The sequence below is a fragment of the Podarcis pityusensis genome (genome assembly GCF_964106645.2).
Source record: "Podarcis pityusensis genome assembly, chromosome: 11".
Lineage (NCBI taxonomy): Eukaryota > Metazoa > Chordata > Lepidosauria > Squamata > Lacertidae > Podarcis > Podarcis pityusensis.
This window is the reverse complement of record NC_138036.1, coordinates 15694184-15746834: the sequence shown is the minus strand read 5'-3', so window position 1 is coordinate 15746834 and position 52651 is coordinate 15694184. Positions and strand designations below refer to the sequence as shown.

At 46.5% G+C, this 52651-nt stretch overlaps 1 protein-coding gene across 2 annotated transcripts; it reads right to left on the bottom strand.

Moving 5' to 3' along the window:
• Window positions 1-8867: 8867 nt before the first annotated feature.
• PMAIP1 (phorbol-12-myristate-13-acetate-induced protein 1) lies at window positions 8868-49798 on the bottom strand. 2 transcript variants are annotated; one of them, XM_080973710.1, is made up of 2 exons: window positions 49529-49798; window positions 8868-11165 (listed from the first exon to the last, which is right to left on the bottom strand). In XM_080973710.1, the coding sequence occupies exons 1-2, from the start codon at window positions 49629-49631 to the stop codon at window positions 11053-11055; spliced, it is 216 nt and encodes a 71-aa protein (XP_080829836.1). In that variant the 5' UTR covers window positions 49632-49798; the 3' UTR covers window positions 8868-11052. The 2 variants fall into 2 exon arrangements, with proteins under 2 accessions (XP_080829836.1, XP_080829837.1); XM_080973711.1 differs by lacking the exon at window positions 49529-49798 and adding an exon at window positions 13119-13383.
• Window positions 49799-52651: the final 2853 nt, after the last annotated feature.

Here is a 52651-nt window from a genome sequence, read left to right as displayed (position 1 = left end):
TACCACTTCAGACCCGCAGTGGTACATGTTTGAAAGCCCCTCCCCAAGGGAAAACCCATCTCTACACTAGAGTAGCCATATGTCCTACTTTAAAGAAGACACATCTTTACTTGATGCACTGTCAGAGCGCAGTCCTCTATTTGAAAGTGTTCTCCATTTGGACTTCTGCCCTGTCCAAGTCTGAGATATATACACACACACACACACACACACACACACACACACACACACAGTGGTACCTCGGAATGCGAACGGGATCCGTTCCGGAGCCCCATTCGCATCCTGAATAGAACGTAAGACGCGACGGCGCGTCTGCGCATGCATGGGTCGCTTTGCCACTTCTGCACATGCGCTTGACGTCATTTTGAGCGTCTACGCATGCGCGAGCGGTGAAAGCCAGAAGTAACATGCTCGGTTACTTCCGATTTGCCACGGAGCGCAACCCGAAAAGCACTCAACCTGAAGCACATTCAACCTGAGGTATGACTGTGTGTGTGTGTGTGTGTGTGTGTGTGTGTGTGTCTCACAATATAGGGAGAATTGCATGTCAACTTGGATAGGAAACTGGGCAAGCACACAGGATACCTGGTGCCAGCGACTGGACTGAACAGGAGGAATGGGAAATGAGCCCTCGCTCTGATCGGCTAATCTCAGAAGAGGAGGAGTGGGAAGTTTCTCCCTCCCTGTCTCCAGGAGGAGAGGGAGACAGGGATGACGTACAGCTGAATGAGGAATTGCCTAATTACGTGATAGTAGAGGAGGAGGAGGGGGGAAGTTAGAGAGCAGACAGCAGAGACCTCCCTGGAGAATATGGGAGATCCTTCTAGTCCCAGGGCTTGCAGGTCCCTCCGCATTCAAAAGCAGAGGATTTGACTCCTGTGACTTCCTGTATGTTTCCAGGATGTTGTGGGAGATGGAAGAGGAGGGACTCAGAGTAGCCAATGTCCCCTACGCATGGAGACCTGGATCTTTTGTCTTGCAACCAGATGACTGAATAAAAAGCCATAAAATATGAACTGTTCATTCTTCTTTACTCTGAGGTTACTGGGGGAGGAGAGGATACTCCACGCCTGACACCTGGTCACAGTTTTCCCCTTTACTGTTATTTAAATTACAATTTTTTTTTCTAAACTAGCATCTATACAGATAAGTTGCACAAACAGTTTTTATGCAAATCTGTGTCCTCTTTTGAGGAGCCTTTGTTTTCCTTTTTTGCCATCCTGCTTACACAGAGGTAACATATATCAGAAGGAAAGCTCAGCTAGAAACCCATGGCTGATATTTAACCTTTTATATATGGAGGGGTTTGTTTGGGTTTCCCCCCCGCTTAGGCACACAGAATGTAGGAACTATAGCTAAAACCATAGAAGACAGAATCAGGATTCAAGATGACCTTAACAGATTGGAGAACTGGGCCAAAAGTAAAAGAAAAAAGAAATAATAATTTCAATAGGGACAAATGCCAGGTTCTGCACTTGGACAGGAAGAACCAACTGCACAAATATAATATGGGGGACACCTGGCTTGCTAGTAATACATGTGAAAAGGATCTTGTGGTCTTAGTAGACCTAAAGCTTAACATGAGAGAACAGTGTGATGCAGCAGCAAAAAAGGCTAATGCTATTCTAGGCTGCATCAACAGAAGTATAGTGTATTGTGTCTGGCTCTGGGAGCCACAATTTAAGGAGGATATTGACAAGCTGGAACATGTGCAGAGGAGGGTACTAAGATGATCAAGCATCTGGGAACCAAGCCTTATGAGGAATAGTTGAAGGAGCTGGGTAGGTTTAGCCTGGAAAAAAGGAGACTCAGAGGAGATATGATAGCCATCTTCATATATCTCAAGGGCTCTCACATGGAAGAGGGAACAAGCATATTTTCTCCTGCTCCGGAGGGTAGGACTCGAACCAATAGCTTCAAGTTACAAGAAGTGAGATTCTGTCTGACTAAACATCAAGAAGAACTTTCTGACAGGAACAGCTGAGCAGTCTCCCTCAGGAGGTAGTGAGTGGATACTCCTTCCTTGAGGTTGGTTGGTCATCTGTCCAGGGGCGAAGGAAGGGGGCTGTGGTGGGTCGCCCCGGGTGTCACCACTGAGGGCGTGACAAAATGCCAGTCAGCAATCACCATGGGGCTTGCAGCGCGCACGAGCCACGCGTCTCTCTTGGGAGTGACGCGGTGGCCTGGGCGCCCGCAGGCTCGTGCGCACTGCCCCAAACGGTCTGCCTGCCACCTCCCCCTCAGCTGTAGGGCAGCTGAGTGGGAGAAGGCAGGCAGACTCCTCGGAGGCCCCGCGGAGTGTCCTGTCTGGACTGGCCCCGTCTGATGGATGGCTGGCCCCACCCCTGGGGCAGGGCACATGTGCCGCCCCAGGTGCCCAATCGGCTTGTTCCGCCGTTGCATCTGTCATGACACAGATCGTAGAGATTCCTGCATTGCAGGGGGTTGGACTAGATGATCTTTGAGATCCCTTCCAACACTACAATTCTATGAGGCTATGATTGGTCCATCTCATTCAGTATTGTCTACACTGGCTGGCAGCAGATTTGCAGGGTTTGGGACAAGTCGCATTCCCAGCCCTACTTGGAAGTGGTGTTAGGAATTGAACCCGGGGCCTTCTGTATGCCAAGCAGTGCTACAGACCTCCCCTTCTTTTCTCCCCCCCCCAAAAAATTATTGATTTTCCACATTTATCACAAAAATAACATAACAAAACACACAACAAAGAAAAACACATTACACTACAATAAACTAGACACAAAGAAAAATTATTTCTTCAAATACCTAATTCTCATTACATTGATAACTGACTTCCTCAATTCCCCTCTAACTGAATTTCATTATATCACCTATATAAAGGTAAAAGGTAAAGGTACCCCTGCCCGTACGGGCCAGTCTTGACAGACTCTAGGGTTGTGCGCTCATCTCACTCTAGAGGCCGGGAGCCAGCGCTGTCTGCAGACACTTCCGGGTCACGTGGCCAGCGTGACGAAGCTGCTCTGGCGAGCCAGCACCAGCGCAGCACACGGAAACGCCGTTTACCTTCCCGCTATAAAGCGGTACCTATTTATCTACTTGCACTTAAGGGTGCTTTCGAACTGCTAGGTGGGCAGGAGCTGGGACCGAGCGATGGGAGCTCACCCCGTCGCGGGGATTCGAACCGCCGACCATGCAATCGGCAAGTCCTAGGCGCTGAGGTTTTACCCACAGCGCCACCCGCGTCCCCGTCACCTATATAACATTCTCCAAATTCATATTTCTGATAATATTGACTCCTTTCATTTACTAACCTCTTCTCTATTAATATTTTAATCCTTAATATTTACTATAACATATTCTTATTCTACCTGTAAGCCTATTTATTATTTCCAAGAATTTTCTATTTATCTTATATCACAATGTTTAGCTAAATATTCTTTAAATTTCTTCCAATCCTCTTGTATCACCTCTTCTTTCTGGTTGCGGATTCTTCCAGTCAGGTCAGCCAGCTCCAAAAAGTCGAACATCTACATACCTCCTTGTCTTGCGCCCCACCCTGTGTTTTCTCCTGCAGCCCATCCTTTCACACAGAGGCTCATTCTGTCATATAGTTATCACCTGATGCTTGAAGTGGTACAATCCAGGAACAGTTTAATCATGTGGTCTTACCATCTAGCCCAAGCAGTTATTTAGACGGAAGTTACACTGGTAATTTCCCAACCCTTTCCCGCAACAAACTTTCACTATCACAAATCCGATACAAGCTCAAACTGTCAGTTTTAACTTCTCTTCAGTGTATTCTGACTTCGGACACAATTACCCTTTTGCCTCACCCTGCCTGCTACACATGTAAATCATTATAGCCACTCCCCATACAGAAAGAGGCAGACTTTACCATATGTGTTGCAAGACTCCAGTGTAGCAAAAACCACAACAGTTCCTCGCCAGTTCCTATTGGCTGCTTGGACTAACAGAAACCAGATAGGAGGAAGCAACCTGTGTTTTGGAACTGCCAGTCCTATTGGCTGCAAGGACCAGGAGAGCACCAACCAGGTTGAAGCATCATGCCGATTAGCATATGGAGAACATCTGAAATGAGGCAAGGCTGGTACTAAATAGGAATGTTTGTTCTTGTAAACATGAATCACATCAAGAACACAGTTTGCTAAAATCTATGTTAGGGTCAGTGGGATTCCTACCATCTTGTCCTCTCCAAAAGAGTCTTTCTAAACATAGGTGCTTGGCTTAAAACATTTAGTTTTAAGATCTGATCCTTCACCAAATAGTATTTTGGAAACATTTTTTAGAAATGGTCCCAGGGCATAATCTGTAGTGGAAGAACATGAAACTGCATCTCCAATTTATATGTCTGGATCCTCTGAAGGTACACAGGCTTAGTGCCTAAATGGAGAATTTGCTGGATCCGCCAAATAATACCACTTCGTGTTCTAATATGGATATAAATTCAACAATTGAGGAGTTAAAAATCTAGGCAAGACTGCCTAGATCTCAAGCATTTGGCCAGTTCTAACCGTGTTGCCACTGACTTGACAAAAATACGGGTTAGGTATATTCAGGGCAGAGGTGCACGATCTAAACACAGTTGCATGTCTGTACACAATTTACTGGAAATGAACTCAACTGAACATGATAGGATCTGTTGTTTGCATCTGTCTGTCTTGAGAGACACTGGAGTGTGCCTCTAGATGTGAAGTTAAACTGCTGTGTTAGCCGCACTCCTCAGCCTGGGCAGTGTGTACGGAGGTCCTGTGCTGCCCAGATTACAAGACCCACATCTCAGCCTCGCTGATGTGGTCCAAAGGAAAGCACAGCAATACGTTTGGCACCAGCTTGGCTGCAGGAGTTGCTGAAAGGAGGCGTACAAGGCGCCATCCAACCATCTTAGGGACTCCACTCGGGATTTGTGTAGGGTTTCCTCCATCATCTTTTCTCCTCCCAAAGATATCCCTCAAGGCAGCAGAGGTTTAGCACCAGAGTTTTCCTCCTTTTAGATGGGCCCCTTTTCTAGGTTGATGAGCCCCATTTGCCCCTCACTTCCCTCTACAGCACGGGCAGAAACCGCCTTCTGGATGGTTGGACCCACTAGTAGTCTTGTCCACTCAATCTCCTGGAGCCTGTCTTCACATGCAGGTGAATTCCCTAAGTCACTGAGAGTTTGACACCCATCAGCTACCCTCACCTGGTTTAGCTGGCCATTCCTGGGATGTGGCCGCTATTGCATGCTGACAGCTTCTAGGAGTCACAGCTGAGTGAGAGCTGTGTTCAGGGTGGGGACCAAAGGTTGACAAACTACCCCAGAAGGAGCACAATGTGTCCCTACAGCCCACTGTGGAATCTTTCTCTCTGTAAACATGCGTAGGATTCTTTAAAAGGTAAAAGGTAAAGGACCCCTGGACGGTTAAGTCCAGTCAAAGGCGACTAGGGGGTTGTGGTGCTCATTTTGCTTTCAGGCTGAGGAAACCAGCGTTTGTCCACAGACAGCTTTCTGGGTCATGTGATCAGCATGACTAAACTGCTTCTGGCACAACGGAACACTGTGACGGAAGCTAGTGCGCACTGATATGTCGTTTACCTTCCCACCACAGCAGTACCTATTTATCTACTTGCACTGGTGTGCTTTTGAACTGCTGGGTTGGCAGGAGCTGGGACAGAGCAAGAGGAGCTCACTGTGTCATGGGGATTCGAACCTCCGACCTTCTGATCGGCAAGCTCAAGAGGCTCAGTGGTTTAGACCACAGCGCCACCCACATCCCATGTATAGGATTCTACTGTGAGTCCTGTTTATTTCTATGGGAGAACTTTAACCATCAGCAAACATGGCTTAACTCTCCCCATCAAATGAATGAAGTTTCAAAAAAGGTCTCCGTGCTGCCTGGATCATCCTGATTGTTTTGCCTTTGTGGGGAGCCAGGGAATTCCCAAAGCTGTTTTCCCTTTAAAAGAGCAATGTGCCACTTCTCTGCCTGTAAGAGCTGGGCAAATTAAGTGCTTGCGCCTGAGCTGTGCCAGGCACAAGCTTGCTCATAAAGTCCAAAGGTTCCTAAAGCAGCCAGATATTTTCAGCTGGCGGGAAAATGGAGTCCTGCTTCCTGGTCAGGTGTTTGCTTCAGGGAGCTGCGCAGATTGAAAGTTAAGTGCTGAGTGACGAATTGTTTTTCTCCAGCTTGACATGCAAGCCACTAGCCTGTTGAGAAGATGGAGGCTTGGATTTACAAAGCAGTAGGATTCCCCGCTTGGCAAGAGGGGAAACAGTGGTCCAACTATGTACAGTTTGCTAGACTTAGGCAAAAAATTCACAACCCTCCTACAAAACAACCCTGTATAATATACACCCAGGAACTCTTGATTGCTCCCAATTGTATTCAGTCCCTGCTATAAGAAGTGCAACTGAATAAGTTGTGGAACTTAAATGGCCCTGAATTCAAGCTTTTCCCAAGGCTTAATGTGCTCTCCTGATCATTCCTTTACAGCCATGGCTTTACCTTTTCTGAATTTGATGCTATGTGACATCAGGTGATGGACAGGTGCACAGCATCCCCTACCGCTGGGGGAGGTGGGTGGATGGCGAGACTTGCGGCGGTGCCCCAGCCCAAGAAAGTGTGTGTGCATCTCCCGCCATTGCTCTATAGCTCTGTCCAGTGGTGGCAGCGCTGCATGGAGGCACCAGTTAGGGGGTGCAATACTTTCCTTGCCCTGGGCACTGGCAACCCACGATACGCCACTGCCCAAGAGAGCCTAAGGAAGTGGCCTCTCAGATATTTGAGGACTGAGTCATTAAGGGCTTTAAACCCTAATGTAAGCACCTTGAATTGGGTCCCTTGGCTTGTTATAGCAATAGGAGACATTTGCATTACCTGGAAAAGGGTGTGGTTTGCAGTAGGCAACCTTAACAACATCTACCCTCCTATTTTCACCCGCCTTGATAGATAAAATGGTCTCTGATAAACAACACGATTGCATCCGCCCCGGAGCACAGTGGAAAGGTCTTCGGCAGGGTGATGACAAACATGCAGGTGTGCCAAAGAAACAGGTGAAGCCGACTCAGGCACAACTTTACCTTGTACAAGGAAACTGGTAATTCCAGACTACACTGCCTGCTGAATAGTCACTGCCGAGGTCAATGACCTTCTTCTTGAAGACTGAAGGAGGCATGAGTCACACCTTAAGCTTTAGGGTTGCTGAGAGATCCAGGAGTAAAACCCACAATGGATTGTGTGGCTTCCCCCACCTCTTTGCATTGCAACTAATTGTCAAAAAGGCAAGGAGTTTGATGGAATCGGGAATGAAATCTGAAAGCTTCTCTGCACATGCGCCAAGATTATGTTCAGTATGCTGTTTCTATGCTGCAGCCAGGAATCTCGGATAAGTTCCTGAAGCCAGTCAGCTTCAATAGAAAGCCAAGATTCTGGCCGAGTCAGAATTGGCCTCCATCTCTACTAGTCCTAGTTACAAAGATGGCATGCCAATCCAGTTGATTGATTGACATTATGGCCATATCATTCTGCATAGTACTTTACAGAAGAGGGCAGTGGTGCACTTGAGCCAAGACTTTAGGGTGGAGGTCCAGGGCCCCACTTGGCAGAATGAGCAGAAACCTTTCCCTCCCCTCAAGGCAACAGGGCTGCCTTGCTACATTTTGAAGGGAATACTCATAGCCACTTAAAGGGGCCTCCTACCCCAGAAAATGGGTGGCGCTGTGGGTTAAACCACAGCGCCTAGGACTTGCCGATCAGAAGGTCGGCGGTTCGAATCCCCGCGGCAGGGTGAGCTCCTGTTGCTCGGTCCCTGCTCCTGCCAACCTAGCAGTTCGAAAGCACGTCAAAGTGCAAGTAGATAAATAGGTACCACTCCGGCGGGAAGGTAAACGGTGTTTCCGTGCATTGCTCTGGTTCGCCAGAAGTGGCTTAGTCATGCTGGCCACATGACCCGGAAGCTGTACGTCGGCTCCCTTGGCCAGTAAAGTGAGATGAGCGCCGCAACCCCAGAGTCGGTCACGACTGGACCTAATGGTCAGGGGTCCCTTTACCTTTACCTACCCCAGAAAAACAATTTGTAGTAGGTGAATACACATTACTATCCAAAGAGGCCATCCCAAGTAAAACCAGTTAGTTCAAAGTCTAAAATTACCAATATGACGGAACTTACTTTGGTTTGTTTCTGAAACAAACCATAGTAAAACTTCTAAACTTAATTCTCTCCTCTTAGGCAAAGATCATAAGACCACCTGGCTGGTAGCGAGATTTTGCGCCCAAATTTGTAGGCACAGATCATCCTCTGGTATAAAATAGCTTACTAGGGAAATGCTGAAGTTGCCCTTTGGGGCGCCTCAGGGTCAATGTTTTATGGTAGCCCAAATCTCAGTTGTGCGGGTGTATGTATATATTTCAATTTTAACTCATGAGCTATTGCTGCAATCTGCTCCGATTGTATATTTTATCTTTATGAATGCTGTTTTTCTTGTGTTATGTTCTGTGAGCTGGTCTTTGACTGTAATAAATCAATTATTATTATTATCATAGTAAAACTTGAAAGCCTTGTCATCACCTCATTCACTTGCCAGAGCAAGGTGGGTCTATCAAGGAGGATCTGGAAGATGGCACTGTTGCTCCAGCTCTAAAAATAAAAAAGACCCAGAGCTTCAATTCCCTCCTCCTATTCCAGCCCGCTCTGCCCTAAATTGTGATGGAATATTGGCAATTTGCTTTTACCCTCCTTAAAATTATCTATCGGCTTGTCTAATGTTTTAAATGCATCTCCTGATATTTTTGTCCTATTTTTAACTGCAGTTTTAAAGCTGTTATTAATTATATTTTGTACACCACGTTGGGACATATACGTGGGAGGGCAAATAATAATAACAACACAGATAATAATAATATAGCTGTTACAGCTTTATTGTCAACTGCAAAAGAGACATAATGTATATGTATTAAAATTCCACAGAAATTATATTCCAAAGCATTAATTTATTTTTTTTACAAAAAAAACAACAACACACACAGCAAGATGTCAGCACAAATATTTGTAGAAATGAAAACAAGAAGCCTGGGCAGCCCATTGTGGAAGGCAACGGATGAAACTTGTTTGCAAAGAAGTGAGACGCATGAACCAGGTTGTTTGCGAATACGACCCTTAAACACTTCGAACAAGCTATTTTGCTGTAAACAATCTTTCGGACATAAACACATATAGCTCGCAAATACACCAGCATCAAAACATTATACAAAGGGGAGAGGGATTCACCGTTGCAAAAAACAACAACACACATTATAAATAAAGTCTTCTACCATAGGTTTGAAATGACACTTCATACTTCCACAGTTATTTGTTTTCCTGAACACTTAACTCAGCCAGAATCTGGCAACATGTGCTAGATGAAAGCAATCTTAGAAAATCAAAATTTGTTGAAATGACACTGCACTCACAGAAAAAGATTTGCCAGCTTTTCATTGAGGTCAACTATTTTAGCTGTTTACACTTTTATGGAAGGCAGTCTGACGGGGGTGAGGAGGATCCTGGCTTTGAAATATAGTGTCTTATTGAAATTACTGAAGAATGTGCACTTGTTTTGGCAGGAGGATGCTAGAAATGTATTGTACCTGAGCCATAGTTGTAATGTGCCTTTTAACCAGGGCTCAAGTGCATTTTGTTAACCTGCCAGGTGGAACGTGAAATAAAAATGTTGGAGACGTAATCCTGTCGTTTGTTTAATGTCAGATCTCCAAACTGGGAAATTGAAGATCTGCAGCACATTCAGACTTAAAAACCTTTTGGGTTCATTTTCATGCTGCTAGCTAGGATTTTTCTGAACGCACAAATCAAATTCTCCCACTGTAATGAATGGGAAACTCTGAGTATGAAGGGAATCCCTGCTGGCACACCTGATATCGCCTCCATCTCTAGATTGGGTTAAAGCTCTCTTTGTTAGCTCTCCCCCATTTGAAAAGCAGCTGTAACATTTCATCTTCCTGACACATTTTGAATAATATGGTTGGTTTTCTTAGCGTAAAAGAAAAAGTAGTCATATTTTTCCTCTGAAATGTAACTCTTCACTTGCTCCTTTCTTTCTACAGCTTCCTCCGTTTAAGCCTAACACTGTAAGGGAATTTGTGACATTTGTTATAAATGGGAAATTGTATTCTGTTAACTGCTAGCTAAAGCTGTGCAACTCATCTTAAGAATACTGTAACTTCTATTGAAAGGATGCTGTTAAACAGCCTCCTGGTGTGCTTTCAAACATTCACCTGAAACATTTGGTTCTAGCTGATAACCCAAAAGTAACCCATTATAGTCGCAACAAAAATAAGTAATCATACAATGTCCTACCTGTAGGACTAATATTGGTACATTGGCACTGCAGATCTACTCGATTTAGCGTTGCAAATTGATAGCATTGCAGTGTAATACATTTTTTAAAAAATGAACATAATGTATTACATAGCTGAACTATACGTTTCTATGATTCTATGTAACAGCTTACATTCATTTCGCTGTAACAAACACACAAGCAAAATACTCCTTTCCCTAGTTTAGTTTAGGCTGGGATTCCAATTCCTAGGAAATGGGAATTGCAAAGAGCTGATAAACTGATTTGCACTGTCCAGAGTTTAGAGCGGAGCGGTGGTGGAATGTTGCCCGTTGGTATGCATGAAATCCCATAAATTTTCAAAACAGTATAACAGCTGAGTGAATGAATTCGAGACCTATGGAAATCAGAACGTTGAACTCTGGGTTGGGGCACCCCTCCCAGATTCCTTCCTTTTCCAGTGCCCTTCACAGTCCAACATCTCCGGTAAACAGTAAATTCCAGTTCTCTCTTCTCCAGTTCCTTCCATTTTCAAGCAAACTTTCACAAACATTTTCTGAAGAAATCATATCACAGGAGCCTTTTTTCTCCACAGGAAACTGGCTGCAGAAATGCACAGGAAACGTTTCATCTCCTCTGTCTTATGAAAGTCTCTTTTCACGACTCCACACACGTAAAGGTCGGGTCTTCTGAAATTTTCTTTCATTTCTCTTCCTCCATTTCCTTTCCTTTCCCTCAAAGTGCTCTCACGTTTCGGGGCAGAAAAGCTTTGAAATCAGGTTGAGGATCTTCTGGCGGAGATTCCATTTGTCCCCCATCCTGCGTAGCTGCAAAGCGCATTCCCGTACTGCCTCCGAGTCTGCAAAAAGTACGAGCATGTTGTTAGTCTCCGGCACTGACTTCGGCTAATCATTTACTCATTTAATAAAATTTATTTAAGGCTCGACTGTAAGGAAACAACAACTTTGAAGCTGTTCATCGAAGTCTTCTAGCATTATAAGCCTGATGCCGTTTTAAATTATATGTCATAACCCATAAAACAAGAGATTTTGACCCAAACCAGGGATGCCTCCGCAGTTTGTATACTCCTGCACATGCTGGATCCTCCATTCACTTCACTGCAAGGCGATGGGAAGTGAACATTCAGTTGCTCCCATCAATGAAAGTAGCGAGAAAAACTGAGGATGCTTCCGATTCAGAATACCGACAAGTGTTTGTTTGGCCATGGTGTGCTTAAGAATGCAGAGCTGGTAAATAGGACCGTACTTCAGGCATTTTTGCAATGCTGGCTACAGAGAACTGCAAATCTGAATTTCAAAACGACAGCCCAGCCCCTTCCCCTATTTTTAACAGAGATCCCTCCCTTTTTAAACAACACAGTGGGATAGAAGTTGGAGGCAGGACAGAGCACCATCACCCTTTGACTTCGTGGATATTCAAATTATTCAGGGAATCAGATCACCTGTAAACAACAGAGCTATGGCAGTGCATCTGCATTGTAAGCAGACGCTCCCTGTTTAATCTCTGGCCTCTCCAGTTAAGAGGATTTCGGGTGATGAGGAAGACCTATCTCTGCCTGAGATCCTTGACAGAAGATAGTGGGAAAATGGGCAAACCCCCAGCTATAGGGCAGATCCCTACGGTCATGCAAAGCTTCTGGTGGGATCAGCTTCCCTTTGCAGCCCTTCCACAACTGCTTTCATAAGCTCTGACCGTTGGCCGTGGATGCTGGGGCTGGTGGGAGTTGTAGTTCAAGGCGCTGGGAGGGCATCAGAAGGCTGCTTTGTGGTCGTGGAAGTGAATGGCAATGCATGGACAGGCAGAGTAAAGGCAGTCCTTCAGAGGACTGTTGGATCGGGGCAAGTGATTGTTGCAAATACAAGGGGGGGGGGGGAGGAGCCACACAGATCATGGACTTCTATCACTGACCTGCCTAAGGAATTCTGACTGTTTTTGACATTTGCACCGGGCAACTTTTTTGAATTATGGTGCTGGAGGAGACTCTTCAGAGTCCCATGGACTGCAAGAAGATCAAGCCTATCCATTCTGAAGGAAATCAGCCCTGAGTGCTCACTGGAAGGACAGATCCTGAAGCTGGGGCTCCAATACTTTGGCCACCTCATGAGAAGAGAAGACTCCCTGGAAAAGACCCTGATGTTGGGAAAGATGGAGGGCACAAGGAGAAGGGGACGACAGAGGACGAGATGGTTGGACAGTGTTCTCGAAGCTACCAGCATGAGTTTGACCAAACTGCGGGAGGCAGTGGAAGACAGGAGTGCCTGGCGTGCTCTGGTCCATGGGGTCACGAAGAGTCGGGTACGACTAAACGACTAAACAACAACAACCGGGCAACTTGACAACTTAAGCGCTGATTTTCATGGCAGGTCATGAACAATAAAAACAAAGGGGGTCACGATCTTGACCTAAGTGGGGTTGCAGCTATGCCCTCAGGGCCATGGAAAACGGGAGAGATGGGAGAGAAGAGGTGATTTAGAGTGGCTCTTTGAGTTGAGACCCAGGACTGAAAAGGCAACTACCCAAAAAGATTGTGCAACGGGCACGCCCGGGCTCCGAAATCAAGGGTGGGTGGCGTCGGGTGGGGTGGTCTACATGGGCTCGGGGGTCGCTTCGGACTCTGCGATCCACTACAGAGGCGCCTCCAGACGATCGATCGCCGCTCACCTCAAGAAGACGGCAAAACTGATCCGGTGCCTGGACGGGCTCCCGGCGGGAAGCCTGTGCCCGAGGCGGCGGCGCGCAGACGAGGCGCCGCACCGGGACGGCGTCGTCTGGGGCCCGTCCGGCGACCTACCTGGGGGCGCGGGGTTGCGCGGCGCGCCTTTGCGCGGCGTTTTGCTCGGCATCATCTCCGGCGCAGCGAGATCCAGCGGGAGGCTTTTGTGCGACGGGCCTTCGGAGCAGCGCCGGGAGTCGACGGGGCGGACGATGCTCTCGGCTCGCTCTCTCCCGCGTTCTGCCAGCTTCTCGTCCCGGCGCGCCCAGTCAAAGAGAAGGTGCCGGGGGTTTCCCCGGTGACGTGATCGCGAAGCCCCGCCCCCTTCGACGAGGCTTTCCTCGGGGAGCCAATCAGAGGCCGGGATGCCCGGGCATGCGGGGGCAAGTTGGAGGAGGGGGAGGGGGCAGCGGAGGCGGGAGGGGGCTGGGCGTGTTGGAGCCCGTCTTGGGGACCAGAGGGAGCGGCACCACCGAAGGGCTGGCAGATCGCGGTGGGGTGATCGGGGCGGGCAGTCGGCGGCCAACGGAATTCCTCCTGCCGGCTGCAAAAAGCTGTTTTTTTTTTTACTCGGGTGCGGAAGTGTAAATGTGCGGTTTATTTTAGTAAAATAAACGAGGTCGGTTTCGTTTCATCACTAGGGAAAGGAAACTACACGCTGGCAATTATGAACGATGCTGCTCTCCCCATTTTCTCACGCATTTTTGCGCAAATGTTTAATTCTGACCATTTAGTGTTGGCAACTTTTAAACACACACAAACATTTTTTTTTCCTTTATAGAAGGAACTCCGAATGGCTGAATCTGCGCATTCAGTAGGGAGTAGTCAGTCAGTTTTATTGCACGTAGCCGAAGGCTGCCGCAATGTACACAGAATCATTCAACAATTAAAAGAAAATATACTGGATTGATCCAAAAAACTTAAAACATTTATATAGGGAGTAACTCGCGCACACGGCTTGAGACAGCCTATCTCTGGTACTAGGGCGGATGTAATCGAAGCTTAAATTCCATTCCTTTCTCCTCCTTGATTATCGTGTCTGCAAATATTTGGCAAAAGGAAATCCACTGCTCTTTTACTTTTCTTTTTGAGGGGTGTGTGGCAGTTTCCATGTGCTCCCTTATCTTTAAATTCACCATGTTCCCTTCCAAAGACCCATCTCTTCTGCTCTTCATGTGCATGTAGTGTTCAAAGACAACAGCCACACCGAAAATAGAAGAGACCCATCTCAAGCAAACTGATCTTGCTAAGGGTCTGGTCTCATAGTTATAATGCAAGTGGTTAGAAAATCTTTAATAAAAATACATTTAAAAAGAAGAAGAAGAATGCAGACAATCGCACAGCAGCAAAATCTGGGTGAAAGGGCATGTTTGCAGTGAATCCAGCCTCTTTGCTTTCTCTTACCCATCACCTAAGAGACTGGCCCTTTCTCGCACTTTTGGAGCAGTGCTATGAACAGGCAGCATCCTGTAAGCAGAGACTGCTGGATCAGGCCAGTAACTCACCCAGTTTGGCATCCTGTTCTCATGGTGGCCAGCCTGCTGCCTATGGGAAACCCTCAAGCATGGCTCAAGCTCAATCACACTCTCCCCTCCTGTGGTTCCAGAAACTGGTATACAGTGGTACCTCTGGATGTGAACGGGATCCGTTCCAGAGCCCCGTTCGCATCCTGAAGCAAATGCAACCCACGTCTGTGCGTGATGTCATTTTGAGCGTCTGTGCATGCGCAAGTGGCGAAACCTGGAAGTAATGCATTCTGTTACTTCCGGGTCACCACGGAGCGCAACCCGAAAATGCTCAACCCGAAGCTACTTTAACCCGAGGTATGACTGTATAGTGATACCTTGGTTTACGAACTTAATCTGTTCCAGAATTCCGTTCTTAAACCAAAACGTTCTTAAACCAAGGTGAGCTTTCCCATAGCAGCGGGGGACTCAATTTACAAATGGAACACAAACAGGAAGCGAAACATGTTCTTATTCCAAGGCAAAGTTCAGAAACCAAAACACCTACTTCTGGGTTTGCAGTGCTCTTAATCCAAGTTGTTCATGAACTAAGCTGTTCCTAAACCAAGGTACCACTGTATTACTGTCTCCAGCTGCAAAGGCAGAGACAGTCTTGTCCTCTATGAATTTCTCTAATCTTTTAAAGCCATCTGAGTTGGGGACCATCACCGTCTTGTGTTCCATAAGTGGATAAGTACTTTCTTTTATCTGTCTTGAATCATCCAGCATTTAGCTTCATCAGATGCCCATGAGTTTTAATGATACGAGAGGGAGAAAAGCTTTTCTCTAGCCATTTTCTGCACTTTTCTTTTAAATATAGTTTTTTATTGTATGGTTTCATTCTGTAAACCACTTTGATTTTTAAAAAATGACATGGTAGTATATAAATGTGGTTTTTATATATATAAAAATAAAATATTACCTTTAACAATACGTTCCACCAGTTTCCCCAAGACAGACCTTAATCTAACTAGCCTGTAATTTCCAGGATCCTTTTTAAAAAGATGGTGTTACATGAGCTGCTTCCCAGTCCTCAGGTATGGAGACTGATCTGAAGGACAAATTCCATATTTTTAATAGCAGATCATCAGTTTCACAGTTGAATTCTTTGAGAACCCAGGTGCCCTTCTGACCAGGAGATTAAGCCTAGAACTTCATCTCTCATCACCAGTGAGTCCCTCAGACTCTCTTCCTGTAAACGTTGCTGTGGGGTCTGCCCTAAATCTTCTGTTGTGAAGTCAGAGGCCAATAATTCATTCAACTGTTCTGCAATCTCATTCTCCTCCTTTAGCACACCTTTCACTCCCTTGGCACCCAAAGTTCCAAATGTTGTTGTTGTTGAAGAAGAAGAGTTTGGATTTGATATCCCATTTTATCACTACCCTAAGGAGTCTCAAAGCGGCTAACAATCTCCTTTCCCTTCCTCCCCCACAACAAACACTCGTGTGAGGTGAGTGAGGCTGAGAGACTTCAGAGAAGTGTGACTAGCCCAAGGTCACCCCGCAGCTGCATGTGGAGGAGCGGAGACGCGAACCCGGTTCACCAGATTATGAGTCCATTGCTCCTAACCACTACACCACACTGGCTCTCCCACATGTTCTTAGCAATGTGCATAGTTCCTCACTCTATATAATAATATATAGTGATATGTATATGAATGCAGGTCTGTGTATATGTGCATCCTAACTGACTCCTCTCAAAGGTACATTTCAGATACAGAGATGGAGGAGGGAGGAGTTATATAGGTTCACCCGGGCTCAGCCAGGAACACGTAAAAACGCTAAGAATATTTTTCAACATATGTTGAATGCTATTTCTACACCCAGATTTCTCAATTGTTTCTGCTAGAAACACTTCTCTACAGGAAGGGGTGGGGGTGTTTTTAAATGAACTGGGAAACTCATTGCTAGAGAAACCTAAGAGTGAGACATGTACAAAGGAAGACAAGAGAGAGAGAGAGAGAGAGAGAGAGAGAGAGAGAGAGAAGCTTCAAAATGAACTGGAAAGTCCCTTCTCCATTGCCTGGAGAAGGGACTTTCAGGGCCATTTTGAAGCTGCTGTTTGGCTCTTCTCTTGGGCTTGTGCGATGGTAAAGAAGCTGAATTAACTCTCTGCTTCTGTCTTCATTGCAGAAGATGTAGAGCGGGTCCCTGTGCCTGAGCTGACTTTCTCCAGAAGGGAATCTGAGGAAGAGAGACAAATAGTGATGACAAGAGCCATTCTAAACCTTATTTTTAATAAGCACAATTCAAAGTGTTGGTGTTGACCTTGAAAGCCCTAAACGGCCTCGGTCCAGTATACCTGAAGGAACGTCTCCACCCCCATCGTTCTGCCAGGACACTGAGGTCCAGCACCGAGGGCCTTCTGGCGGTTTCCTCACTGCAAGAAGCAAAGCTACAGGGAACCAGGCAGAGGGCCTTCTCGGTAGTGGCACCCGCCCTGTGGAACTCCCTTCCACCAGATGTCAAAGAGAAAAACAACTACCAGACTTTTAGAAGACATCTGAAGGCAGCCTTGTTTAGGGAAGCTTTTAGTGTTTAATAGGTTATTGTATTTTAATATTTTGTTGGAATATTTAATATTCTGTTGGAAACCCAGCCAGATGGGCAGGGTATAAATAAATAATTATTATTATTATTATTGACAAAATGAACACAAACAAATGACTGTCCTGATGGGATCCACCCATTAAAGAACTCAAATGTGATATTGCTGATTTGCTAACAAAGATATGTAACTTGCTCCATACTGGAGGACCAATGCATTTCCAAGACCCATCTGGTTGATCACTGTGAGAACTGGATGTTGGACCAGATGATTCAGCAGATTCGTCTTACGTTCTTATGACTGAAAAGTGGCCAGTGGAGCAACATTTTTAAAAACGGGAGTCAAGAAATTATGAGCCAGTTAGCTTAATAAATGTTGCAGGAAAGCTAGGGTAAAGTTTTGTTAAATACAATGGTACCTCGGGTTACATACACTTCAGGTTACAGACTCCGCTAACCCAGAAATAGTGCTTCAGGTTAAGAACTTTGCTTCAGGATAAGAACAGAAATCATGCTACGGCAGCAGCAGGAGGCCCCATTAGCTAAAGTGGTGCTTCAGGTTAAAAACAGTTTCAGGTTACGTACGGACCTCCGGAATGAATTAAGTACTTAACCCGAGTGTCAGGGGTTCAGGAGCAGAGGCAAGGGCAAGGGAGGAAACAGAGAGCGAGGGAGAGGAGGCAGAAGAAAAGATGAGTGATGACGACGACCCGAGATCTCCGAGTCTTTCCAGTGAATCAGAAGATTCACAGAAAGGAGCACCAGTGGCCAGGGCAAGGGGGGAGCCTAGGGGGACACCCCAGGAAGATAGAGCCAGAGGGGACTCAGAGGGGAGCAGTTGGAAATCAGGACCAGCGTCACCGCCAGAGAGCAGGGAAGAGGAAGGGCGCCAGGGATCAAGCGCTGGCAGCTCACAACAGGGGGGAGGGCACGAGTCAGGAGTGGCCACACCTCCATCGGGGAGCGAAGAAACGGTCAGACGGAAGGTGGAAGGTTGGGCGCGCGTGCCAAGTTCAAATGCACAGGAAGGTGGCGCAGTAGGCAGCCCGGAAAGGGAGCCAGGTCCTAAAGCCCGCCGAAAGGAGGGAGAAGAGTCAGGGGGGTCAGCGTCAGCGTCAGAGGAATCCCGGAAGGAAGAGACCCCGGGGGGCAGAGGGACCCAGAGAAGAACAGTCAGGCGGAAAAGGTGGAGCAAGGCTAGGATATTAAGTTGGTGTACAAGGGGCGGAGACTCAGATGGAGCTTCGCCGATCTAACCATGAGACGTAGAGTTGCACGCAGCAGCTTGAGAATGGAAACTGTAACTCAATAAAGACTTTTATTTAATGATCGCTGGCTAGCGTGATCCTCTGTGAGCTAGGATCTGGAAGCAGCTCTGACAGTAAGCTCCATCTCCAGATTGTGGGCATCTACGTCCTCGCGGAGAGGAGAGAAAGCGGGTGCCTACTAGCGAGCTCACGAACGGCAGACAACATGACGGCCGAACAGCAGATAGTGGAACTCAGAGAAGCAGTGACACGACTGAATGCCGAGGCTCTTGCATCCAGGAAGAGAGAGGAGGACGCAGCTGCCGCCTACAGGGATCTCCGGGTCAGGTTGGAAGTGCTTACGAAGCAAGGGCAACTGACACCCAAACCGGAGGGGATTGGGTTGGGGAGACGAACAGGCGGTCTGGTCTCTCACTTCGATGGGAATTTGCAACAGTACCCCAACTTTAGAGCAGATGTAATGTGTGCACTGCAACTGCTGAACAAAGACTTTAGAGATGAGCAAGAGAAGGTGGGATTCATCATGTCCCATTTGCATGGAGATGCTAAAGCATGGCTGCGCAATTTGTGGAGAGATAAGGATCCGGCGCTCCAAAATGCGGATGCCTTTATTAAAGCGATGGATGGGTGCTTTTTATCAAGCATTGACGTGGATCTTGCTCGGCAGCAGATACATGGACTGAAGCAAGGGAGGGCCAGCGTAAGGCAGTACCATGCCCGCTTTTTCGCTTTGGTCAGTGCCCTGGAATGGGACAGAGATTCGGCTCCTGTAAGAGACCTGTTTTGGGAGGGATTGCACGGCTCGGTTAAAGATGAAATTGCGAGGGGGGAGAGACCCCGGACCACGCAGGAGATCGTTCAGAGGGCGCTGGCGGTGGGGGTGCGGCTGGAAGGACGTCCGTGGAGCAGGGACGAAGGGCGTGGAGGGCGCGAACCAGCCAGGGGCTCCTCCTTCCTTCCCAGAGAAGCAGCGCGTGCGCAATCCACGCCTCCGCCAGGAGGAGGAGCGGAACCTATGGAGGTTGGAGGTGCAAGGGCTCAGTCAGCAGCCAGAGCCCTAGCACCGGCAGCAGTGAAAGCGAAGCCTCCTAGAGGGAACAGGAAGTGTTACATCTGCGATGATCCACAGCATATGGCGAAAGAGTGTCCCCAGAGGCTCCACAAGCACACTGCAGCCTCAGCAATGGTAACTGCAGCAACGCAGCAAGGACAACCACAGCAGGGAAACGACGGAGTCTGGTTGGAGGAAGAGGCACTGGGGCCCAGCCAGACGTGTCAGTGAAGCAGTCCCCAGAGATTTTACAGCCCATGGACCCCCTCCCGCCCAAACCGGTAGTGAGGCTCACCGCGTCGCTCCAGCTGCCCAATGGAATCACCATGGACGTGCCAATCACCATTGACTCCGGAAGCAATGCGGACTTTATAGGGCAGGACTTTGTCGACCGGCATGCTATACAGTTGCTGCCTGCCACGCTGCCCCTGCAGGTTGTCACGGTGGATGGCAGGGAGCTGCTAGGGGGGCAAGTGGTGAAGCAGACGCCACCAATGGTGATGCGACTTGGGAATCACAGGGAAATCATCAGCTTCAATGTCACTCAACTATCGGACACGCCCATTGTATTGGGTATGAGTTGGCTGGACAAGCACAGCCCGACGCTGGCTTGGTACCAGAGGCAGCTGACCTTCGGCTCTTCCTTTTGCGCTGAACACTGCATCGTGCCCAGGCAGGAAGGAGGGGAAGAGGAGTCACAGCTGCAGCTAGGCACGCTGCAAGCGGTTCCCCACAAGTACGCAGAATTTTTGGAGGTTTTCTGCGAGAAGGAGGCAGACAGGCTACCCCCCCACAGACCATATGACTGCAAAATTGACCTGCTGCCGGGGGCGGCGCTGCCCAAAGGGAAGCTGTATTCCATGTCTGAGGACGAACTGCAGGAACTCAAAGAGTTCATAGATCATAATTTGGAGCGCGGTTTCATCCGAGAGTCCAAGGCAGCGGGGGGCAGTCCGGTATTCTTTGTTAAGAAGCGGGACACGCCCCAAAAAAGACTTGTAGTGGACTTTCGCATCTTGAACAGTGTGACCAAGCCATCGGACTTCCCCATGCCCCGAATCGACGACCTCCTCGCAAAGGTACGGAAGGGCAGAGTGTTCACCAAGTTGGACCTGCGAGGGGCATACAACCTCATTCGCATGCGGGAGGGAGATGAGTGGAAGACAGCCATGTTCACGCCCCTGGGCACCTACGAATATAGAGTTATGCCTTTTGGATTGCAAAATGGCTCCCACGTTTTTCAAGCTTTCATGCATCACGTGTTGGCGGGGCTCCTCTACAAGACGTGCGTCTGTTTCTTGGATGACATCCTGATCTTTTCGGAATCGCAGCAGGAGCATGACAGACACGTCAAGGAAGTGCTGAGCAGGCTACAGCAACATAGGCTTTACGCCAAGCTGGAGAAGTGCCAATTCGACGTGACCGAGGTGGATTTCCTGGGCTACAAGTTGTCTGATAAAGGGCTCGCCATGGACAGCGCCAAGGTCCGAGCAGTGTTGGATTGGAAAAGCCCACGCAACCGGAAGGAGGTCCAACGGTTTGTCGGCTTCGCGAACTTCTATCGCAAGTTTATCAAAGGCTTTGCGATGCAGACAGCGGCCATCACGGACACGCTCAGCTCCAAGAAAAAGAAGTTCATCTGGACAGAGCAGGCGGAGCAGTCCTTTCAGGCACTCAAGCGTCTCTTCGCGTCGGAAGAGCAGCTGCTTCATGTCAACCCCAGCAGGCCGATGAGGGTGGAGACAGACGCTTCGGACAGAGCCGTGGGAGCAGTCCTGCTGCAGAAAGACCCGCAGGGGGTTTGGAGGCCGGGAGCGTTTTACTCAAGGAAGCTCAGCAAGTCCGAACAGAACTACACCATCTGGGACAGGGAGTTGCTGGCCATTCATGCAGCGTTCAAAGCGTGGAGGCACTTCCTGATCGGCGCCAAGCACACGGTGCAGGTCTGCACGGACCACAAGAATCTAGAGCACTGGCGCACGGCACAGTTCCTGAACCAGAGGCAGATACGTTGGGCTGAGTTCTTTGCGAATTTCGACTTCCGAATAGAGTATGTCCCGGGGGACACCAACATCATGGCGGATGCTCTCTCCCGTAAGCCACAGTATCTGGAGGAGGCAACGCCAGCGGCCGCCATGCACATCTTCGCACCGACAGTGTGGGCGTGCGCGGCGGCGACAGTTGACCTGGATGCGGTGCAACGAGCGTTGCAGGATGACTCCTTCGCGCAAGCAAAGATGGCAGAGGTGCACAGGGGCACGGCAGCGACCGACGAGTTCCAGCTGCGAGATGGTTTGCTCATCCGTAAAGGGGCCATCTACGTGCCGGGAGACGAACTTCGCGCCAAGGTACTGCAGCAGCTGCACGACGCGCCCACTGCCGGGCACTTTGGCAAGGAGAAGACGGTGGAATTAGTAGCCAGAGACTTCTGGTGGCCCGGAATGAGAGGGGAAGTCGCGGACTACGTGGCGAGGTGTGACACCTGCCAGAGGTCCAAACCAGTGCACAGACCGCCGGCCGGACTGCTGGAACCGCTGCAAACTCCGTTCGAGCCATGGGAGAGAGTGGCCCTGGACTTTGTCACGGATCTGCCCAGCTCGAGGGGCAAGACGGCTGTGCTGGTGGTGGTGGATTTGTTCTCCAAGATGGCACATTTCATTCCGTGTGCGAAGGTGGCCACGGCGGAACAAACCGCCAAACTGTTCATAGACCACGTGTTCAAGGTTCACGGTCTGCCGCGGTCTATTCTGTCCGACCGAGGGCGACAGTTCATCTCAAACTTCTGGCAGAGGCTGATGGGCTTCCTGAACGTCAAGATCAACCTGGCGTCGGCTAGACACCCGCAGACCAACGGGCAAGCGGAGCGGGTCAATGCCATCATGCAGCAGTACCTGAGATGTTATGCGAATCAACAGCCTGCGACGTGGGTGGATTACCTGCCTCTCGCCGAGTTCGCCTACAACAACACGAAGCACGTGTCCACGGGGGTCACGCCGTTCTTCGCCAACAACGGGAGGCACCCTAGAACCTTCCCGGGACTGGAAAGAATGGGGGAGGGGGAGCCGCAGACAGCAGATGCGTTCGCGTCGGAGTTGCAGGAGGTCCACGATCAGCTGCGGCGGCACCTGGAGCTGGCTAAACACGCATACAAGGTACAAGCGGACAAACACAGAAGGGTTGGCGAAGAGATCCATGTGGGAGACTGGGTCTGGTTAGCAGCCCACGCAGTGCCGGCCAGGTCGTTGGCGAAGAAGAAACTAGGGCATAAACAACTGGGGCCCTACCAAGTCGACGAACAGGTCAACCCGGTGGCTTTCAGGCTGGCTCTTCCGGAGGGTTCCAGAATGCATCCGGTGTTCCACAGATCGGTGCTCACTCCCTACAAGGCACCTCACAGGTTTCAGGAACCAGGAACGGCACCGGGTCCGCTCCGAGAGAGAACCGGGCAAGGGGGAGTGGCACAGGAGGAGCGCATCAACGAAGTCACGGAGATTTTGGACTCCAGATGGGGGGAAGAGGGGGTAGAATACCTTCTCGCCAAGGAGGGCACCCCGGCCAGTGCCAACAGCTGGGTGCCGGGCTACGCTTTAGACGAACCTCTGCTCAAAGAAGAGTTTCATGCCCTCTTCCCACATAGGCCAATGCCAGCAGACTTTTTCGACGACTGGCTTTTCACGCCCACGCTTTCAGCCAGCACGTTCCGGGGGTTCGACTCGGACGAGGAACCGACACGAGACGCCCGTTCCCCGGAGGGGTCACCCTCGGGATCTGCTTCAGAACCCTCGTATTGGTGGGATGATCGACCAGAGGAGCAGTTCCGCAGAAGGTGGCTGGAGGGTCCAGGACGAGCAACGTCTCCAGAAGGCAACGAGGGAGAGACGGACATGGACGTTTTCGGGGACGACCCGGGTTTCGAGCACGGCGGCACAGAGATGGAAGCGGAGGTGACCGTCGTCAACGAGAGCAGGGAGGAAGAACCGGAAGACTTCGGATGGCGGCCCGCCACGGGAAGCGAACTGTATCCGACATTCGTCCCCCTGACACGGCAGCACCCAGATCCCGCACCGGAAGGAGGGGAGGGGGAAGAGGGGGCTTCGAGGGGGGGATGGATGTCAGGGGTTCAGGAGCAGAGGCAAGGGCAAGGGAGGAAACAGAGAGCGAGGGAGAGGAGGCAGAAGAAAAGATGAGTGATGACGACGACCCGAGATCTCCGAGTCTTTCCAGTGAATCAGAAGATTCACAGAAAGGAGCACCAGTGGCCAGGGCAAGGGGGGAGCCTAGGGGGACACCCCAGGAAGATAGAGCCAGAGGGGACTCAGAGGGGAGCAGTTGGAAATCAGGACCAGCGTCACCGCCAGAGAGCAGGGAAGAGGAAGGGCGCCAGGGATCAAGCGCTGGCAGCTCACAACAGGGGGGAGGGCACGAGTCAGGAGTGGCCACACCTCCATCGGGGAGCGAAGAAACGGTCAGACGGAAGGTGGAAGGTTGGGCGCGCGTGCCAAGTTCAAATGCACAGGAAGGTGGCGCAGTAGGCAGCCCGGAAAGGGAGCCAGGTCCTAAAGCCCGCCGAAAGGAGGGAGAAGAGTCAGGGGGGTCAGCGTCAGTGTCAGAGGAATCCCGGAAGGAAGAGACCCCGGGGGGCAGAGGGACCCAGAGAAGAACAGTCAGGCGGAAAAGGTGGAGCAAGGCTAGGATATTAAGTTGGTGTACAAGGGGCGGAGACTCAGATGGAGCTTCGCCGATCTAACCATGAGACGTAGAGTTGCACGCAGCAGCTTGAGAATGGAAACTGTAACTCAATAAAGACTTTTATTTAATGATCGCTGGCTAGCGTGATCCTCTGTGAGCTAGGATCTGGAAGCAGCTCTGACACCGAGGTACCACTGTATAGGCTCACCAAGCATCTAGAAGAACAAGCCTCGCTGAAGAAGAACCAGCATGGCTTCTGCAAGGATAAGCCCTGTCTAAACCTTTTAGAGTTCTTTGGGACTGTCAGTAAGCATAAGGATGTGGGTAAATGCTATGTATGTAGACTTCCCCCCAAAAGTTAAAAACCACACAGCATCTAGCACAGCTACAACAGACAGGAAATACAGTGGTACCTCGGGTTACAAATGCTTCAAGTTACATTTTTTGGGGTTACAAATTATTGTAACCCGGAAGTAAGTTTTCCGAGCTCTCGGAGGCCTCGCCGCTGCCTGGAGCCAAGCCTGGACATCCGCGGGGCCTACGGAGGCTCCGCAATCGGCCTCCAGCCGTGGGAGCTCTCGGAGGCCCCTGCAAATGCCGGGAGCCAAGCCGATTGTGATTGTGGAAGAGGACCCTGAGTCCCCATCCAAACATCAGCGCAGGTAAGAAGAAAATCACATTTTCATTTTGTGCTGTTTTATTGATTTCATTTTATGGATCAATGGCCCCGTTAGATAGTAAAATTCATGTAAAATTGCTATTTTAGGGGTCACTTTTCATCGTCTGGTTCCTGTTTTGGTGCGTTTCATTTGTTAATTGAGCTGCTAATCAGAGGCTTCCTGTTGAGTCGGCCAGCTCTTGAGTCCCGGGCACCCACGCAACACAGAAGTTAGATTTGGAGGTTTTGTTTTTGCTATTTTTTTGCGTTTTGGTTTGTGTGGCTTTTTCGGTTTTTTGACTGTGGCTTGTTCTTCATTTTATGGGACTGACTTGTGACTTTGCTTTTGTGACTGTGGCTTGTGACTTCATTTTTGTGGCTTCTTTTTGTGACTGTGTGGAACCCAGTTCAGACGGCAGAAACTGACTATCCAAACTGACTATCTAAACTGACTATCATAAGTGCACATAAGAAAAAAAATAATGTTAATTTTTTTCATCTAAAAAAAAGAAAGAAATAAAATTAACATTTTTTTTCCCTTATGTGCACTTATGATAGTCAGTTTAGATAGTCAATTTGGATAACTAAACTGACTATTATAAGTGCACATAAGAAAAAGATAAATGTTAATTTTTTATTTTTTATTTTTTTCATCTAAAATACTGTCTTATTTTTTTATAGTACAGTACATTGATTATTGCCTTCATTTGGAAATGAAATGAATAAGAAAGAATGGATGTTATTTTTATACACAGTAACGGCAGCAAGAATACTAATGGCCCAAAAATGGAAACAAGAAGAATTACCTACGATTGAAGAATGGAGAATGAAATTACAGTGGTGCCTCGCAAGATGAAATTAATTCGTTCCGCGAATTTTTTCGTCTAGCGAATTTTTCATCTTGCGAAGCACGAAATCCCATAGGAATGCATTGAAAATCAATTAATGCGTTCCTATGGTCAAAAAAAGTCCAAACAAAGCCAAATTTGGTACAACAAGAGTTTATTAAGTGCTCTTTAAAGTCACACATACTGTAAAGAGCATTTCAAAATTCAAACCCAGAATTTTTTTTAAAAAACAGCAGAGTTGCCCAATGGTCACAGAAAATCATAAAAATGCAGAAAAAAACCCACAAGCTTCCAGATTCTTGCAAACCCCTCCCCAACTGTTCCCCCAGCCACCCAGCACACAGAAATTCAAATCCAGAATTTTTTTTAAAAAACAGCAGAGTGGCCCAATGGTCACAGAAAATCATAAAAATGCAGAAAAAAACACACAAGCTTCCAGATTCTTGCAAACCCCTCCCCAACTGTTCCCCTAGCCACCCAGCACACAGAAATTCAAATCCAGAATTTTTTTAAAAAAACAGCAGAGTGGCCCAATGGTCACAGAAAATCATAAAAATGCAGAAAAAAAACACACAAGCTTCCAGATTCTTGCAAACCCCTCCCCAACACCAAGTCCTTGAATTCCAAACACCCCAGCCCAAAATCCAACCCCCCCCAAAAAAGTTTTAAAAGCTTAACTTACCAAATGGCTGCAAAAGAAGTTTTGGAAAAGCTTCAAAAATACCAAAGTCTTTAAAAACCTCAAAAAAGGCTACTATGTACACTGCGTTCTATGAGTTGCTCCTCGAAGTCAAGTCGCAACTGTATTAACGGTGTTAAGAAAAAGGAAACAAACTTGCAAGACGTTTTCGTCTTGCAAAGCAAGCCCATAGGGAAATTCGTCTTGCGAAGCAGCTCAAAAAATGGAAAACCCTTTCGTCTAGCGAGTTTTCCGTCTTGCGAGGCATTCGTCTTGCGGGGCACCACTGTAATGGAATACGCAGAACTTGAAAATTAACAGGAAGGATCCGGAATCGACGAGAGCAGAGATTCACTGAAGACTGAAACATATATTAAAAAAAAAAGATTATTGCCTTCATTTTATGGATCACTGGTCTCGTTAGACAGTAAAATTCGTGTTAAATTGCTGTTTTAGGGGGTGTTTTTCATCATCTGGAACGGATCAATCCACTTTCCATTACTTTCAATGGGAAAGTCCGCTTCAGGTTAAGAACGCTTCATGTTAAGAATGGACTTCCGGAACCATTTAAGTACTTAACCTGAGGTACCACTGTATAGATATAATTAAGTGGTCTGCCAAGACCTCAGCAATTTTCAGGTGGTCCATCCGGAGCCACTGCCTGCCTCCACTTTTGTAATGGCTTTAAAAGAGATTCAGACCATTCTAGATATGATAAGGTTATCATTGGTTACTAGCAATGATGGCTATATTATAGCTCCACTACCAAATGCCTTGGTATGCCTCAGCATATCAGTTGGTGGGAATCACAAGCAGAGAGAGGCCTGTTGCACAAAGGTCTTGCTCGGGGGCTTCCCACAGATATCTGGTTGGCCACTGTGACAACAGGATTCTGACCTAAACATTGGCCTGATCCAGCTGGGCTCTATTGAGGTTCCTATGTTCATTTCAGTGGTTCTAAAAGTGTATAAAACCGGAGCAGCTGGAAGGCGGCAAAAGAGGGAGATCCCCGGCTGCGTCCTGCCTTTATGGGACAGGCCACACACCCCGGACCAACCTGATAGGCTGGCCAAGGGGTGATGCAGCTGGGAATCTCCCAGTCACACAGGGCTGGCCTCCCACCCCCTGCACACATGGAGGGGCCGTGAAGCCCACAACCCCACCTCCTCCACAAGGCAGAAGTGGCTTCTCAAATACTATAATTTCCTGTGCATGAAAATCCACCTCTTACTATCAAAGCTGTGAGGTATGCATGACCCCGGGTTGCCCTACGTTCAGAATTTTCCGGTCATATCTGGAATACTGCATGGCAACCATGCAGTATTGCATGTCGGCAGTGTTGTTTTGCCTGTTGTCTTTGTCCATGGACAAACCTAGACAGCATCCTAAAAAGCAGAGACATCACCTTGCCAACAAAGGTCCGTATAATTAAAGCTATGGTTTTCCCAGTAGTGATGTATGGAAGTGAGAGCTGGACCATAAAGAAGGCTGATCGCTGAAGAATTGATGCTTTTGAATTATGGTGTTGGAGGAGACTCTTGAGAGTCCCATGGACTGCAAGAAGATCAAACCTCTCCATTCTGAAGGAAATCAGCCCTGAGTGCTCACTGGAAGGACAGATCCTGAAACTGAGGCTCCAATACTTTGGCCACCTCATGAGAAGAGAAGACTCCCTGGAAAAGACCCTGATGTTGGGAAAGATTGAGGGCACGAGGAGAAGGGGACGACAGAGGACGAGAGTGTTCTCGAAGCTACTAACATGAGTTTGACCAACTGCGGGAGGGAGTGGAAGACAGGAGTGCCTGGCGTGCTCTGGTCCATGGGGTCACGAAGAGTCGCACACGACTAAATGACTAAACAACAACAACAGTGTTGTTTTGGGTGATTTCCCTTAAAAATAGCTCAAAAACCTCCATTTTTCTTTGCAAACGTGCCAGAAAAAGCTCAGCAACAGTTTGGATTTTCACTGTTTGAAATATGGGCAACCCTACCATCACTGCCTGCTTTTCGATGAGTTGTGAAGTAAATGTAGCTCCTCAGGCTTTTCTGAAATACTGATTTTCTTGAGGATTTGGTCACTACCATTGCTTCCCTCCACTTTTATTTGTTTCCAAAAAAACTGAATAAGCACAAAGCTAAAAAGTAAGAGTAGAAAGGTTTTATCTCGTTATATAGTTAAGTAACAGAGCGTGGCGAGGTTGTCAAATATCTTAATCTGAGTCTTTATCTTAGAGGCTTGCGTCATAAGTACTGATTGTTTTGATTCAGCACCTGAAGGCAATTAGGGAACAATGACTGAGCAATCAAAGAGAGGGGGCGGGTCTTCCATCCACTTCTCTTCGTCATCCAATCAGAAGTTACTAGGACAGGCATTCGTTTTTCTCCCAGGCTCTAAGGATATGTCTCACTGACATGTCAAGTCAGGAGCGATATTGTTTTGTGTGTTCAATAAACATTGAACATTATTTTAAAATAACTTTAATGGCTTCTTCTCTTCTTCCTCCTCCTCTTTTTGCTATATTATTCTTGTCGATGGTTGCTCACCTGTTTGTGAGTTGGTCTTTACTTATTTATTTGTGTGGGAAGGCAGGCATGGTGCCGGTAAATAAATAAACACTATGCTGAATTAATTGAAATTTCTACAGAAATTGTGTAAAGGGAGTCTGAATTACACGGCAAGGAAAATCAAAACCCCTTGATCTGTATAAATGATGAAAATTGCATAAGGGTTTTTTAAATTTCCAAATAATTTACTCTGCATTTTATATAATGGATGCTGGTTTTGCTATTCAAGAAAACAGGTGTCCATGCAGAGTATAGAAGACACATCTGGCCACTAGAAATCCTGCTCACCTCCTCCTCCTCTGGCTTCTATGGTTTCACAAGGCATGAGCACTTTTAGACAAGACATCATACCCATAAGAGCTAGAAACTTAGGTTCTTTTAAAAAGGGGGGGGGGTTTGCTGAAATCATGAGACTGCATAGACACAGTTATCTAGCAGTAGGTCTCATGAAGCCAGTGGCAAAGGCAAATTTAGGGGAGTACAACCAGTTTGGTCACACCTGATGCCTAGCTTCTGGGACACCGCGATAGGCACCGCCACTATGAAGTCAAACAGAAGGCAAAAGGTGCAGGGGCACCAGATTTTGATGTTGCACAGGGTGCCACTGAAATTTGAGACCTCTAGGAATGCCACTGACAGTGGGCCCTACTTTTGAGTAGACGTACATAGGCTTGCATACGTTAAACCTGCATCCAGTGTCACGCATCCCGCGCATTTCCTCTGCTCTCTCAAAATTGTGACATATGTAGAACACTCCCCATAGGCTGTCTTCTGAAGATGCTTACAAATGTTTGTTTCCCTGACCCCCCGCCCCCACCCCCAACTGCACCCTGCAGCAGGGGCATAGCATGGAGGGGGCCTGCTGGGGCAATGACCCCTGGCATATTTTGCTGGGGGGGGGCACTGCTCGTGCTGCCGTGCCAGCCCTGCACTGCTTTGTGAGGCTGAGAGCTGATCTGAATGATTCACTGGGCAAATCATAGAGATCAGATCCTAGCATTGCAAGTGGCTCAGGGCTGGCAGGGTGGTGTGAGAAGGATACGACAGCCATGTGCCAAGGCTGGGATCAGAACCGTCTTTCCTATTGGGCTTACTGGCGCATTGCGCCAGGGCGCTGGCCTCTCAGGGGCGCCACAGCGAGTGGGGGAGCTGCGCGGCTTTGCCGGCGGCCTCCCCTTTCTTTTCTTTTTTCCTTTCTTCTTAAATTTTTACTGATACAGCAAGAAAAAAGAAAAAAAACACAAATACCAAATTACACACAGGAATAACCGTAGACACATAATTTTCTTAACAAACAATAAACATATATTGGTCTTAACACTAAAGACCCAACCTCCCGTCTATTCCATATTTTGATTTCATATTACTTATTGCCAATACACACTTTTATCGTAATTAAACTTTTTCTTAATATATCTAATTTCTTATATCTACCTTGCAACTATTACTGAAGTTCCTCGAATGCTGCAACAGAATTTAAACGACCTTATTTATTTTTCACATATTCTTTGAAAACCTCCCATTTTGAAACATTTCCTGTTTTGATTTATTCTTTATTTTTTCTGAGAGACCGTCTAATTCGGCATTTTCTGTCAGCTTTTGTCAGCAATCTTGTACAGAGAGAATTTCAGTACTCTTCCATTTTGCCGCGATCAGAACTCTTGCCGCCGCCGCATATAAAAAGATACCCTTCCTCTTTTGCGGAATATCCAAATCTGTTATTCCCAGGAGGTATGCCGGCGGCCTCCCCTTTCCCTGCATGCCCACCACCTGTGCCCCATCAACCATATGGCTGGTGGGCGTGCAGCTTGCCCCCCAAGCCTCTGCAGGAGGACAGCGACACCCGCAGAGGCTTGGGAAAAGGTCGACAACTCTGGGAAAGGGGGGGGGGCGCCTGAGGGATCTTTGCACCACGGCGCTGGATATGCTTAAGACGGCCCTAGCTGGGAACGAAGGGCGCATGGGTGCTACGTCCTTCTAACGCTGCCCTGCCAGCCTTGCAAAGTGGCTCAGGGATGGCAGTGTCGACAGCAGAGCCTGGACTGGCGCACCGGGCTCTGTTCACCCTCTGAACTTCACCCTCTGGCGCAAACCCTCACGTACAGTGGGTACCAGCAAACCACTCTGTGCTGCAGCATCCACCATTTCATGTGGAGAGGGGAGGGGGGAGGGGCTGCCTTGATTCAGAGCTCCCCCCCCCGCCCCCACATAACCAGCACCACTCAAGTCTGATACCAGGCTTGGAATGAAATCATTTATATGCGCAGCTTTCCATTAGCAGCCAGCGAAACCTATTAGGCAACCTTCTCTCTGCTTATGTGCAGCAGGATAGCCATATAAGGGGGAGAAAAGGATAATCTTTTTGGCTCGGTGCCAGGGGATTTCACATCTCCCACCCAGCCAATGCCTGGACAAAGGATGATGTCTGACCATTTTCAAGACTGTAAAATGCTATGCAAGCAATCATTGAGAAAGATCCCTATAGATGATCGTAATAAAACTGTTCTGCTTGTAAAACGTTGCATGCATTCTTTCCCCTCCCAAGGCACAACCAAGAAAACCAGTTTATCTGGTTCAACTTTTTTCATCACAGACACAGACACACACACAGACACACACACACACCTCTGAAATTTGCAAGTCATATTGCGAACCAAAGCAAACCACAACCAGCAGCAAGTTTTCTTGGTTATTTGAGAAGTTGAACCTCTATTTCCCCCATCCCTTGAAGTGACCTGCAACGAGTTCTCTTGCCACAAATGTTGATTTTGCCACACACTTTTTGCTTCTTGATGGCTGATCAGTCTCCTTCAGAGGGCTGGATCTGGGCCAGGGGAGGCCCAGCTGCTGACTTTGTGACTCAAAGGAATCTGAGAGGCAGGGCAACAGAAAATCAGCTTGCCTCATATTTAATGCACAATTTCTACATCCCAAAACGGTACACAAACCGACACACAGCTGCCCTTTGAAATTTGCACTTCTCTGAATTTTGCAATGCAGTTCTTGAACAACAACAACAATGAAAGTGTACAAGAAAGTATATTTTTAGTAAACAAAGCATACAGAACCACTTTAGAGCAAGGAAAACTGCTTGCAAAAATGTGTATATTCAAGAAAACTACAGGAGAAAACCAGCTATATCAGGAGAAATGTACACTACAATGCTGATAATTCTTCATGAGAACTTTAAAAAATGTGTAAGCTGATCAGACATTTAGTGAACTGGTGTGAAAACTGGAAAAAGTGGGACAGAAATTGACAGATTTCTCTGTCCCTAGTCAATGGTACTCCTGACCTGCCCAAGCAGTGCATGACATAATAAACTAAGGATCCTAATAATAATAATAATAATAATAATAATAATAATAATAATAATAATTTATTTGTGTCCCGCCCTCCCCAGCAGAGGCTGGGCTAACATCATAAAAACAACACAATATGCATAAAAACAGGCATCAGTTAATTAAATACATCTTAAAATTAATTCAGACAAGTTAAAATCTGGGCAGGTGGCAATTATCAGGTTGGAATTGGGAGTGGTTAATACATGCCAGGACCAACTGTTTCCACTGATCATACAAGGACCTGTGAGAGGTTTGGGGGCCTGCTTCGGGCTTGTTTTATATAAAGGAAGGTAAGTCAAACTGCATCCTGCCCAAAGGCCTGGTGGAACAGCTCCGTCTTGCAGGCCCTGCAGAAAGATGTCAAATCGCGCAGGACCCTGGTCTCTTGTGGAAGAGCGTTCCACCAGGCTGGGGCCACGGCCAAAAAGGCCCTGGCTGTAGTCGAGGCCAGTCTAACTTCCCTGGGGCCCGGGATCTTCAAGATGTTGTTGTTAGCAGACCGTAAGGTCCTCCGTGGGGCATACCAGAAGAGGCGGTCCCATAGGTATAAGGGTCCTAGGCTGTATAGGGCTTTAAAGGTTAAAACCAGTACCTTAAACCTGATCCTGTACTCCACCGGGAGCCAATGCAGCTGGTACAGCACCGGGTGAATGTGACCTCGCATCGAGGACCCCGTAAGGAGTCTCGCCGCAGCATTCTGCACCCACTGGAGTTTCTGGGTCAATTTCAAGGGCAGCCCCACGCAGAGTGACCTAATATCCCTTGGATCCAGCTCTCTTTGTCTTCCAGCAGGAATTCAGAAAACTGGAAGGCTGATAACAGTTTATGCATACATGCCCTCACACTGTTAACGAAAAATAAACCTGTTCCTTTCTTTAGGAAAACATTTGTGATTTGTCAAAAAGCATTCCTGCCGGAACATAATAGTGATTGTGGGAGGAGGGGGAAAAGAGTCAAAATCTTGTGCATCTCTATTTAGAACGGGGCACTGTGGAAAGACTCTTTTGTCTCATTTTAAACAGCTGTCAAAAACAGCTATTTCTATTACTGCTCCAGCTTGTCCGTCTTTTGTTTGCATGTTAATTCAACAATGTTTCCCTTAATTGCCGACACTTGGTGTTTTAAATACTTTCACAAAAATAACAATATTCCTGCTATTGCAGAGATATGCACAGAGCCCTATTTATACATTGCAGTGCACACACATACTGTTATTGGTTCAGAGAGACTTGAAGTAAGCGGAACTAAAAACAACCACTATCCAGCTATCTATGGATCTGTTGGACACAATTTTTGAACAAGGTGATTGTGTGCTGGTGACTCAGTTAGCAGGTTCTTCTGGGTGATTCATATCTGGATTTACCTAAGTCTACCTTCTGACCCCAGGGACACGGGTGGCGTTGTGGGTTAAACCACAGGGCATAGGACTTGCTGATCAGAAGGTTGGTGGTTCGAATCCCCGTGACGGGGTGAGCTCCCGTTGCTCGGTCCCTGCTCCTGCCAACCTAGCAGTTCAAAAGCATGTCAAAGTGCAAGTAGATAAATAGGTACCCCTCCAGCGGGAAGGTAAACGGCGTTTCCGTGCGCTGCTCTGGTTCGCCAGAATGACCCGGAAGCTGTACGCCGGCTCCCTCGGCCAATAAAGCGAGATGAGCGCCGCAACCCCAGAGTCGGTCACGACTGGACCTAATGGTCAGGGGTCCCTTTACCTTTACCTTACCTTCTGACCCAGTTTTGGAACTGAGGGTTTATCTGCACTTGCTCTTTCCAGGCACAGTCCATGCTTTAAAGCTCAGTTTTCAAGTCCCCCAACTATTATTATTATTATTATTATTATTATTATTATTATTTTGCTCTTGAGCTTTGCTCATGAAAACCCACTCTTTAAAGTTCAATCAGGGCCAATGGCATTCTGCAGAAAACCCAAGCTGACATGTGCTCCAGGGCAAAATGAAACACACTCAGACACGGTGCATACTTGTGTCTGGAAAGAGTGGGACAAAAGAAAAGTTTGGATCAGCCCTGAGACAGCCTTGGTTGCACTTGTGGGTAACCTACACCCAGTGCTGGATTTACGTATAAATTAAACAAGCTATAGCTTAGGGCCCCACTCTCTTGGGGCCCCCCAAAAAAATTAAAGAAAAAACAACTGGAAGTACATTTCCAAAATATAAGATAAAAAACAAATAAAATAAAACCTACATACAGCAACAGTGTTCTGTGTTGTGTAGACTCCTATTTCTTATGTGCAAATGGCTTTAGATACCTATTAGGTCCATAAATTACCATGCAGCATATATTCAACAGAAAAAACAGAAACAATTTGTTGTTGACAAAGGACAGCTGGACATATAAAGGGCCCCATTACCTTCAGTAGCTTAGGGCCTCATCAAACCTAAATACGGCCCTGCCTACACCAGGGACTGCACAAAGGGAGTGCACTTTTCCTGGTTCTTCTGACCACTCAACAACTTTTCAAATTGTTGATTATGATAGCCTTCTGGACTGCTGCTCTCAGTCCCAACTGAGTAGGGTTGCCATACATCTTGGAAATCCTGGACATGTCCTATTTTTGTCTGGATTTTTACCTCTTGAAATATGGTAACCCTACGACTGAGGGACACTGCCTTATGATGGTGCAGTCTTTAATAAATATATAAAATAAATAAATAGCAGGCATGGGGGGGGGGAGGCTAATCTGGGTTGGAACTACAGTAGGGGTCGAAAGGTTAAATTCCCCTTACCCCACCAGACCCGGCTCCCAATCCAGATTACTTCCGTCCACCATGATGGCAATTTGGGAAAGAAAAATCTGGGACTCAAGAACTAAGAATGTGATTAATGCAGCATATAGTTTGGCCCTGAGATCTGAAGAAGGAGAGCAGAGTACAAGTGTAATTCATTGACCTATTTCTGTCTAGGGTGCCATTCCCCAGCCTGGTAGGTCTGTGTGGCGTTTGCCGTTCGTTTAGAAAATGTTTGAACAGGGGGAAAAGATAGGGTTAAAAATATAGACCAATAGGAAAGCTGGAGGCGGAGCCTACCTGTGTATAAAAGGGCTTAGCCCGAGGTTTGAGTTGTTGTTGGGAGCTGTTGGTGGGCAGTTGGTTGGTTTTAGTGGGTTGGCTGGTTGGGAAAGGCAGTTGGAAAAGCAGTTGGTAGGCAGTTGGAAATAGACAGTTAGGGCAGGGGTTCTTGAGTGAGGGGAGGTAGAAGAGATAGAGGGAGGAAAGTAAGACTAAGAAAGTAAAGAGCAACAACGTTTGGAATGCCGTAAAAGTTTGTTTGTGTCTGAAATAAAACACCGTATTTTTCGCTCCATAAGACGCACCAGACCACAAGACGCACCTAGTTTTTGGAGGAGGAAAACAAGAAAAAAAATATTCTGAATCTCAGAAGCCAGAACAGCAAGAGGGATCGCTGTGCACTGAAAGCAGCAATCCCTCTTGCTGTTCTGGCTTCTGTGATAGCTGCACAGCCTGCACTCGCTCCATAAGACGCACACACATTTCCCCTTACTTTTTAGGAGGGGAAAAGTGAGTCTTACAGAGCAAAAAATACGGTACACTCTTCTTTATTAATTGAGAACCTGACTGAGGCTGAAGTGATTTTACCGGGAAGGACCTGGTTGGTGGCAGCGGATTAGTGGTGTACGGGTCAATAGTCCGTGAGACGACCGGGGGCTCTGTACGAATGCCACAGTCTGCTAGATGTTTTGGACCACAACTCCCATCAGCCGCTCTCCCCGACATCAGGTGTGCAGCGCCACACCAAGTTGTGGAAGTCTGATTTCGAAGTCTAGACATGGTGTGATGAGAGACTTGCCCAATGGAAGGAAGTCTGTTGTTGGGGGCAAACAGAGAAAATGACATGGAGAAACTGATGAACCAGTGGCCCAAGGTGGAGTCAGATGTGCAAAGCAACTCCACACAAAACAGGTTTACAGATGCAAGCAGAAACAGAGAGCACTCGCCGAGCGTTGCCTCATGAGAGAAAAATGCAATAACATTTACACCTGCCTGTGTCGGGCAAAGGGAAAAAAGGGTTAATTCCCTCATCGTGAGGTCATCACCAGCTCCATATCTTCAGCGGCAGGGAGGAAGGGAGTCAAGAAAACACAGAAACACAGAATGACTCATTCTAGTCTAAAAATAGACACTATGATGAGAGCAAAGGTGCTGAAATGTGAATAGGAGACAGCGCATTTTGAATTAGTTTGCACTTTCTCAACTTTGCCTCAAAGAAGGCTTCCTTTCTCTGGAGCTTAAAGCTGTTTTTAATAATAATAATAATAATAAAAAAATCAGGGTACAGTGGTACCTCGGGTTAAAAACTTAATTCGTTCCGGAGGTCCGTTCTTAACCTGAAACTGTTCTTAACCTGAGGTAACACTTTAGCTAATGGGGCCTCCCTTTGCCGCCGCTGCACGATTTCTGTTCTCATCCCGAAGCAAAGTTCTTAACCCGAGGTACTGTTTCTGGGTTAGCGGAGTCTGTAACCTGAAGCATCTGTAACCCGCGGTACCACTGTACATGGGAACTCAAGAAGCAGAACATATCAGTTCTTTGTCCTTCTAGCCCACTCTGGCTGGCAGCAGCTCTCTCGCCTCTCAGGCAGAGCTCTTTCCCATCCTCACCTGCTGCCTGATCGCTGGGAGATGCCAGGTCGTAAACTGGAACCTCCTACATGCCAAGCATCTGCTCCACCGCTGAGCTATGGCACATGCCAGGCCACTTATTTGGAAGGATCTGTCAATTTCATTTCTCTCAGTTTCTCAGTTTTGTAATCTTAAATTCATTTCTCCATGTTTTGCAGCAATCTGCTTTAGTAATAATAATAATAATAATAAACAAATAAATCTCAATTTCCCCTAATAAAGACATTTTTTGTATGCAGTTTTGACTAACGTATATACAAATTTTTGCAAGTCATTTCCCCAATATAATGCATACCTGTGCAATTTTTGTTAGCACCTTCGTTTTAATGCAGTGTTTCCCTACTATTTGTGCCATTTAAAAATGCATCGGTCAGTTAGAACTAAAATTGCAAAATTCCATGAAGGGAATTTTTCTCAGCCTTATTCCTTTCAGGGCAAAATTCTTGGCACCATATGCAACAGGTGGGTGGGGCCACAGATGTATGTCACAACATACCTTCCAAGTGCACCGATTTTCCAGGGACAGTCCCTGAAGGACAGTGGTACCTCGGGTTAAGAACTTAATTCCTTCCGGACGTCTGTTCTTAACCTGAAACTGTTCTTAACCTGAGACACCACTTTAGCTAATGGGGCCTCCCACTGCCACGGTGCCGCGATTTCTGTTCTCATCCTGAATCAAAGTTCTTAACCTGAGGTACTATTTCTGGGTTAGCAGAGCCTGTAACCTGAAGCATCTGTAACCCAAGGTACCACTGTACAGAAGCCATCCTGGCTTCTGATGTGATCCCGGAAAGTCCCTATTTCCCCCGCTAGTGCTGTTACTGCTGAGCTCCGCAAGGAGGATATTTGTCCTGAGCGTGAGGATGTATCCCGTGGCCTCTCCATAGCCTCTCCATGGCCTCTCCATAGCTGCCACTGTCAGTCCCCTCCTTAGACAGCTTGTAGTTGCTGACGGAGAGCGGATGAGGGGAGGCCACCACTGCCGAGGCCCAGCTCTGTGTGACGTGCCAGCTCTGAGTGGCAGGCAGGGGGCTGCCCCGGGGGGGGGGGAGGGGTGGGAAGAGGGCATGGAAGAAAAGGGGAGCAGAGAGGAGACAAGGAGTCTTGGTTTTTAAAAAAATAAAATTCTTTGTGCATCCGCTTCTAATATTGCCCCTTTCTAAAAAAAAAATTATTTATTGGTGTGTGTTTCTCTTTGTGCAAATAGAATAGAATAGAATAGAATAGAATAGAATAGAATAGAATAGAATAGAATAGAATAGAACAGTGTGTGTGCTGTGTCCCATTGGTTTGGTGGCACTCACCCTTCTTCGGATAGGAAATGTTCTGCAGGAGGAAGGACCAAAAATGGGGGTTAGGATGAGACATAGATAAGGGAGGAGTGGGAATACTTTGGAAGTATCTAAAGAGGTACAACAGTCAAATAGACTTCTAAGTGGTGATGAACTTATGTGCGGTAGTAAACAACCACTAGGAATTTATGGAGAATGTAATGGGGTTGAATGAAAGGATATGCAGCTTAACAAAGTTCAGCTAGGATGTCGAGGAGGGATGGATGGGGAAGTCTTAAGATGTGATATGAGATGATTAGAAAAGGACTGTAAGATGTATGTAATAAATTTTGGAAAATGCATCAATTAAAAAAAAGGGAGGGTCAAGGACGGACAGTTGGAGGGGAGTGAGAAATGTCCCTATTTTTATCTGAGGGATGTTGGAGAATATGCTATAAATGTCACTCTAGTTTCTCCACACACTGAGACACATTCACACACCTCTCTTTGTCCATCAGCCAGGCAAAAAAACCCAACACGACCAAAGTCCAAGGCGGAAGTGCTCCCGGAGGGTGCTAAACAGTGCTGTGGCTAGTAAGGGGGTGTGGCTAAGGAGACTCCCGTGGGTCAGAGGGAGAGACTTGGGGGCCTGAAGTTCCCCAGCCTAGTTCTAGTCTCTACTAAGGGGTGTATTTGATCAGCTACAGCCTCATATTTGCATCCCACAGCTAGCTTTGCAATGATGGCTTGAAACACATTCCTTTATCAGCTCGGAACATGAATCTAGCTTTAAAAAATTTGCTAGGGAAATCGAGTTTCGGAAGCCATAAAGGAGGTGGCACCGCTTTGCTACTCATTGCCCATTGTTGAGCATGGAAATTATTTCCAGAAACAGAAAAAAACAACAACGATTAACTATCATGCACAGTATCACGAGGAAACACGTGGTCAAGGGATGGGATGCCGGCACCCACCACAAACAATAGGTGCGTACACAACGTGCGGCCCCACCCCTTAACTAAAGCAGTAGTAAGTTGTCGCTTTTTTCATGAACTGTACTAACAGGCTACAGGTGGTGAATCACATGTTTAGATGCTCACCCCTCTGCACCTAGAAATATAGCAATAAGGGAGAGGATTTCAGCCTATCCTTCCTGATATGCTGTTTTTCTACATGTGGGGAGTTTAATTTGTGGGAGAGCATTCTAACATGTAGCCTCCCACCTGTAGATCGAAGTGGCCTGGCTCAGGGGGGAATGTGTTTTACTTCCTGACTTGAGTTCTAGCCTAGAATTCTGCTACTTCATTGTGGTATAAAAGAGGAAGTTTAGTGCATGGAAGAAGTGTGGAAAGAGACTGAACTGTTTTGTCAGGTGATGGCAAAAAGGCTTTAGGGCTCCGCCGCAAATGCATTTTTACTAACTGATGACTCATAGCCGAGTGCGAACTAACTCCACAGAAAGGCATTGTGAGAAGTTGTCCAGGATCAAACTTATGTGTACATTTAAAGCACTATAACACCACTTTAAACAGCTATGGTTTTCCCCAAAGAATTCTGGAAAATGTAGTTTGTTAAGGGTGCTGAGAGTACTTAGGAGATTCTTATTCTCCTCATGGAGCTACAATTCCCATAGGAAGAAGGGTTGATTGTTAAACCATTCTGTAAATTGCAGCTCTGTGAGCAGAATGGGGTCTCCTAGCAACACACAGCAGCCTTAGCAAACTACAGTTCCCAAGATTCTTTGGGGGAAGCCATGACTGTTTAAAGTGGCACAATGCTGTTGTAAATGTGAGGTGCAGGTGTGGAGATATGCACAGCACCAATTACACTGTTACCAACTAATCAATATTAACATTCAGAATTCAAATTCAGTTATGTTATAAGCATGTATGCATACAAGCATAAAGTCTTAAAAGAGAACTCCAAAACGGTACCATTAATATTGAAAGATAAGCAAAAGAAGATATGAAAACTAACTCATTTAACAGCCACTGCCTCACTTTGTACAAACTTATTCCCACATTGGAGTCTCAGACCAGAGGTACAACTCATCTCTGTCAATGCCTTGAAGGAAAATGCAACAGCCACAATTCAGTGCTTCTTATTGGGCTGCCTTTACATCATGACAGGGGGAGGCATTCGTCCAGTCCACAAGTCTGCCTTCACGTTGCCAACACCCACACATTCAGAGGGGTGTGAGAAAAGGAAAGCCCATGCTCAGAGAGCTGCGTTGTATGTAGGCTCCCAATACGTTTCCGAGCACAATTCAAAGTCTTGGTGCTGACCTTTAAAGCCCTAAATAGCCTCAGTCCTGTATACCTGAAGGAGCGTCTCCACCCCCATCGTTCTGCCCGGACACTGAGGTCCAGCGCCGAGGGCCTTCTGGCGGTTCCCTCGCTGCGAGAAGCCAAGTTACAGGGAACCAGGCAGAGGGCCTTCTCGGTAGTGGTGCCTGCCCTGTGGAACGCCCTCCCACCAGATGTCAAGACAATAAACAACTATTCTACTTTTAAAAGACAACTGAAGGCATCTAGGGAAGTTTTTAATGTCTGATGCTGCATTGTTTTTAATATTCAGTTGGAAGCCGCCCAGAGTGGCTGGGAAAACCCAGCCAGATGGGCAGGGTATAAATAAATTATTATTATTATTATTATTATTATTATTATTATTATTATTATGTGGCCCCAGGTTATGATCTGAAGGCACATGGAGGCACATCACTAATAAAGACAGGCTGTCAGTGGCAGTGTGTCCTGTTTCACCATGTGAAAGGGGAAACAGGAAGTGCCACCTTTCCCTGCCACTGCTGCCACCACAGGCAATGCCCACTCTGCTGCCTCCACCGCTGGTGGAGAAGCGGTGCTGGCCTTGGAGCAAATTTCAGGAAGGATCTCTCTGGAGGGGGCAGGACACCCATGGGGTGCCGCCTCAGGGCCTTCTGCCACCTGAGGCGGTAGCCTCAACCTGCCCAATGGCTGGGCCGGCCCTGAAGCCCGTCAAAGATAGGCTTCGATGGTAGTTACTTCCAGGGAAGTATGCAAAGAATTGTAACCATTTACCTCAGAGAAAGCCCCATTGAAATCAACGAGGAGTCGTGCATAGGATTTATTTTAATTTTAAAAAATAGCTCAAAGGTCCAAATGTTTTGCCCCACCACCATCACCTTAAACTAGCAGCATGACTCATCTTTTTTTTCCCCCATCCCTTCCCCCCGATGAAACAATTTGTCAACCACATCTGCAGATGTCCTTTTGAGGAACTGAAAAGGCTGAGCGTTTCACCTATTATGATATCATGGAATGTAGCAGAGGAGGTGATCTCATAGATACATATATATTCAGGCTTTGAGGAGATTGCGGTTCAGTTCCCCCACCCTCTGGCATCTCATGGTGCTTTGTTTCCTCCAGTGAATGCTGTTTTCACCCCTCCATTCCCCCCTTTTATTTCCACAGGAGCAAATTAAGGTGTTTGTGTTGCATTGCTGGGTTCAGGAAAAGTTCCCAGGCATCTGCCATACCAGCAGGTTGCAAAAGGTCAGTTTTACACTAAGTTGTGTGTGTGTCTTTTCACCCCTTAAGGATGTTGTTAACAGACATCTAGAGCTTGTAAAACAAACATGAGTATGCATATTACATGAATGGAGATCATTTTCAATCCAATAGTATACTGCCCCAGTTAATACTGTCAAATTCAAACAAGAAATCTATTTTATACCAGTGCCAAACACCCATATGAACCTCCCCGTAAGTTGGGATCATATATTGAAGCCCTTCTCCAACATGGCCCTACCATTAAGCAGAAAGTGGTGGCTATTACAGGCAGCTGACTTAGGGCAAGTGAATCAGGTGATGTTGAGAGTGATTATGATTCTGCCAAGGAAGAGGAGAGGCACGTGTGGGATTTTCTGTCTTGGGTACCGAAATAACTTGGATGGCCTTGGGTAAGAGCTGGGTGGGGTGGAGCTGATGTGTTTCCCAGCAGGTGAGGTCACTGTTGTTTACCACGGGAGGGAGGGTCAAGATGGGCGGGGAGGTCAGCAGGTTGCTAACACACCAGCAGAGGCAACTGAACGTTCCCAACAATGTGTTTGCACTCTGCCAACCTTCTCACCACCTGGCAAGCTGCTTCTGGTAGTACAGGCCTTGAAATAGACATCATTTGCTGTGTTGGGCTGGCCTTGTTCTCTAACCCCCCCCCCCCCCATCTAACACTCCTAGCCCAGTGTTATGATGGGAGGAGCAGACACACATCCAGGCAACCCCACCTTCTGCCAATTATTCAGTTCTCAACAGCTTCCAGTCAGATATGTATCACTGAGCATTATGGCCATCTCTTGCTGTTTGTCCTCATAGCAGCTGGTACTATGTGGAGGAGCCTTTGCACATTTTGGTAGTTCAGTGAACACACATAGGTTTCTCTTTCAGACTTTCCACTCAATGTGCAGGTCTCCAGAGGGTTCAATGTGTGGAGCTCCAGTAGAGAAGGTGATGTTGGGAGCAGCACACAGAGCCGTATTTCCCCACCATGGGGAAGCCTAATTGCCAATGAACACAGGACCTTTGGCCCTGAACTACACCTCCCATCAGCCCAGCAAGCATGGCCAATGCCAAGGGATGGGGGGGGCATTATAATTCAGCAACATCTGGAATTACAAATTTCCAAATGTTTCCCACACTTGCTACAATGTGTGAAGGTACTTGCAGATATAATAATGTTACAAAAATCAGGTGCCCACCCCTCCATCTCTGCTGAGTGGTAGCAAGATTTCAGGGGGTTCCAGGCACTCACTCAAGGTCTACGTTCCTTTAGAGAATTGAGACATAGCAGAAACTCTCATAGCTTTAAGAAATAGGGTTTATTCACCTATTTACACCTTCAGTCTGCATGGATGGAGTCCAGAACTCACAGCATGGCATCTCTCCTGGCCTGCCTTCAGCCAACCTGCCCAAAATGGAGCCCAGTCTTCTCCCCTTCTTCTCTTCAGTACACATCGTTGTAAATCGGGGTGCTCAAACTTTTTCAAAGACGGCCAGATAACATGTGTGAGGGCTGACCAAAGTTGCTGACCTTTTTTTTTTAGGATTGAAATTGTTGAGCTTTTTTTAAGATTGAACTTTTTTTGGGGGGGGTTACCCCAACCGACCAGTAGGCCAAATTAGGCCCCCCAAACTGACTTTGGACATGCCTGTTCTAAATACACTCTTTTCATGTCACAAACATACACCTCATTACCATGGCAACCTCTGTCTGCTGAGGCCCATAATTCCTCTCAGGTGGACTATCAACCATTTGGTTGTGTTAATGCCTCTCTCCCAGGCCCTGGCTTGGAAAAAAAAATCTTAGCCTGTAATTTTTCATTGACTTCCGATCTTACCTTCAGTTCTCCAAATAATCAAACTTATTAATTTCTAGGGTTTGGTGGGGAGGGGGGTTTCCCCACCAAATCAATAACAATATAATCAGAAGTATGTGAAGAATTTTTCCCATCAATTGCTGTGAAAAGTGATGATGTAAAGTCACATAGGCATTGCTTCATTGGGCAAGCTTGGTTATGTGCCAAGCAGGGAGAAGAAATCTTCCACAACTGCTGAAATATAAAAACTGTGTGGATTCATAGTGAGAGAGGATAGGAAATGTGGGTGTGTTGAAACAGTCAGAGATTACTCATCATTAAAGAAGCATTCAACAACAATGGTACAATCTTTAATTTTGTAAATAAACTTTGTTGGACTTTAACTTCCTGTACCTGACACAACAACATGCAAATGTGCGTTGCCCAGTATCCATCCACTCCTTTGATGTTGCCCCTTCACTCATTAAGCAGGGTTAATTGTGACAGGCTTTTGCTGTCAGTAAACAAGTCTTTGGTAGCTACTCTTATTTTGCTGCTCATCAGGGATCCTGAGATGGTTTTCTTAAAACGAAAAGTGTTATTTGGAGACAGGATGTTGTGGCAATCATACATGACCAACGTTCACCTCAGGTTAAACTCTCAGGGTGGGGACCTGGCTGGTACCACTCTAGAGTGTTTGAGAACAGATTTTTATGTCCTTTAAATAGGTATTTTTAAAAATAAGCATATATTTTGCTTCCTTTCCTCTGTCTTCCCAGGCAGCATTTTGCTGCCGTGTTCTTGGGAAATATATTGTCTAGAATTGTCTGTCTTCCATGTAGACATGGGCCAATCTGCCGATTTTAGTTCCTCATTCCCCCCCCCCATTTTAAGTTCAGTTTTTCACATTTCCATATCAGTTGTGTGCATTTTTTTAAAGTCCTCATTAGAATTCATCACCATTTTAGTGTCAATTTCTCCAGATACTGTATATCATTAGTCTTAATTATTAAATTTTTATACCATCCTTCATCTGAAGACCAGAGGGCTGTAAACACATTCTTATATACACATTTTCCTAAGATACACATTTTCCAAAAGCATTTCTCTGTAAAATAATATTTTTTGCAGGTTATTTTCACCAATATGTGCAATATGTGCATTTTTATGGGTGCTTTACCCAACTGTGCATTTTTGTGTACTTGACTTGACTTGAGAACTCATTGCAAAATTCAGAGAAGACTTTGACTTTGAAAATACATTTCAAAGGACAGCTCCATTTCCATTCTCGTATTTTTTCAGAAAGTGCAACAGGTTCACCTTTAAATGCAGACTGAATCAGATTCCTCCCCAGTACCTATTTTCATGTTTGAAAGACAAAAGCCTTCTTTAGGCGTTCGGTGAATTTTAGAAGAAAGGGAGATGACTAACCTGAGTGCATTTATTATATGTGAAGAGAGCATCTGTCTTGCAAACAACCTTTTTGTCATTCTGGAAAGGTGAGCTATACAGAAGCACAGGTGACACGGCAGAAGTTTATAAAACTATGCACTGCATGGAGAAAGTGGCTAGAGATAGGTTTTTTCTCCCTCTCTCGTAACAGAAATCACAAACATTCAATGAGGCTGAATGTTGGAAGATTCAGGTCAGATAAAAGAAAGTGTTAGAATTCCTGCTCCATGATTGCAGTCATGGGATTGTTGTCTATCACATGACGGTGTATGTTTTGACTCCACAAAGTGGGAAGTGAAGGAGACAGGATGTTTGTGTTACTGTGTTCCGTGAAGGGGGACTATTGTCCTTTGTCCTTTTTCTCTTTGCAGTCTGATGCTAGAGAGAGAGGGAGCCATATTGCAGTGCTCTCTGTGTGTTTATATGTAAATAAAGTAGATTAGCCAAAATGCTGAGTTGCTGAGGTCTGTCACGCAAGATGCGCAAACTCTGTGGATCCCCAAGTGTGCCGATGTCTGTTGGAATCGGTCACTGTGATGTTTGGGCTGAAGAAAGCTTTTGAAGCTCCCAAACGATTGACCAGGAGGGAGGGAACATGCCAGTTGAGCATGTGTCTCTGCCAGGGTCCTACTCGAGTGTAGGCTGAACTCCTGACAGAAAGTCCTTCATGCATTGCATAGTTAAACTATGGAACTCATTGCCACAGGAGGCAGTGATGGCTGCCAACTTAGATGGCTTTAAACAAGGATTCAACATGAAGAAAAAAGCTATCAATGACTACTAGCCTGGATGGCTATGTTCTGCCTCCACCGTCAGAGGCTTCTAAACCAGAAGCCTTTTTATTGGGTATAGTGGGTAGAGAGATACCAAGACAAGATAAAATATTGTTCTTATATGCAACAACTGTGGCAAGAATTTTGTTAGCCCAAAGATGGAAACAACAGGAGTTACCAACAAAAGCAGAGTGGCAGATGAAGCTGATGGATTTTGCAGAACTGGCGAAACTGACGGGAAGAATTCTGAACCAGCGAGACCAAGCATTCCAAAAGGACTGGAACAAATTCACATTATATTTGAAAAACAACTGTAAGCAATTAACATCATTAGCAGGTTTATCCGAAGATCTGTAAGATGAAATTGCTCCCTATTCAGGTTGAGGAATAGAATATTTTAGGTAATGATAGAACAAGGGTAGGAAATGAAGCGAAATGTAAAGATGTAAAGTTTAATTTTGAAAACCACCAGATAGGAGGGAGGGAAGTCGTTGGGCTCAGTTGAGTCAAAGAGATAAACTAAGAGGGTATGATGTTACTTAATGTAATTATATGTAAAACCAATAAAAATCATTTCTAAAACAGAGGGAGTAATGCTTCTGAATATGAGTTGCTGGAAGCCCTGGCGCGAGGAGTGCTGTTCTGCTCTGGTTAATCCAGCAGGACTCTTCTTATATGCTCATACAGTGGTACCTCGGGTTACATACGCTTCAGGTTACATACACTTCAGGATACAGACTCCGCTAACCCAGAAATAGTACCTCGGGTTAAGAACTTTGCTTCAGGATGAGAACAGAAATCGTGTTTCGGCGGCGTGGCGTCAGCAGGAGGCCCCATTAGCTAAAGTGGCGCTTCAGGTTAAGAACAGTTTCAGGTTAAGAACAGACCTCCGGAACGAATTAAGTACATAACCAGTGGTACCACTGTATTCCAAGGATCTTGGTCAGATATGTGCCTCTCTCAGAATCACACAGAAACAGACACCTGCCTTCTTCAGCCATTTCACGTCCCTAAATCATTTTCAGAATCTGCATAGAGAAGTGAAACTTTGGAATGGACTCAGCGTCACGTACCTATTTTTCTTTTTGTACCTTCCTTGTGATGCTGTTTAGATGCAAGATAACAAATTAGCTGTGAGACTTTGCTCCCTTCTCGGGGCTGAGGTTTCTACAAAACTTCCTCTAATTGGAATTGACTGAGTCTCCTAGCAGGTCACCTGCTAATCACTCATGACTTTCTTAAAACACCAAAGGAAAAAGGAAGAGGTCAGTCACAACCGGTATGATAGCCAATCTCTAATTTAGGGCCTTTCCAGCAGATCATATATTTTGGCTTCTAGAAGAAAATCAAAGCGTTACTCATTTGTTGCACAACATCCAACCATCTTTCCTCAAGGAAGTGACTCTAAGTCATCGAATGCCGTTTGTGTACCACAAAGAAAGCATCATAAATCTGCAGTAATGACTATGACCTTTGGTTCATTATTAGTGGCCAAGGTGTAAGTTTTTGGTTTGTGAATAGGTTTAAATGAAAACAGTAACAAAGGGGAAACAGGAAGATCCTTTGAAGGGAAAGGGCTGGAGGAGGGGGAAGGAATTATAACGTGAGGCAAAAGGTTGTTGTCATAAAAGCAAAGTCGGAATTGAAATGAAGGGGAGAAGAGAGAAAAGCTGTAGTAATAATAATAATAATAATAATAATAATAATAATAATAATAATTTATTTGTACCCCACCCATCTGGCTGGGTCTCCCCAGCCACTCTGGGTGGCTTCCAACAAAGATTAAAAATACATTAAAATGTCATACATTAAAAATTTCCCTAAACAGGGCTGCCTTCAGATGTCTTCTAAATGTCAGGTAGTTGTTTATCTCTTTGACATCTGATGGGAGGGCGTTCCATAGGGTGGGCACTACTACCGAGAAGGCCCTCTGCCTGGTTCCCTGTAGCTTTGCTTCTCGCAGTGAGGGAACTGCCAGAAGGCCCTCGGCGCTGGATCTCAGTGTCCGGGCAGAACGATGGGGGTGGAGACGCTCCTTCAGGTATACTGGGCTGAGGCTGTTTAGGGCTTTAAAGGTCAGCACCAACACTTTGAATTGTGCTCGGAAACGTACTGAGAGCCAATGTAGGTCTTTCAGGACCGGTGTCATATGGTCTCAGCGGCCGCTCCCAGTCACCAGTCTAGCTGCCACATTCTGGAGGAAGAAGTATATAGGAGGAAGAAGTGAAAAGATCAGAGAGGAGCAACAAAAGAATTCAGCCATTTGGTGGCTGGGTGGGGTAGAGAGATGAACGTGAAAGGGGAAGGGCAGAAGAAATTACCAGAGATGGATAAACATACTTTGAGAGGCATGAGGGTGGGAAAGAGAAATTTTAAAGAAAACTTTTTCTTCACGCAGAGTCTCTGGATCAGCACTTGCTGCCTAAAATGAGGAGGCTGAGTCTCAATACCTCCAGAGCAAATGCCTGAATTTAGCTTGAAGAAAAGCTGAGCGATCGTAGCTACAGTACAAGGGAAATGCTGAACTAACAGGGAGGATAAGAGGAGATATGGTACAAAAAGTGAATAAGGAGTGGGAATACATCAAAATTTATGTGGAAAAAGTAGAATTTCTGACAGATACTGAGTGAATCCAGAAAATGGTTAGAGGGAAAGGAGAGTAAAGTTAATAAAAAAAAGAGAAGAGATTAAAGAAATAATGAAATGCGTTGAAGCTAGTTGGAAAAATAAAGTAGCGTAACAAGAACGGCTAGAAGTCAAGTCACTTGGTGGGTGTCCGTACGGGGCAGGTGTGTAGGTATGTTGATATGTATAGTATAGGTAGGTATTATATAGAGTAATGTAGGTATGTTTTATGTTATGAAAATTAGGTAGTGTGTTGTGTACGTGTATTGTGTAAATGTATAAATATGCGTTTTATATGTTAATTAATTAATTAATTAATTAAAGGAAATGCTGTGGCAAAGAATTCTGAAATTTTGAAAAACGGATTGAGGTGTGTCCCTTCTCACTCCTGGCTATTTTTGCCTTTTTGAAAAAAACTCTGGCACTTGGAGACAAAGGACGATGTGTCATTCTGGTCAGCCAGCACCCAGCCAGCTGCATAGACTGGTAGGCTGAAGGTGTCCCCAAGGGAAAGGTTCAAGCTCCATGACAGCAAAAGGAGCAATTCTTCCTTACGGGAGATTGCACAAGGACATTCTGCAAACAGAAGGAAGCATTTCAGGGGTTTACCCTCAGAAGCTAGCTGGTAGCTCAGTGGAAAAGAGCCTTCTAATGGGAAGTAACATGATATAGGTTTGAGTCATGTTGAAATGACCCCTGTAAGGCAATGTGTTCAGCTGGGGCTTCTCCAAACAACAGATTCTAAAGGGGGAAAGTCGAAGGACGGAGAAGTTCTAAAACCCAAATTGCTCACTAGGATGGGTGGATCTGTAAGTTTCAGTTTTTGTCAGTTTCTCATTTTTCAAGTCTTATGTTCCGTTCTCAACATTTCCACATCAATTTGCTTTTTTAAAAAAAATGTCCTCATAAAAACCCATCAGCGTGTGGAAGCAAGTGTGAATTGCTTCCAATATACACATTTTTACAGGCAGCTTTGCCTAACATACCCATTTTCGCAAATCTATTTCCCCCTAATACAAGGCATTTTTGAATGCTGTTTTCAGTGATGTCATGCATTTTCATGCACAGGGCTCTGCAAAATTCAGAGGATTTTGAAGGATGGGTTCATGTGTCGTTTAGAAATTTGCAAATTAGGTCATTTCTCCTTTAGGCACAAGCAGAGTTGAACTCCACCCCACATCCCTTGTGTTTAGGGATTCGTAAATAACGTGGTCATATAACTCACCTGGCCCATGTCGGAGATTGCGCTGGAATGTCATATCCAGCACCTGTTTGTTTTGCTCTCCTAGGCTGCCTTGTCTCTGATGCCACATGGAAGAATGAGTCATGAATGTTTGGCCAGCAATAGTAAGAGGTGGAGTCGAGTGCCTGGTGTTTATTTACAAGGTGGCTGTGCGGTGACAAGCTTACCTGCATTTGAGAGGTCAACAGCCTGCTTTTCTGCAACAAGCGTCCTTGTTGAGGCTGATAGGTGCACTCTAGCTCAGAGGTAGAGCAACTGTGTTGCCTACAGAAACTCCCAGGTTCAACCCCTGACATCTGCAGGTAGCTCTGGGAATATCTCTGGTCTGAAACCCTGGAGAGCCAGTGCCAGGCTGAATAATACTGTTACTGTTCTAGGGTTGTGGGGTTGTGTGGACCCCTTCCAGGCCTGTGATTCTGCACCCAGTGAGGTTCAGAATCTAATAGTAGCAGCTGTCGAACCAGCCAGACTAGTTTTGGATTCCCCATACTCTGAAAATCTGAAAAGGAGAGCTACATCGATTGCATAGGGAATCTCTTTGGAGCAAGCCAGTATATAAAACTAGGGTTTAAAGTTAGCTTGTTCGAAAGCTGTTAGCCATAGTTCCCCAGCTCCGATGTAATAGGAAATGATAAAGTCCCTGGTTTGTTTGCCGGCTTGTGCAATGGGAAGAGGAACATGCCGGGATGTGAGGCTGTTTATTTCTAGAAAACAGCTACCTTTTCCCATTCTAGTTGTTACCATATTTCAACCAGTGCTATTCTTCTAGAAAAAGAGGTGCCGGAATTCACCATGAACACCTCCCTTGTTTTCTTATAATGGCAATGGTGCCAGAACTGAGTTCATAGCTGTCAACTTACAGATTTGAAAATAAGGGGCCAGCAGCCTCGAAAATAAGGGATCAGCAGCCAAAATAAGGGATTTGGGATTAGTTTATACAGAAATCCGGCACTGATGGAGCCATGCTGCTTTGGCTGCGACTGACTGTGTTTTGCAGGGGGTTGGACTAGATGATCCTAAGGGTCTACGACTCAGACCAAAGAAGAGTGGCGGACAAAACTGATGAACGACGTCGAGATGGCAAAGCTTACAGGCAGAATTAGAAACCAGGAAGAGGACCTCTTTAATAAAGAATGGGGAAAGTTTATAATTTATTTGAAAAGCTATTGTAAAGAGTTACATACATTGGTACGATTGACAGAAAACTTGTAGTAAAAATTTGAACTATGGATGGACAAAGGATTTATAAAAATAGAGTTATGAAAGGGATGCAGAGGGGGAAATCACTACATTAAGATGCTGCACTGGTTGGAGGGTATGCTAAGCAGCACGTTGGGGCTGCCGTTGTCCTGGCGTGAGGAGTTCCATCGGCCCTTCCCCGCCCGAGAGAGAGGGAGGGAGAGAGACTCTCATCCACACCGCCCGCGAACCCGGCATGAGGTGGTTGCGGCGCCGCGGCGGCCGCTGAAGCGCTGCCCTTCTGTGTCCCTTCCCATCCCCTCCTCTTCCTCCTCCCTCAGGCCGCCTCCTCAGCCACCGCTGCTGCCTCCGGTTTCCCCTGGCAGCGTGGCGGAAGTCTCACAAGAGAGGGGCTGCCTGCCCGCCCACTACCACCTGTCTCCTCACGACACACCCCTGAGAGGGAAAAGGGAGAGACGGAGACGCAGCAGCTCGTGCGCGCACTCTCTCAAGGCGGAGGACCCCGAGCCACTGCTTCCCTCCCGAGCCAGGCGAGCATGAAACCCGGGAAATTTAAGGGACATCATTAGTAAGGGACAGCAGCGGGACACAGCGCTGGGATAAGGGAGTTTCCCACCAAACAAGGGACAGTTGACAGCTATGACTGAGTTCCAGTGAGTTCCGGCTGAAAAAAAGCGCCTTGATTTCAATCTGCATTTACAATCTCAGGTGAAATAGGATGTGAATGTTAATTATATAGACATGCGGTGCTTTCAGATTGCCTTCCAAACAAATGGGCATGAAATAGGCATTTCTCATTCAATTCATAGCACTGACTTCGCCGGTGATTGACCAACTCATTCTTCAACAACATGTCCTTATAAAACCACGAGCCCTTAGTGACCGCCGTGCAGGAACTTGGTGGTAAATAGTAACCCACTATTGACTTGTGGTTGCTGTTTATCAGGCCGGCTCAAATTACATTTGGAGAAAGAGGGCTGGAATTCTTTGCGTGAGTGTGTCACCTTGTGAATGCTAACAACATTCCTCTGATTTCCAGACGTTATTTTTGAACATGGAGCTTCCCTTCTCTAGTGTCATTGAGAGCAAGCGAGAACTATTTCAACTGCTAAGGGGGGCCATGTTGTCCTTATAGGACTGTACCATGCAGAACACGAGAGTAGAGGCATTGCCTTGCATACTCTCCTGTATTCCTCAGGTGAAAATAGGAACATTTCTCATTCACTCCCCCCAACTGACCCTCCTCAACCCCCCATTTTTGCCATGCAGAGCATTTCCTGTCAGAAGAAGGTTGAATGCCGCCACATCAATGGGACATAGAACACACGCCTTCCACCATCCTGAGAAAACTCCTTAATCCCCCCTTTTTGTCACTCTTTGGTAGATTTGCAAAAAGAAAAACACACACCAATAAACAAATTTTAGAAAGGGGCAAGATTAGATGTGGATGGACAAAGCATTTTTCATCAAGTCTCCTTGCACTCAATATCATCTCATCTGAATTGCCTCCACAGCCAATCTCCTCCTTCTCCACCACCTCCTTGTCAACTCTTCAAGCCAAAAAAAACATGCTTTGATACCACCCCCCATAGACCATTGCCTTCAGCACAAAATTGACTTCCGCTCCTCCATATCCCTTGTGCTTCATGGCTTATTTCCCGAATAAATACTGCACTACAGATACGTTGCATGCAAAAATGTGTACATCAGGATAACTTTGTGCTAAAATGCTGCTGGTGAATTTTCATGAGCACACACACACACACACACACACACACACTATACATGGCCAGATTAAGATTTTTTAGAGGCCATGAGCACTTAAAAGATTTTGGTGCCCTTATATATACCTAATTCAAAATATAAACAACAATAAATCCTATATCATTAGTCTCTATTATTACT

Bases quoted from the DNA above. Each gene is read 5' to 3' on its own strand.
- PMAIP1 (XM_080973710.1), bottom strand. From the start codon at position 49,631: ATGACTCATTCTTCCATGTGGCATCAGAGACAAGGCAGCCTAGGAGAG. The intron at 11,166-49,528 runs GTGAGTTATATG...TACTTTTTGCAG, and splicing joins CAATCTCCGACATGGGCCAG to ACTCGGAGGCAGTACGGGAA.